Genomic DNA, 72089 nt, shown 5'->3' with positions numbered 1-72089 from the left:
AGCCTGAAAGCCTACCCATTACATGATTTATCCTTAGTTACCCACTTTGAGCCTTTTAAGCCGTTTTCTTTGTTACCCCATACCAAACCCTAAGTTTGGGGGTGTTACACCCCTTTCACCCGTTTTACCCTTTTTATGGTATTGCAAGTTGTTTATATGTTGATTGAGGTGAAAAAGAAGTGAAAATGCATAGCTTATACAAAAAAAATGTTAGAAAGTATGTATGCCGTGCCCAAAGAAAAGAAAAAGAAAAGAAATCAAAGAAAAGAGATGGGACGGTTTCAAAAGAAAAAATGAGCAAAAGGAGTTCAAATTGAGCTATGAAGTGCAAAGAAGCAAAGTGTACCTCAGAATGTTCTATTGATGCTTGCAATTCCATGAATTTAGCCCTTTGTGTTTCCTTTTCATTTCAATACCCTATCCTAGCCTAAGCCTTCATTATAACCCTATTAAAGCCCTAGCTGATCTTAAGAGGTGTGTATTATACTTATGTGGAGTCTATTTAAGAAGGGAGCCTATGGTTATTGATTCTATTTCAAGCATTTGTATTCCTTTCATGAGATCAGTATTCTTTTTAAAATGTGCCTTTATTTCATGTACATATGTGAGCTAATTGTTTTTGTTACATATTTCCTCTCACATATACTTTTGAGTGCACATATCAACCCAATTCTTGAGTGTTATCATTGAGAGTATGCCATAGTGAGGATTGGAGTTGAATCTATTATGTATGTATTGATTTAGTTTTGTTTCAAGGATGGCCTATATGACAATAGAGGAGCGAGGTATGTTATTTGAAATGTTATTAGAATTTGGAGAATACAATTTATATGCCTTGCTTTCCTATGTGATTAATGGTTGTGCGCATGAATTCAGTTGTTGGGATGTTGGAGTCAGTCTTGAGTCTTTTCTTTCCTTTATTTGCTCGAGGACTAGCAAAATCTAAGTTTGGGGGTGTGATGAGTGTGCATTTTGCATCACTTTATGATACTAATTCCTTAACCTAGAGTGTTAGAACTCGATATTTTGTGTTTCTTGTCTTGTTTTTGTATTTTCAGGTCAAATGAAGCAGAAATGAGAAAAAAAAAGCAAATGGAGCCATTTTGGGACATTTCCTGGTCAAACCAGGAAAACAAGTGAAATCCTGGTCAAACCAGGAAAAGTGCAGAAATCCTAGTCAAATGAGGATTCCTAGTCACACTAAAAAACATCAAGTTCAGAACCATCATTGCGGAGCCAGAAATGTGAAATCCTGATTCAACCAGGAAATCCTGGTTGAACTAGGAAACCTGACCCAACTAGGGAAAGGAGTCCTAATGACACTAGGAGACCCCAGGGGCAATATGGTCATTACGAGAAGTCGAAATGGATAAGGAATCTTTCATTTTCAAGGAATCCTAGTTGCACCAGGAAATGTTGGTCAAGGTTCCAGAAGCTTCCAGAAGGTGGTGGACATCCATGGAAATGAATGGATGGAAGAAATGAATTTGAATTCAAATGGAAATGAGGGGCAAAAAGGGAAGTCAAAAGTGGAGGGCCCATGGGCCCTAGGGATGCCGAACCAAGATGGGCTATGCATGCACATGCATGGGCCCAAACCCTAGCAGCCCAAAGCCCATGCGCAAGGAGCAAGATGGCAGCCCATGCATGCGCATGCATGCCATGCAAACCCTAGCAGCCAAAGGGGCCCATGCGCAAGCCCAAGATGCAAGCCCAAGGTGGAAGCCCATGGAGTGAAACCCTAGCCCATCTTGTGCAAGCCACCTCAGCCCAAAACATGTGAGCCCAAAGCACATCAAGGTCCAAGACCAGCAGCCCATGCGCAAGGGAGGGGGCCCTAGCTGACTTGCATGCGCCACTTAAGCCCAAGAGGACAAGCTGATGCCGCAAGCCCATTGCACCCTAACCCTAGCTGATGCCGCAAGCAACAAGGAGAAGGAACCCTAGCAGCCGCAAGTTTTCTCTTCCTTGCCTCTCAAGGATTGCACCTCTATATATATCCCCTTCATTCAGAACCCTAAAGATCACTTTTTCTCACCTCCTACACTCCAGCCGAAATCTCTTTTGTCCCTTAGTTTATTTTTGCTGTTCTAGGTTATTATTTAGTTTAATTCTTGTGAGGGCTAGCCGAAGGTAGGGAGAGAGAGAGGAGTGGCGTGGCTGCAAGGAGGGACACCCCTAAGCCGCAAGCCCTAGCTCACCATAGCCGTGAGCCAATTGCTTGTGCAAGGTGCCTTCTCTTCCTTGTCTTGCCGCAGCCTCTTCCCCTTGCTTCTTTTGATTTTCGTTCTAGTTTTCTATTTTATTGTTGGATTATGCTTCTGAATTTATTTAATTAAGCTTCTGAATTTATTTAGTGCATGGCTCTGATTTCATTTAATTTATGCAATTTAATTTAGTTGTTTAGTTTGTGCCTTTAATTTTGCGTTTCTGATTTTAATTGTTAAGCATGAATTGGGATTTCATTATTTATTGTTGCTGTTTCTTTTATTTATTTAAATTAATTATGTAGATTAGTTATTCTATCTTGCATGTTAGTTGTAGGTCGATTAATGGATTTGCATGTTCTAACAAATCGTTTATCCGTCTCTTGGTCGGTTAGTTTGATGTTTGCACATATTAAATTTCCACTATCTATTAGAACCCGTCACTAGTTGTTTGCATCCTTTGACTGGCCACCTTAGGGTAATTGCATCTAGTTTATTTGTTAGGTTTAGCTGTGAAATAGTCAAAGACACTAAACCACAAGTAACAAGGGAATAAGGAATTATTCTTGGTAGTGGGGTTGGGCGACCTCTATAAGAAAATAGTCAAAGCTTATATGTTGTGCATGTTTGACGTTCTCATAAAACTTAATGACTCCTGCATGGGTAACAGCTGCCTTAGCTTGAACTAGGGAACATGTAGGTTAATTGGCTAAGGAAGGCCCAAGAAGCTCTTAGTTTATGCATTAGGAGAACAATTGCGAGAAAGTAACTAGCCAAACCTTTTTCGCAGTCAAACTTTAATATGTTGTGTTCAAATTAACTGTCATTAGCCTTGGATGGTTATTGCATGCTTATCTGATTTGAAACCGAAAACTTAACATTGCAAGATAGAATAAAGTGTGTGTGCGTGTGGTGATGTGTGCGTGTGTTCCATCTTTCCAAAACCCCCCATTTAGTTATTCTAGTGATTAATTGCATTGATTTATTGTATATTAACCATTCCCTGTGGGATCGACCTCGTGCTTGTACGCTTTGCTACTAATGCGATTCGTGCACTTGCGAGTAAACTTAGAATGAGATAATTACTTATTTTGTTCTAAGAAAACATTCAACAGATATCTCGAAACACTTATTCTTAAAACTCACATCATTCTCGTACCTGTACTGTAGACAATGTCCTGGCCACAATCCCGCACTCGGGCAGGCTCAAATCCTGGCCACAATCTCGTACGGAGGGGTCACCCTGCACAAGCAGGCTCGTATCCTGGCCACAATCTCGTACGGAGGGTCACTCCACACGAGCAGGCTTGTATCCTGGCCACAATCTCGTACGGACGGTCACTCCACACGAGCAGGCTCACATCCTAGCCACAATCCCGTGCATTTTACACAGGCAGGATCGACCGGTCAACACGTGCATTTACACAGCATCCTTTAAATATTCTTTTCTAAATTCTCCTTATCAAACCCACTCATCAAAAGGAGGTGTCTCTCCTCAAATCACAACGTCTTAAACAACATTGTATAAATAATCAATCATAGCCAAAATCCACTCATTGTTTACTCCGAACTACCTCGAAACCTTTCCGAGATTGATTCCTACTCACGACCCTTCACTTGTTTGTCACTCAAATCGATCAAATCGATCAATTCTTTCTCAATACTCAATTCGATCAAATCGGTATAATAATCGCCTAATCATCATTTATTTACTTCGACAATAAACATTTCTTTCCTAATTCAGCCATTATCCTCAGGACAAACTCTAAAATTCCAAATTAATTCCTTAACCGCAGATCCTCATCAATTCATTCTCATGATCCAAATCCTACCATTCGCCTTCCTAACATAAAGCAACAAACACACAAAACAGACCATTCAATAACAGTACTCTACATTAAAATTCGATAAGTATCATTCACAGTTCAACTACGTAAAAGACCGAAATACCCTTCATAGTGTGATGAGTGTTCATTTTACGCTATTTTATGATACTAACTCCCTAACCTAGAGTGTTAGAACTCGATCTTTTTGTGTCTGTTGTCTTGTTTTTATGTTTTTAGGTCGAATGAAGCATAAATAGGAAATATGAGCAAATGGAGCCGTTTTGGGACATTTCCTGGTCAAACTAGGAAAATGGGTCAATTCCTGGTCGAACCAGGAAAAGAACTGAAATCCTAGTCAAATGAGGATTCCTAGTCACACTAGGAAACATCAAGTCCAGAACCATCATTGTCGAGCCAGAAATGAGAAATCCTGATTGGAACAGGAATTCCTGGTTGAACTAGGAAACCTAACCCTACTAGGGGAAGGAGTCCTAATGACACTAGGAGACTCCAGGGGCAATATGGTCACTACGAGAAGTCAAAATGGATAAGGAATCTTTCATTTACAAGAAATCCTAGTTGGACTAGGAAAGGTTGGTCAAAGTCAACTCAATCAAGTCAAGGTTCCAGAAGCTTCTAGAAGGTGGTGGACATCCATGGAATCAGATGGAGGAATGAATTCGAATGCAAGAGGGAGAGAGGGGTAAAATTGGAAGTCAAAGTCAAGGGTCAAGGGTCAACCATATCATGTCATGAAGTCAATTGGGCTTTGGGCCTAGGTGAAGTCGAAATCCACAAGAATGGTGAGGAGGCAGCCCAGGCATGCATGCGCATGCCATGCAAGCCATGCGCCAACTCTAGAGCCGAAGCCATGCAAGCCATGCATCCCTAAAGCCCATCACGCCACTTGCTTGTTGCAGCCAGCCCATGTTCTTTTAAAGGAAACCCTAGCCCATCACGCCTACAAAGAGAAAGCCCAAGGAATCCTAGCTGAAAAAGAAGTCAAAACCCTGGAAAATAGAGCACCAATTTCGACAGCAATTTTGTAATTCTCCTGAACGAATCAGGTAGCATGCCATATATGGTTGGAAAGATACGGATGTTAGCTTCGCAGGGAATTTTACGGATTTCGATTCCGAGTTTTCTAGCTCAAGATATGGTCATTTTAGTGGAGGTAGCGCAGCAGTTCCGCGAGCTGAAAACGGAGTTACGCCCAAAAAGAGCCTAAATCAGCCCAAGGCCCATGTTTGGCCGAAAATTATAAGTCTTGGTGTGCAAGGAATGCACTTATCCCACATTGAAGAGAAAGAGAAATCTCAGCCCCACTCTCCTCTATAAATACATCTTTATAACTCAAGGAGGGGGAGCTCCTCTCTGAAATTTCAGAAACCCTAGCTGTTCTCTCTCTCTCTTTTGTAGCCGCATATACCCTAGCCTCCTTTCTTTCTCTTTCTTTTCTCACGCAGCCTAGGAACCCTAGCAGCCCCCATTATTTCTCTTCCCTTGCCGTAGCCACCATCATCTCTCCCTCTTTATTTTTCTGCTGAACCGAAGGAGGAGGAAGGTGTCAAGCCGCTGCCACCTTGTGCCGCTGCTGCCACTTAGTGCCGCCGCTGCCACCTTGTGCCGCCGCTGCTGCCACCTTGTGCCGCCGCCGCTGCCACTCTCTAGGGATGTTCTTTTATTTTTGTTTTGGAATTCTTATTTCTTTTGTTTGATTCTAGTTTTTAATTGTTTTGTTTAATTAGTTTGCTTTCCAACATGGATTGGGAATTTATTTATATTATTCTGATTTTCTTTTCTATTTTAATTATGTAAGTTTATTTATTCTATCTTGCATGTTAGTTGTAGGTTGATTATTGGATTTGCATGCTTTAACAAATCATTTATCCGTCTCTTGGTCTGTTAGTTTGATGTTTGCATGTATTAAATTTCCACTATCTATTAGAACCCGTCACTAGTTGTTTGCATCCTTTGACTGGCCACCTTAGGGTAATTGCATCTAGTTTATTTGTTAGGTTTAGCTGTGAAATAGTCAAAGACACTAAATCACAAGTAACAAGGGAATAAGGGATTATTCTTGGTAGTGGGGTTGGGCGACCTCTATAAGGAAATAGTCAAAGCTTATATGTTGTGCATGTTTGACGTTCTCATAAAACTTAATGACTCCTGCATGGGTAACAGCTGCCTTAGCTTGAACTAGGGAACATGTAGGGTTAACTGGCTAAGGAAGGCCCAAGAAGCTCTTAGTTTATGCATTAGGAGAACAATTGCGAGAAAGTAACTAGCCAAACCTTTTTAGCAGTCAAACTTTAATATGTTGTGTTCAAATTAACTGTCATTAGCCTTGGATGGTTATTGCATGCTTATCTGATTTGAAACTGAAAACTTAACATTGCAAGATAGAATAAAGGGTGTGTGCGTGTGGTGATGTGTGCGTGTGTTTTCATCTCTTAAAACCCCCCATTTAGTTATTCTATTGATTAATTGAATTGATTTGTTGTGTATTAACCATTCCCTGTGGGATCGACCTCGTGCTTGTACGCTTTGCTACTAATGCGATTCGTGCACTTGCGAGTATACTTGGAATGAAATAGATGTTTATTTTGTTCTAAGAAAACATTCAACATAGTGTCATTGCTCGGATACAAAATCCGGCAGCATAACGACATCGGGAATGAGATTTCTCGAGCCCGTGTACCTGTTAGGACCAGACAACCAACTTAAATATAAACAGAAATTTCACAGAATTCACCAAATAACCTCGGAGGGTCTCCTAGAAGTTCAATTTGGGCAAACAGAGACAAATAACCGCTGACCCGCCGCCACAAGTGGCGGAGCTAGTGGTGGCAGCGGCGACAAATCCTTAAAAAAAATTGGTTTTTCAACTAAAATCAACCCCAATCAACCTAGGCACTTCAATTGGACCAAAATCAACTCAGCATTCATTCAAATATGCTCAATTCAAGGTAAACCCGAAATGGGTACAAGCCCTAAAATTTTCGATCTCCAAATTCTCAAAATTGACACGCAAGAACAAGGGGGAAAGAAAGCCCATACCTAGAGGATCATTTCTCATAACTGGATCGAGGGCCAAATCTCGCCGGAAAAGCTCGAACTGGCCGAAGAAGCCGCCGGCCTGAAATTTCTCAATCTGCCACCGTGAGGGGTCGTCGGAGCTAGGGGAGGACATGGCTGGACTCGCCGGGGCCTGGGGAAGAGAACCCAAGTGGTCCGGCGTCCCGTCGTTGCCGGAAAAAGGAGATCGCCGGCGAGGGCCTCTCTCGGTTTTCACGTCGATCCGCCGCCAGACGCGCCGCCACGCGCCGATGGTAGATCGGCGAGAGTGAGAGAGGGAGAGACACGCAGGAGAGGGAGAGGATCGGGGAGAGAGGAGAGAGAATGAGATAAAAATCTGGTTTTTGGGTTTTAAAACCCACTTTTGTAAAATTTATAAGTTTGCCCTTTACTTCAAATGCCCGTAACTTTCAAACCATAACTCCGATTGACGCGTACCGCGTGTCTACGAACTCGTGAACCCGAGACCTTTCCAACGTGCCCAAAGTCAAAGATGAAAGTCCATTAGTTTTAAAAGTCAACTTTTGGGTCAAGCCCAATTTAAAACAAAAATTAAAAAATTAAACCAAAACCTTTTAAATTTCCAAATAAATTCCCAAAATCCTTAAAATAAATTCGCAAAATATTTAAAATAACTCCTTGAAAAATACGGGGTCTTACATTGTCACGCCACTCAGTCACTCCTTCTCTCTCTAACTTTCGGCCTCCCTCTCTCTCTCTGAATTCTGTAAATATGAAAATATGGAAACCCTAAACAATGAGAGAATAGGATATATTTATAGAGGTGAGGGAGAAATCCTTGTGAAGCAAGGCTAGGGATTTGCGGCAGTAGCCAGGGTTAGGAATACAAGGGGGTTGCGGCATGGGCTTGAGCTTTTGGGCTTAAGTGAGTTGCGCATAGGCCCTAGGGTTTCAGTGCATGGGCTGCAACATAGCTTGGCGTGATGGACTTAGGCTGCTAGGTTTAGGCGCATGGCTTGCCTGGCATGCGCATGCATGCATGGGCTGCCACCTTGCCATTGACTTCCACATAGGGACATGGCCCATTTGACTTGATGACATGTCATAGTTGACCCTTGACCATTGACTTTGACTTCCCATTTTGCCCTTCATTTCCTTTTGAATTCTAATTCATTTCCTTTTGAATTCTAATTCATTTCTTCCCTCCATTTATTTCCACTGATGTCCACCACCTTCTAGAAGCTTCTGGAACCTTGACTTGATAGAGTTGACTTTGACCAACCTTTCCTAGTCCAACTATGATTTCTTGTAAATGAAAGATTCCTTATCCATTTTGAGATTGGTTAAGGAATTAATATCATAAAGTGATGCAAAATGCACACTCATCAGTGTGTTAATGGACCTTGCTGCATTCTTAGGTAGATGCCATGCCTATGTTGCATTTAGGGTACCAAACTAGGGTAGACGCCATGCACTAGTTTGTACATTTGGGGAATCATGCATTTCATGCTATGCCATAGGTGATTATGCGAATGCATTCATCAATAGGAATTAAAGATTTCATAAATTGTACCATGACATTGAATAGGAGGTCTAGTGGTAAAGTCCTAAAGTCCTAGTATCATCATCCATCTATTTTCACAAGATAACTTGCTGTTTTTATACTCTCTGCTAGTTGCGCATTTTAGTCTTTAAAGTAGGTTTATTTTGCTGTTTTCAAGTCATACAAACCCCCTCCAACTCGTGTGTGCGTGTGTGTGTTTCATTTCAGTAAGTAGCTGCCCTAGGCGTGACAACTTGGGCAGCCACTTGTGTCTTATTTTCTTATTTCTTTAGCATTAGGATTATCATTTAAAGATCTTAATTAGTCCTCGTGGGATCAACCTTGCTTTTCATCTATATTATATATAGATTCGTGCACTACGAGTATTAAAATATAACGAACAGTGTCCAGTCTAAAGTTGTAGTAACCAAGAATGGATACTCTCGACTCTCGCTACCAAATCAATTTTTACTGATAATTCAGGTAGGGTGGTAGTTAACCAATTTTGAGATCGGTTATCAGGTATTGTATTAGGAACGTTCCGAAATGTTTTTAATGATTGTTTGAGCATGCAAATGATTTCGAAATGAGATTGATTCTCAGGTAGTGCATTGTGCTATTTTGATGTGTTTCACTGGCTATTTAGTATAAATATGTTCGTAGTATCTTAAAACCTAGCCAAGGTCCTCTGAGGGGAAGCTATGATCGTATGTGATGCTTACCCCCTACTGTACTCTTTGAGTGCAGAGAACATAGCGGTTGACGACTTGGACTGAAGGTGCGGCCTTGCTACTTGTCAAGTCTCCGATTTGTCAGATTTTGATCCTTTCTCTCTGGGCAGGTCGTTATGATCTTTGTGGGTCATTTTTGCTATGTAAATTAGTACATTGTTGTCTTTTGGGTTTGTTTTGTAAATTATCAAACATCTATCTTTGGGTTGGTTACTTTTTCAAATCTTGAACATCTTTGTTGTATGTTCCTCGAGGTTACCTTTGAACTTATCTGTAACCTTGTTGGGTTAGTTTAAATGTAAACCCTATATTTACAATTTGTATTTCCGCTGGCAGTTTATCTCTGATCCAACCAGTTTTCTTTATTATTAATAAGGCTAACCTATTTTGAAAATAGTTGGAAGTATAATACTTGAGGTTTGAGTATTATATTTTCGAGTATTCTCAAGGTAGGTGCTGCGGTGATGGACCCGGGTTTTGGGGCGTCACAACTTTCACATGTTAGGATTATTGTTCTAGACCTATTGAACCACATTTGGTTTTAGGAACCCACGAAAACATCATTTCGGTGTATACTTGGTCCAATTTCGTCCAAATTGCTCCAAAACATGCCAATTTGGCAAGAAAGAAATGGGAAATTACTTTCTCATCTTAGCATTAGCGTTCTACACCTATTGAACCACATTTGGTGTTAACAACGCACGAAAACATCATTCGGTGCATACTTGGTCCAATTTCGTCCAAATTGCTCCAAAACGTGCCAATTTCGCAAGAAAGACAGGAGAAAACACTTTCTCATGTTAGGATTAGCGTTCTAGACCTATTGAACAACATTTGGTGTTAAGAACGCACAAAAACGTCATTTCGGTACATAATTGGTTCAATTTTGTCTTAATTTCACCAAAACGTTAATTGGCTAAAAAGACAAGGGGAATCACTTTCCTACGTTATGAATAGCGTACTAGACCAATTGAAACACATTTGGTGTTAAGAACGAACGAAAACATCATTTCGGTACATAGTTGGTCTAATTTCGTCCTAATTGCACCAAAATGTTCCTAGTTGGCAAGAAAGACATGGGGAAGCACTTTCTCATGTTAGAATTAGCGTTTTAGACCTATTGAACCACATTTTGTGTTAAGAACGCACAGAAACGTCATTTCGGTGCAAACTTAGTTCAATTTCGTCTTAATTGCACCAAAACATTCTCAATTGGCAAGAAAGACAAGGGGAAATACTTTCCCATGTTATGATTAGTGTTCTAGACCTATTGAACCACATTTGGTGTTAAGAACGAACAAAAACGTCATTTCGGTGCGTACTTGGTTCAATTTCTTCTTAATTGCACCAAAATGTTCTCAATTAGAAAGAAAGACAAGGGGAAGCACTTTCCCATATTAGGATTAGCGTTCTAGACCTATTGAATCATATTTGGTGTTAAGAACGCACAAAAATGTCATTTCGGTGCATACTTGGTTCAATTTCGTCTTAATTGCACCAAAACGTTCTCAGTTGGCAAGAAAGACAAGGGAAAACACTTTCCCATGTTAGGATTAACATTCTAGACCAATTGAACCACATTTGGTGTTAAGAACGAACGAAAATGTGATTTCGGTACATAATTGGTCAAATTTCATACTAATTGCACCAAAATGTTCCCGGTTGGCAAGAAAGACATGGGAAATCACTTTCCCATGTTATGATTAGCGTTCTTGATGAGTGTTCATTTTACGTTATTTTATGATACTAACTCCCTAACCTAGAGTGTTAGATGATGAGTGTTCATTTTACGCTATTTTATGATACTAACTCCCTAACCTAGAGTGTTAGAACTCGATCCTTTTGTGTATGTTGTCTTGTTTTTGTGTTTTTAGGTCAAATGAAGCATAAATAGGAAATAGGAGCAAATGGAGCCGTTTTGGGACATTTCCTGGTCAAACTAAGAAAATGGGTCAATTCCTGGTCGAACCAAGAAAAGAGCTGGAATCCTAGTCAAATGAGGATTCCTAGTCACACTACGAAACATCAAGTCCAGAACCATCATTGTCAAGCGAAAAATGAGAAATCCTGATTGGAACATGAATTCCTGGTTGAACTAGGAAACCTAACCCTACTAGGGATAGGAGTCCTAATGACACTAGGAGACTCCAGGGGCAATATGGTCATTACGAGAAGTCAAAATGGATAAGGAATCTTTCATTTACAAGAAATCCTAGTTGGACTAGGAAAGGTTGGTCAAAGTCAACTCAATCAAGTCGAGGTTCCAGAAGCTTCTAGAAGGTGGTGGACATCCATGTAATCAAATGGAGGGAAGAAATGAATTCGAATCCAAGAGGGAGAGAGGGGTAAAATTGGAAGTTAAAGTCAATGGTCAAGGGTCAACCATATCATGTCATGAAGTCAATTGGGTTTTGGGCCTGGGCAAAGTCGAAATCCACAAGAATGGTGAGGTGGCAGCCCAACACATTATTTGCATGCTTGCAGCCCATTCAGCCCAAGCCATACAGCCATGCGCAATCCATGCATCCCTAAAGCCCATCACGCCACTTGCTTGTTGCAGCCAGCCCATGTTATTTTAAAGGAAATCCTAGCCCATCACGCCTACAAAGAGAAAGCCCAAGGAATCCTAGCTGAAAAAGAAGTCAAAACCTTTGAAAATAGAGCACCAAATTCGACAGCAATTCTGTAATTCTCCAGAACGAATCAGGTAGCATTCCATATATGGTTGGAGAGATACGGATGTCAGCTTCGCAGGGAATTTTACGGATTTCGATTCCGAGTTTTCTAGCTCAAGATATGGTCATTTTAGTGGAGGTAGCGCAGCAGTTTCGCGAGCTGAAAATGAAGTTACGCCCAAAAAGAGCCCAAATCAGCCCAAGGCCCATGCTTGGCCGAAAATTATAAGTCTTGATGTGCAAGGAATGCACTTATCCCATATTGAAGAGAAAGAGAAATCACAGCCCCACTCTCCTCTATAAATACATCTTTATAGCTCAAAGGGAGGGTTCTCCTCTCTGAAATTTCAGAAACCCTAGCTGTTCTCTCTCTCTCTCTTTCTTGCCGCACACCCCTAGCCTCCTTTCTCTCTCTTTCTTTTCTCATGCAGCCTAGGAACCCTAGCAGCCCCCATTATTTCTCTTTCCTTGCCGCAGCCACCATCATCTCTCTTTCTTTATTTTTGTGCCAAACCCTAGGAGGAAGGAGGACTGCCATCTTGCGCGCCGCTGCTGCCACCTTGTGCCGCCGCTGCTGCCACCTTGTGCCGCCGCTGCTGCCACTCTCTAGGGATGTTCTTTTATTTTTGTTTTGGAATTCTTATTTCTTTTGTTTGATTTTAGTTTTAATTGTTTTGTTTAATTAATTTTCTTTCCAACATGGATTGAGAATTTATTTATATTATTCTGATTTTCTTTTCTATTTTAATTATGTAGATTTATTTATTCTATCTTGCATGTTAGTTGTAGGTTGATTAATGGATTTGCATGCTTTAACAAATCGTTTATCCGTCTCTTGGTCTGTTAGTTTGATGTTTGCATGTATTAAATTTCCATTATCTATTTGAACCCGTCACTAGTTGTTTGCATCCTTTGACTGGCCACCTTAGGGTAATTGCATCTAGTTTATTCGTTAGGTTTAGCTGTGAAATAGTCAAAGATACTAAACCACAAGTAACAAGGGAATAAGGGATTATTCTTGGTAATGGGGTTGGGCGACCTCTATAAGGAAATGTTAATGTGTTTTCTTAGAACAAAATAAACAATTATCTCATTCTAAGTTTACTCGCAAGTGCACGAATCGCATCAGTAGCAAAGCGTACAAGCACGAGGTCGATCCCACAGGGAATGGTTAATATACAATAAATCAATGCAATTAATCACTAGAATAACTAAATGGGGGGTTTTGAAAGATGGAAACACACGCACACATCACCACACACACGCACACTTTATTCTATCTTGCAATGTTAAGTTTTCAGTTTCAAATCAGATAAGCATGCAATAACCATCCAAGGCTAATGACAGTTAATTTGAACACAACATATTAAAGTTTGACAGCTAAAAAGGTTTGGCTAGTTACTTTCTCGCCATTGTTCTCCTAATGCATAAACTAAGAGCTTCTTGGGCCTTCCTTAGCTAGTTAACCTACATGTTCCCTAGTTCAAGCTAGGGCAGCTGTTACCCATGCAGGAGTCATTAAGTTTTATGAGAACGTCAAACATGCACAACATATAAGCTTTGACTATTTCCTTATAGAGGTCGCCCAACCCCACTACCAAGAATAATCCCTTATTCCCTTGTTACTTGTGGTTTAGTGTCTTTGACTATTTCACAGCTAAACCTAACGGATAAACTAGATGCAATTACCCTAAGGTGGCCAGTCAAAGGATGCAAACAACTAGTGACGGGGGTTTTAATAGATAGTGGAAATTTAATATGCGCAAACATCAAACTAACAGACCAAGAGACGGATAAACGATTTGTTAGAACATGCAAATCTATTAATCGACCTACAACTAACATGCAAGATAGAATAACTAACCTACATAATTAAATAAAACAAATAAAAGAAACAAAACAGCAACAAATAAATAAAATCCCAATTCATGCTTGCTAACGGAAATCAGAAACGCAAATTAAACAAACTTAGAAACATAAACTAAACAACTAATTTAAAGTGCATCAATTAAATGAAATCAGAAACGTAAAGTACACAAGATTAAATGCATGCACTAATTAAAAATCAGAAACATAAAGTAACTGAAACAACTAAACAATTAAATTAGATTACATAAATTAAATTGCATAAACATAAATAACTAACTAAAATCAGAACCATGCACTAAAAGAAATAAAGAGACAAATTAAATAAAACCAGCAAATTAATTAAATAGTTTCAGTAGCATAACCCAACAATTAAAATAGAAACTAGAAGGAAAAGAAAACAAAAATCAGAGGTGCAACAAATGGGGGCTGCGGCAAGGAGAGAGGAAGAAGGAGGCACCTAGCACAAGCAATTGGCTCACGGCAAGGTGAGCTTGGGCTTGCGGCAGCAGGTGGTACTTCCCTCTCACTTGTCACGCCACCCTCTCTCTAAACCTCTCTCTGAATTCGGCTCACCTTACAAGAGAAATAAAAGCTGAAAATAAAACCCTAAAACAGAAAAATAAAACTAAGAGGGAGAGAGAGTGATTTCGGCTGGAGGAGGAGAGAAAATAATGTATTCTAAAAGTCTGAATGAGGGGATTTAAATAGGAGAAGCCTTCCTTGAGAGGCAAGGAAGAGACTTGCGGCTGCATAGGGTTTTCCTTTTCCTAGTGCCTTGCGGCTTCAGCTAGGGTTAGCTGACTAGGGCCTTGCGGCATGGGCTTCCCCCTTTGGGCTTAAGTTGCTCACGCCTAGCCTAGCTAGGGTCCCTCCTTGGCGCATGGGCTGGTAGCCTTTGGGCTTTGGGCTTGCATGTTGGGCTTCCATGTTGGGCTTCAGTTGCTTGCACAAGATGGGCTAGGGTTTCACTCCATGGGCTTCCATCTTGGGCTTGTCACCTTTGGGCTTGCGCATGGCCCCTTGTCTTGCTAGGGTTTGCATGGCATGCATGCGCATGCATGGCTGCCATCTACCTCCTTGCGTGTGGCTTTTGGGCTGCTAGGGTTTGGGCCCATGCATGTGCATGCATGGCCCACTTGGTTCGGCATCCCTAGGGCCCATGGGCCCTCCACTTTTGATTTCCCATTTTGCCCCTCATTTCTATTTGAATTCAAATTCATTTCTTCCCTCCATTCATTTCCATGGATTTCCACCACCTTCTGGAAGCTTCTGGAACCTTGAAAAACATTTCCTGGTGCAACTAGGATTTCTTGAGAATGAGAGATTCCTTATCCATTTCGACTTCTCGTAATGACCATATTGCCCCTGGGGTCTCCTAGTGTCACTAGGACTCCTTTCCCTAGTTGGGTTAGGTTTCCTAGTTCAACCAGGATTTCCTGTTTGAATCAGGATTTCACATTTCTGGCTCCGCAATGATGGTTCTGGACTTGATGTTTCCTAGTGTGACTAGGAATCCTCATTTGACTAGGATTTCTGCACTTTTCCTGGTTTGACCAGGATTTCACTCGTTTTCCTGGTTTGACCAGGAATTGTCCCAAAATGGCTCCATTTGCTTCTTTTTCTCATTTCTGCTTCATTTGACCTGAAAACACAAAAACAAGACAAGAAACACAAAATAGCGAGTTCTAACACTCTAGGTTAAGGAATTAGTATCATAAAGTGATGCAAAATGAACACTCATCAGGAAATAGTCAAAGCTTATATGTTGTGCATGTTTGACGTTCTCACGGATCTTAATGACTCTTACATGGGTAACAGCTGCCTTAGCTTGAACTAGGGAACATGTAAGTGTTGATGTGTTTTTTCTTAGAACAAAATAAACAATTATCTCATTCTAAGTATTCTCGCAAGTGCACAAATCGCATCAGTAGCAAAGCGTACAAGCACGAGGTCGTTCCCACAGGGAATGGTTAATAAACAACATATCAATGCAATTAATCACTAGAATAACTAAATGGGGGGTTTTAGAAGATGGAAACACACGCACACATCACCACACGCACACACCCTTTATTCTATCTTGCAATGTCTTGTTTTTAGTTTCAAATCAGATAAGCATGCAATAACCATCCAAGGCTAATGACAGTTAATTTGAACACAACATATTAAAGTTTGACTGCTAAAAAGGTTTGGCTAGTTACTTTCTCGCAATTGTTCTCCTAATGCATAAACTAAGAGCTTCTTGGGCCTTCCTTAGCCAGTTAACCTACATGTTCCCTAGTTCAAGCTAAGGCAGCTGTTACCCATGCAGGAGTCATTAAGTTTTATGAGAACGTCAAACATGCACAACATATAAGCTTTGACTATTTCCTTATAGAGGTCGCCCAACCCCACTACCAAGAATAATCCCTTATTCCCTTGTTACTTGTGGTTTAGTGTCTTTGACTATTTCACAGCTAAACCTAACAAATAACTTAGATGCAATTACCCTAAGGTGGCCAGTCAAAGGTTGCAAACAACTAGTGACAGGTTCTAATAGATAGTGAAAATTTAATACATGCAAACATCAAACTAACAGACCAAGAGACGGATAAACGATTTGTTAGAACATGCAAATCCATTAATCGACCTACGACTAACATGCAAGATAGAATAACTAACCTACATAATTAAATTAAATAAATAAAAACAGCAACAATAAACAAAGTCCCAATTCATGCTTGCTAAATAAATCAGAAACGCAAAGTACACAAAACTAAAGGCATAAACTAAACAACTAAATTAAATTGCATAAACTAATTGAAATCAGAACCATCCACTAAAGAAAATCAGAATCATAAATTAAATAAATTCAGAAACCAATATCCAATAATAAACTAGAGAACTAGAACGAAAAGTGAAGGAAAACAACAAGAGGAGCTGCGGCAAGACAAGGGAGAGAGGCACCTGCACAAGCAATTGGCTCACGGCTATGGTGAGCTAGGGCTTGCGGCTTAGGGTTGCTCTTCCTTGCAGCCACGCCACTCTTCTCTCTCTCTCATCCTTCGGCTAACCCTCACAATAATCAAATTAAAAGCTGAAACTAAAAAAACCTAAAACAGAAAAATAAACTAGAGGCAAGGAGAATTCGGCTGGTGCAAGAAGTATGAAGTGAGGTCCCTAGGGTTCTGAATTAAGGGGATATATATAGAGGTGCAATCCTTGAGAGGCAAGGAAGAGAAAACATGCGGCTGCTAGGGTTTCTTCTCCTGGTTAGAGCTTGTGGGCTTGCGGCAAGGGCTTGGTCCTTTGGGCTTAAGTGGCGCATGCAAGTCAGCTAGGCCTCCCTCCCTTGCGCATGGCCTGCTGGTCTTGGATCTTTATGTGCATTGGGCTCGCATGTGTTGGGCTGAAGTGGCTTGCACAAGATGGGCTAGGGTTTCACTCCATGGGCTTCCACCTTGGGCTTGCATCTTGGGCTTGCGCATGGGACTCCTTGGCTGCTAGGGTTTGCATGGCATGCATGCGCATGCATGGGCTGCCATCTTGCTCCTTACGCATGGACTTTGGGCTGCTAGGGTTTGGGCCCATGCATGTGCATGCATGGCCCATCTTGGTTCGGCATCCCTAGGGCCCATGGGCCCTTGACTTTTGACTTCTCATTTTGCCCCTCATTTCCATTTGAATTCAAATTCATTTCTTCCCTCCATTCATTTCCATGGATGTCTACCACCTTCTAGAAGCTTCTGGAACCTTGACTTTGTAGAGTTGACTTTGACCAACATTTCCTGGTGCAACTAGGATTCCTTGAAAATGAGAGATTCCTTATCCATTTCGACTTCTCGTAATGACCATATTGCCCCTGGGGTCTCCTAGTGTCATTAGGACTCCTTTCCCTAGTTGGGTTAGGTTTCCTAGTTCAACCAGGATTTCCTGTTTGAATCTGGATTTCACATTTCTGGCTCTGCAATGATGGTTCTGAACTTGATGTTTCCTAGTGTGACTAGGAATCCTCATTCGACTAGGATTTCTGCACTTTTCCTGGTTTGACCAGGATTTCACTCGTTTTCCTGGTTTGACCAGGAAATGTCCCAAAATGGCTCCATTTGCTTCTTTTTCTCATTTCTGCTTCATTTGACCTGAAAACACAAAAACAAGACAAGAAACACAAAATATCGAGTTCTAACACTCTAGGTTAAGGAATTAGTATCATAAAGTGATACAAAATGCACACTCATCACACCCCCAAACTTAGATTTTGCTAGTCCTCGAGCAAATAAAGGAAAGAAAAGACTCAAGACTGACTCCAACATCCCAACAACTGAATTCATGCGCACAACCATTAATCACATAGGAAAGCAAGGCATATAAATTGTATTCTCCAAATTCTAATAACATTTCAAATAACATACCTCGCTCCTCTGTTGTCATATAGGCCATCCTTGACACAAATCCAAGTATTAGACAAACAAAACTAAATGAATACATACATAATAAATTCAACTTCAATCCTCACTATGGCATACTCTCAATGATAAACACTCAAGAATTGGGTTGATATGTGCACTCACAAGTATATGTGAGAGGAAATCTGTAACAAAAAACAATTAGCTCACATATGTACATGAAATAAAGGCACATTTTAGAAAGAATACTGATCTCATGAAAGGAATCCAACTGCTTGAAATAGAATCAATGACCATAGGCTCTTTTCTCAAATAGACTCCACATAAGTATAATACACACCTCTTGAGATCAGCTAGGGCTTTTAATAGGGTTATAATGAAGGCTTAGGCTAGGATAGGGTATTGAAATGAAAAGGAAACACAAAGGGCTAAATTCATGGAATTGCATGTATTACTAGAACATTCTGAGGTACACTTGCTTCTTTGCACTTCATAGCTTAATTTGAGCTCTTTTTGCTCACTTTTTCTTTTGAAACCGTCCCATCTCTTTTCTTTGATTTCTTTTCTTTTTCTTTTCTTTGGGCATGGCATACATATTTTTCTGACACATTTTTGTATAAGCTATGCATTTTCACATCTTTTTCACCTCAATCAACATATAAACAACTTGCAATACCATAAAAAGGGTAAAACGGGTAAAGGGGTGTAACACCCCCAAACTTAGGGTTTGGTATGGGGTAACAAAGAAAACGGCTTAAAAGGCTCAAAATGGGTAACTAAGGATAAAACATGTAATGGGTAGGCTTTCAGGCTTTGGGGTACACAAACAGGGCCTAAATTCATTTCTCAAGAGTTATGCATATACCACATGCTTTGTGTACACAAGAAAAGAGTTCTAGCTCATTGATTCAAGATTATGCATATTCCAAGTAAATGACCAAATGAAAGACAATGAGATCAAAACAACGACTTATATGACAGTGATAGAATCAGAGTGGCGCGCAACACTCAAGAATTGAAGAACAGGGCTCAAAAGCTCACTTAGGTCATGCAAGTCTACTCTATTATGCATATAATCATTAGTAATGCTAATCACAACCTAAATTCATATCAACAAGGCCAAATGACATAGAATTGCAAGATATGTTATGGAACACTATTAGAATGAAAAGAACACCAAATATACACACAATACTAAAACATGCTCATAACAATCATGCACACTCAAATCAATTAGTTGGGGACTCAAAATGACCTGAAACAACCAAAATGACTCAAAAACTCTTTGTTTTTAAAAACAATGTCGCACACTTCTAAAGAATCACATCCATCACTAACGTGAATGAGATCTAATGAAAACGTGCATTTTGATGTGGGTTTTGACACCCTAAGTTTAAAAAGTTTTTTCCTAACCTAAAAACACTAAAAACGAAAATTTTTTTTTCCTTTTCTAAAAACACTCAAAAACACTTAAAACACCCTAAACACTTGTTCTAACCTAAAAACACTGACAAATGACAATTGCCCTTCCCCCCACACTTAAATGATACATTGCCCTCAATGTATATGAAATAAATGCAAGAATGATCAAATTAAGAGAAATGGGAAATTGCAAATATCCAAAACCAAATAAACACACCAAAATGAAAAATTGCCTTATGAAGCGAAATAAAGAAACTGTTTACTTGCGTACGCAAGCGTGGACACTCCAAGGGTAGGCGCGGCCTCCTAGGTGCTCAATGACTCCTCCTCCATTATTCGAAACAAAAACTTAGGTTGCCTCCCAATAAGCGCTTGTTTTTCTGTCTTCAGCCTGACATTGCCTTCTCCTTTACTTGCGTCCTTTCCTCTTCTTTTGCCACTGCTACTCTCGGCACTCCCTAAGAACGCACTGAAGAAGCTCTCCATTTCTGACTTCTCCTCTCCATAAAAAGTGATCTCCTCGCTTTGTGGCATCTCGGAAGTGAGACAATACACCTCTTGCTTGGTGTAGTGCCGAATCTTCATGGTACTCTCCATTGCTTTGTACTCCATGTTAGAGGTGCACAAAAATGGTCTCCCAAGTATAATAGAAACGTCGCCCGGAAGTCTCGGCACATCTAGCACTATGAAATCAGAGGGGATTAGTAATTTACGACATTTAACCAAAACATCCATAAGCATACCACGGGCTTTCTCGACTGAAGAGTTGGCGAAGAGAATGTTCAAATCAAAAGGTTGCAAATCAGCCTCCACAAATCCAAGCCTCTTGAACACAACCAGCGGCATGACATTGATAGCTGAGCCATTGTCAATTAAGGCATTGACAATCTCATACTCCCCTATGCTGCATGGTATGACCAACGAGCCCAGATCCCTCTTCTTGCTTGGAAAAGATGCAAAGAAATAACCACAAATCTCCCTAGGAACGTTGTGACTATGCCCCTGCTCCTCAACCTTCTTCTCAATAGACTTCAACTCCCTCATGGTTGCTGGAAATTTGGTGATGTCGATGTCCAGAATGAGGGGAATCACACGTGTATCAGCTTTCTCCTCAATCATTTCCGGATCCTCCTCTTCCTCACTATCCATGATCTCAATCACCTCCTTAGTCTTGACCACTCTAACTCTCTTTCTTGGAGTAGTCCTCAAAATAGCATTTACATGCTCCTCATTCTTCGGGTTGACGATGGGCTGACTTGGCAATTTCCCCTTCTCTCTCTGACCCAAAGTAGTGGCAATCTGACCAATTTGACTCTCCAAATGTGCAATAGCCTTTGAATTGGCTTGCATCTGCTGCTCGGTACGGTTCATGAAGGCGTTGGTGCTCTGAGCAAGGGAAGTGGTGCTTTGAGCAATCTGAGCAATCTTGTCCTCCAAACTAGACCTCTCAGCATTAGGGTGCATATATGGCTTGTTGGTGCTCCCACTAGCTTGTTGTCCATTGTTATTGCTCCACCTGAAATTAGGGTTGTTCTTCCATCTAGGGTTATAAGTGTTAGAAAATGGATCGTATGGCACCCTAGGATAATTCCCAACCTGATTCATGTGTTCCACATCACCTCCTTGTTCTTGCATACCCATCATCTTCTCTTGAGCCAAAGATAACTTCTGCACCATGGTCTTGATTTCCGAAATCTGTCCCTCCATGGTGTTTGGCACATCAGCAACCTCATACAACCCTCTCTTTGGTCCTCCTCTCGAACGATTGGAATCCCACTGTTGAGAACTCAAAGAGAGTGACTCAAACAAATATGTAGCCTCATCCTCCGTTTTTGACATGAACGCACCACCACATGCCGAATCCACCTTGGCTTGGTCTCTCTCCAATAATCCCTGATAAAAACAACAAATCACATACCAAGGAGATAAGTTATGGTGTGGGCAGCTAGTAAGTAACTCATTGAATCTGTCCCAAGTCTCATGGAATGGCTCGTCCGCTTTCTGCACAAATCCAAGGATCTCCTTCCGAATCGAATTCGTCTTGGAAATGGAATAGAACTTCTTCAGGAACTTGCTCGAAAGATCATCCCACGTCGAAATGGAACCACTGGGCAGCGAATATAACCACCTCTTTGCCTTGTCCTTAAGCGCAAAAGGGAACATCCTCAAACGGTACTGATCGGTATTCAGACCCCTCAACTGAGCGGCTTCACAAACCCTGGAAAACTCCTTCAAAAAGTGGATCGGATCCTCCCCATTCAGCCCATGGTAGCTCGGCAACAAGTGAATCTGACTACTCTTGATTTCGAAATCCGTGGCTATGGTTGCATACCGAATACAAGATGGTTGAGTGGGCAGCGAAGGTACTGAAAAATGGCTCTGGGGCTGCGGCATCATCTCGTTTGTCTCAGCCATGTCGACACTCTCAGTCTCTTCACTACTCGAATCTGATGCACTAGGTTGCGGGCTGACTTGTGATGTACCTAAAGTCTCCTTTTTGAGCCTCTCCAACCTTGCAACAAGCTCAGGGTTCATAAACACACCTAATCAAGAGAAAACACACAATCAGTAGAAAGAATGCATATAAAGGCATGGCATTTATTAAAACTAAAAATTAACCAAAAATGAAATCTAGCTAATATAACCTAATTCTAATAACTAATTAAATCAATTCATTGATATTAGACACCATTCCCCAGCAACGTCGCCAAAAACTTGTTGATGTGTTTTTTCTTAGAACAAAATGAACACTTATCTCATTCTAAGTTTACTCGCAAGTGCACGAATCGCATCAGTAGCAAAGCGTACAAGCACGAGGTCGATCCCACAGGGAATGGTTAATAAACAACAAATCAATGCAATTAATCACTAGAATAACTAAATGGGGGGTTTTGGAAGATGGAAACACACGCACACATCACCACACGCACACACCCTTTATTCTATCTTGCAATGTCTAGTTTTTAGTTTCAAATCAGATAAGTATGCAATAACCATCCAAGGCTAATGACAGTTAATTTGAACACAACATATTAAAGTTTGACTGCTAAAAAGGTTTGGCTAGTTACTTTCTCGCAATTGTTCTCCTAATGCATAAACTAAGAGCTTCTTGAGCCTTCCTTAGCCAGTTAACCTACATGTTCCCTAGTTCAAGCTAAGGCAGTTGTTATCCATGCAGGAGTCATTAAGTTTTATGAGAACGTCAAACATGCACAACATATAAGCTTTGACTATTTCCTTAGAGAGGTCGCTCAACCCCACTACCAAGAATAATCACTTATTCCCTTGTTACTTGTGGTTTAGTGTCTTTGACTATTTCACAGCTAAACCTAACAAATAAACTAGATGCAATTACCCTAAGGTGGCCAGTCAAAGGATGCAAACAACTAGTGACGGGTTCTTGATGAGTGTTCATTTTATGCTATTTTATGATACTAACTCCCTAACCTAGAGTGTTAGAACTCGATCTTTTTGTGTCTGTTGTCTTATTTTTGTGTTTTTAGGTTAAATGAAGCGATAATGGAGAAAGAAGCTAAATGAGGCTATTTTGAGCTAAAAATGGAAAAAATGGGAAAAAGAATCTTGAGGGAATTTGCTAGAAGGATCTGGAATCTGGAAGGAATCTTTAGAGAATCTCAGACAGAATCTTTTAGGGAATCTTTTTGGTCAAGGTTGACTTTTGGTCAAAGTCAAAGGTCAAGGTCAAAGTCAATGGTCAACCGTGCCACATCATCACATGACATGGACTACACATGCAGCCCATGCTCTATGGGCCATGCGCATAATCCTAGCCCAAAGGACCAAGGCCATGCGCCTATTGCAAGCCCAATTGGAGGAAGCCCAAGTTGTGCCATTCCAAGGTCCAAGAGCCCAAGTCATACAGCCATGTGCAAGCCATACGCAAGCCATGCATCCCTAAAGCCCATCACGCCACTTGCTTGATGCAGCCAGCCCATGTTCTTTTAATTGAAACCCTAGCCCATCACGCCTACAAAGAGAAAGCCCAAGGAATCCTAGCTGAAAAAGAAGTCAAAACCCTGGAAAATAGAGCATCAATTTCGACAGCAATTCTGTAATTCTCCAGAACGAATCAGGTAGCATGCCATATATGGTTGGAAAGATACGGATGTTAGCTTCGCAGGGAATTTTACGGATTTCGATTCCGAGTTTTCTAGCTCAAGATATGGTCATTTTAGTGGAGGTAGCGCAGCAGTTCCGTGTTCGTTTTAAATTTAAATTCTCGCAGTGCACGAATCTATATATAATATAGATGGCAAGCAAGGTCGATCCCACGAGGACTATTGTTGGTCTTTAAATGATAATCCGAATGCTAAAAAGAAAGAAGAAAACAAGACACGAGTGGCTGCCCAAGTTGTCACGCCTAGGGCAGCTGCTCACTTGAAATGAAACACACGCACACACACACGAATGAGAGGGAGTTTGTATGACTTGAAAACAGCAAATTAAACCTAACTTTAAAGACTAAAATGCGCAACTAGCAAAGAGTATGGAAACAGCAAGTTATCTTGTGAGAATAGATGGATAGATGATACTAGGACTCTAGGACTTTACCACTAGACCTCATATCCAATGTCATGGTGCAATTTCTGAAACCTTTAATTCCTCCTATTGATGAATGCATTCGCATATTCACCTATGGCATAGCATGAAATGCATGATTCCCCAAATGTACAAACTAGTGCATGGCGTCTACCCTAGTTTGGTACCCTAAATGCAACCTAGGCATGGCATCTACCTAAGAACGCAGCAAGGTCCATTAACACACAAATGAGATTATAAATGCAAATAAAACCCTAAGGCATGGCGTCTACCTTAGGTGCTTTAGTATCGATTTCACACAATTAGAATTCAGCCAATTACTAAATCCTAAGTTGTTTATCACTTGTATTAGGGGCTGATTGGTTGTCCTCACCCTAAATTGATTAAATTCTAGATGCAATAACCCTAGGTGATCAATCAAGGATTATAAACACATAGAGAACAATGATAAAAGTGAAATCAAAATCATCAAATCCATGGAATTAAATAAACAGCAACTACATCACCAATCCATTGAATATTCGGCCTAGGGCTGAATCCTAGGCCCTAGAAAACGTGATTAGTTCATGCTAGAAAACAAGAACAGCCACGAAATCATGTTTTTCATCTAACAATTACAAGAAAAGAAAAGAAGAAGAGAAAACACCCCAAAGGAGAGCTCACGCCTCCAGCAGCCTCTCTCCCTCTATTTTCTGATTTTTTCCAAGTGTCTGAACCCCTAAAATGATAGAAAGAGATGTATATATAAGGATGTGCAGCAGCTAGGGTTTTGGGGAGCAAGGATGTGCGGCCAGCTAGGGTTTCCAAGCTAGGAAAATGCGGCATGGGCTTGGCTTCTTGGGCTTAAGTGACTTGCGCAAGGCCCTAGGGTTTCCCTCTCTTGCACATGGTGTAGCTGACCCCTATGGGCTTGCATGTAGCTGATTTCCTCCCCTAATGGGCCTCCAATAAATCAGGAATTAAAATGAAATAAATCAGGTTATATCAAATCTGATTTTTAGAGCCCAATTAGGAAAGGAAAGCCTTGCAAGGTGCGGCCAGCCCTTCTCTCTTAGCACACACGCCACTTCCTATGTGGTTTGGGTTGGGCTTTCATTTCTTCATGCTCTTGGAGCCTCTCTTGATCTTGGGCTTCCATTTAAACAGCAAATATTCATTTAAGCTCAAAATGGGCTGATTTGCATCCATTTAATTCCTATGGGCTTTCCACCTACAAAAGAGAAAAACACAAATAAATAACATAAAATATAGGGACTAAGTACTAAATACATGAAGATAGAGGGCCTAAAATGTAAACATTTAAGGACCCAACAAATTCCCCCAAACTTAACATTTGCTAGTCCCTAGCAAAACAAAACAAAACTACACTAAGACTCCAAAAACAACCTAACTGTCCACCAAAAATCTCAGGTATGCTTGATCATTCATAACTCAGTCAAATAGATTTCACACTAGTTCCAGAGATTACCAAATGCCAACACTAACTCACAGTCAACAAGATTAAAGCATCATGTGCGTAAGACAATATCAACATAGTTTTCAATCTGAACTTTCAAGCAACTTGAGTAATCATAAGCAGCTAGTGTCACTTCAATTCTCACAAAGATAGTCACTCTCAAATAAAGCACTGAGATATTGGTTAAATAGTGATTCACTCAAAAAGCATATGTGAGCGAGTTTATGCATACAAATTCAAATTACTCACATATATGTAAGAACGAAAGCACAAGTGAAAGAATAATGATCTCATGAAAGATACCAAATACCCGAAATCAAATCAAAATACAATATGCTTCCATCCCATCTAATCTCCACATTAAGACTACACTTCACCTAAGATCATATAGGACTTTTACATATGGGTTGTAATGAGGCTAACGGTGAAGGGTTTTAACAAGAAAGGTATGGAAAACACAAAGACTTAAGGGAACCATAGAGAATCAGGTTTTACGTTGTCATTTCATTCTTATACACTTTGGCAACAAGGCTTGCATTCTTGAATTTGCACACTTGTGATACACATGCCTACCCTTTTCACTTTTTTTTTTTTTTTTTTTTTTTTTTTTTTTTTTTCTTTTTCTATTTTCTTTTGGGCACGGCAACATATTCAATTCTTTTTCTTTTCTTTTCCACATTATTCCCAAGCCTTGCACACAAATGAACAATTATCATAAACCAGTTCTCCACAATCCCTTAAGTTTGGGTAGATACGCACAATGGAAGGGTACTTCCCCCAAACTAGGGGTTGGCACGGGTAACATGGTTAAGAAACAAAAAAGGCTGACAAGGCTCAACAAGGCAACTAGGGGTATAAATGAACACAAAAAGGATGGCTAGAATGGCACAAACGAGACAAAGAAGGCCTACATCATTTCCTAGGTTCCATGTAGTTACAACATGCTTCAATTAAATTGAGATGGAAGTTCTATCATTTGATTTAAAATGATGCACATTTCAAGCATTTGATCAAGTGAAAGATAATGAGATCATGCAAACTCTAGATATTCAATGAACGTATGGAGTATTAGCATATAACCCTCAAAACAGAAGAATTAAAGCTCGAATCTCACAAGGGGTATATAAGTTCACTAGAAGCCTAGATCATACAAGCATGCAATCATTTTCAGTCTAAACTATGCCAGCATTTGTAATCCACACAAAGATAGCTCAAACATGCTCAAAATGAGTTAAATGTCAAAAGAATAATCAAAAGAACTAGTTTCACCAATTCGACCAAAGTATGCAAGATCAAAGCATTTGCAATTCATCATAGTGGTGGACAGGAACCTAAAGGCCATAAAAACAAAAAAATATTTTTGGTATTTTTCAAAAATTTGAACGAAAATCTCAAAACTTAAACCTAAAACTCTTCCCCCAAACTTAAATGAAACATTGTCCTCAATGTTTCGAACTAAGCATGCAATGAATCATTCAAGCTAGGAAGACAAAAACTCTAATGGCCTAAAAACAGACCACAACTAAAGGAAAGCACAAGGTTAAGAACTCCCTGATATCCATGCAAACAGCCATAGGGCAATGTTTCTTCTCTCCAAATGTTGGGTTGCCTCCCAATCAGCGCTAAGTTTAGAGTCTTCAGCCAGACTTGGCAGGACATCACGCTAATGGAACAGGATCCTCCAAGAGCATGTTCTCCTCTGAACGCTCCATATTAGCCTCCAAGTAAGGCTTAAGTCGATGGCCATTCACCTTGAATGTATTCTTTGTCTTTGTATTGCAGACCTCGACTGCACCATGAGGGTAAACATTAGTAACAGTAAATGGACCATACCATCGAGAACGAAGTTTACCTGGAAAGAGTCTAAGGCGAGAATTGTAAAGCAAGACTTTCTGACCCACTTCGAAATGTTTCCTCAAAATGGCCTTGTCATGGTAGGCCTTAGTCTTGTCTTTGTAAATCCTAGAACTCTCATAAGCCTCATTCCTGAGTTCTTCCAACTCACTCAATTGTAGCTTCCTATGGTCACCTGCCTCGTTCATCTTAAAATTGAAATGTTTAATAGCCCAATATGCTTTATGCTCTAATTCGACAGGTAAATGACATGGCTTACCAAAAACCAACCTATATGGGGACATACCAATGGGAGTCTTATACGCTGTACGATAAGCCCATAGAGCATCTAAGAGGCGATCTGACCAATCTTTCAGGGAGGGGCTCACAGTCTTCTCCAAAATTTGCTTAATTTCCCTATTACAGATCTCAGCCTGTCCACTCGTCTGGGGGTGATAAGGTGTAGAAACCTTATGCTTGATACCATATTTGCTCAGCAAGGCCGCAAATAACCTGTTGTTGAAGTGAGATCCTCCATCACTAATAATAGTTCTGGGAGCGCCAAATCTTGCAAAAATATGATCCTTAAGAAATCTGAGGACAACTCTAGAATCATTAGTCTTGGATGGAATTGCTTCCACCCATTTCGACACATAATCAACCGCAAGCAAGATATACAAATAACCCTTGGAAGATGGAAATGGGCCCATGAAATCAATGCCCCAGACATCAAAAATCTCAACAATAAGAATGGGGTTAAGAGGCATTTGATTTCGTGAAGAAATATTACCCAACTTTTGGCACCTATCACAAGTGGTACAGAATGTATAAGCATCCTTGAACAAACTAGGCCAGTAAAAACCACACTGCAACACTTTTAGGGCCGTCTTCTTTGCTCCACCATGTCCTCCACATGCATCAGAATGGCAAAAAGTTAGTATAGACTGAAACTCAGATTCTGGCACACACCTTCTGATGATCTGGTCGGGGCACCACTTAAATAGATATGGATCATCCCATATATAATACTTAGCATTGCTGATGAGCTTCTCCTTTTGAGCTCTCTGTATGTCACCTGGAAGTTCTCCTGTAACAATATAATTAACAATATCAGAGTACCAAGGAACATAAACAGACAATGAGAACAACTGCTCATCTGGGAATCGCTCATTCAGAGGGAGGACGTCCTCCTGTGCAGTAGAACTGTGCACCAATCGACTAAGGTGATCCGCCACCACATTCTCTGAGCCCTTCTTATCTTTGATCTCCAGGTCAAACTCCTGGAGCAACAAAATCCATCTAATCAGCCTGGGCTTCGCATCTTTCTTCTGTAGAAGGTACCTAAGCGCTGCATGATCAGAAAACACAATCACTTTAGTTCCAATCAGATATGACCTAAATTTTTCTAAAGCAAAAATGACAGCCAAAAGCTCCTTCTCTGTGGTGGAATAATTCAGCTGGGCATCATTGAGAGTCCGACTGGCATAGTAGATAACATGTGGTATCTTGTTCACTCTCTGCCCTAACACAGCTCCCACAGCATAATCAGAAGCATCGCACATCAGCTCAAATGGTAAACTCCAATCAGGAGGCATAATGACTGGAGCTGATGTGAGAAGAGTCTTCAATCTGTTAAATGCGGCTAGACACTCCTCATTGAATTCAAACGGCACCTCCTTGGCCAACAATCTACTCAAAGGCCGAGCTATCTGGGAAAAATCCTTAATGAACCGCCTGTAAAAACCTGCATGACCAAGAAACGATCTCACATCTTTAACTGTCAAAGGTGGTGGAAGATTACTTACCAGATCAACCTTGGCCTTATCCACCTCTATCCCTCTACTGGATATGACATGGCCAAGAACAATACCCTGTTGTACCATAAAATGGCACTTCTCCCAATTCAAAACCAAATTGCATTCCTGGCATCTTTCTAAAACCAAAGCAAGATTATGTAGGCATTTATCATAAGAAGAACCAAATACACTGAAGTCATCCATAAATACCTCTATTATATTCTCCACCATATCCGAAAAAATGCTCATCATGCATCGCTGAAAAGTACCTGGAGCATTGCACAAGCCAAAGGGCATGCGCCTGTAGGCAAAAGTGCCATAGGGACAGGTAAATGTCGTCTTCTCCTGGTCTTCTGGGGCTATAGCTATCTGGTTGTAGCCGGAATACCCATCTAGAAAGCAATAATGGCTATGACCTGCAAGACGTTCCAACATCTGATCAATAAAAGGTAATGGAAAATGGTCTTTCCGAGTACCTGAGTTAAGTTTCCTGTAGTCTATGCAGACACGCCACCCTGTCTGTACTCGAGTTGGCACCAGCTCATTTGCATCATTTCTGACCACCGTAACACCAGACTTCTTAGGAACCACTTGCACCGGACTCACCCATTTGCTATCTGATATGGGATAAATAATACCCACATCTAGCAACTTCAGCACCTCCTTCAGCACAACTTCCTTCATCACTGGGTTGAGTCTACGCTGAGCCTCTCTAGTCGGCTTAGCTCCATCCTCCAACAATATCCTGTGCATACACCTCGAGGGACTGATTCCCTTGATATCTGCAATACTCCACCCAATTGCTGTTTTGTGCTCTCTCAGCACTCTCAACAATTTCTCTTCTTCCTCTGCATTGAGGTTGGAAGCAATGATCACCGGTAATGTGCTTCCCTCACCCAAATAGGCATACTTCAGATGCTCAGGCAAATCCTTCAACTCTAGCTTAGGTGCCTGCAACACAGAGGGTACAAGTTTTGTATCAGAAACAGGTAAAGGCTCAAAAGCAGAAATATACATACCTGAACAGCGGGGTACGGCCTCTAAGTGAGCCAAAATGTTCTCAACCTGCTCATCCTCATGCACAGCCATAGGGCTATGAATCAAAGCTCTATCCAACGGATCACTGCTACAAGTCACATTAAACACTTGTTGACAAACCAAATCCATAACATCCACCCTAAAGCACTCGTGCTCATCACTGGGTAGTTTGAGTGCCTCAAACACTCTGAACTCAATGGTCTGTCCCTGCACATTCATAGTTAGTGTACCCTGTTGAACATCAATTTTTGTACCTGCAGTGGCCATAAAGGGACGACCAAGTATCAAGGGTAATTGTGCCTCATACATAGGTACGGCCTCCATTTCCAAAACTAGGAAATCAGCCGGCAATATCAATCCATCTACTCTCACAAGTACATCTTCCAAAATTCCTCTGGGGTACTTAACTGATCTATCAGCTAACTGGATACTCACAGAGGTCGCCTTCAGCTCACCTAAATTCAGAGTCTCATACACAGAAAATGGCATTAAATTCACAGAGGCACCTAAATCAAGGAGAGCTTTCTCAAACCTACAATCCCCAATGATACAAGGGATAGTGAAGCTGCCTGGGTCCTTGAGCTTGGGAGGTAGCTTCCTCTGAAGCACTGCTGAAACCTCCTCTGAGACCTTCACTGTCTCGAACTCTTTGAACCTTCTCTTATTCGTGCACAAGTCCTTGAGGAACTTTGCATACCTTGGCACTTGCTTAATCGCATCTAGAAGGGGAATATTGATCTCCACCTTCCTGAATATCTCCATAACACCCTTCAGAGGGTCCTCTTTCTTAGCCTTCTGCAACCTGCTAGGAAAAGGAGCATGTATAGAAATCAACTTAGAAGGGTCAGATTGTACCTGAGGTAAGGGAAAACCCTTGGGAACTACCACATGGTTGCCTGAAGATGGCACAGAAGAGTCTAAGGTACCCTTAACAGGTTCGGCTATGATCTCAGGTGCATCTTCTGACTCGACACCTTCCTCCACAACTTCTTTCTCCTCTTTCCCAACTATCTTACCCCCTCTGAGAGTAATTGCATTCACCTGCTCATTGTTCTTGGGGTTAATGATCACTTGCCCTGGAAGTCTCCCTGGCTCTCTTTGATTCAGTGCGGTAGCTAACTGGCCCATTTGTTGCTCAAGATTCGCAATGGCCCTATCAGTCTTCTGCATATGTGTCTCTGACTTCTGAATGAAAGACTGTGTGCTCTGAGCTATGGATGCAATCAAATCTTCCAAGGACTTCTTCTGAGGCTGTTGTTGTTGATAGCCCTGATGTGCCTGTTGTTGTGGAAATGAACCTTGAGGTTGTTGCTGATTCTGGTTATTACTCCACCTGAAATTGGGATGATTCCGCCACCCTGGGTTGTAAGTAGGAGAGAATGGATCATTCCTGGGCCTCTGATTATATGAGTTCAGCATGTTGGCCTGTTCTTGCACAAACTCAGGGAAATCGACACCATGAGGGCAAGAAATCGTTTCATGTCCAGGTGTAGCACAAATGGCGCAAACCTCCAATGATGGAGATTTCTGATTTAGGGCAAGTATGACATCCATCTTGCGTTCCAGCCGAGCGATCTGCGCATTAGATGCAAGATTATTAGAAGTATTGACCTCATTAACACCAGCGCACTTACCTCTAGTATCTGAATGCATTGTTTCTCTTGCCATCTCTTCATAGAGGTCAGAGGCTTCCTGGGCTGTCTTATTCCTGATAGAACCACCTGAAAAATTAATCACAGCATTCCTACTCGCAAGGGTTAGTCCTTTATAAAATATGCGCATCAATAAGTTCAAAGGAAGTCCATGATGTGGACATTGAAGTAGCAATGTATTAAAACGCTCCCAAGCCTCTGAGAATGACTCATCTTGTTGAGAAAACTGCATAATCTTATCTCGCAGCATATCCGTCTTTTGAGATGAAAAGAACTTTTCTAGGAACTTCTTCTCAATTTCATCCCAAGTCCTCAGTGATCCAGGTTTCAAAGAATTCAGCCAAAACTTAGCTTTATCCTTCAAAGTGTAAGGAAACACCCTCATCTTGAGTTGATTCTCATTCACACCTGTCAAGGGCAAAAAGCTCACAGCATTAAATATATCTTTAAGGTGAGTTAGCGGATCTTCACTAGGTAAACCATGAAAAGAGGGTAGCATATTAAAGTGAGAAGATTTGAGCTCATAATTTCTTGCAGCAGGTGGCAAGGCAATGCTCGAAGGGGAAGCAGGGATGGTCGGGATGTCTAGATCCCCCATGTGTTCCACGTCGTTTTCCTCGGCCATAGCTTTTTCAAATTGGTGAGAGCTTGATGAAGATGTAGGAGACGGTGTAGGGGATGGCAAAGGTAGACGTGTTGCTGCTCGAACTAGTTCTGCCTTACTCCTTTCACAAAACAATCTGATTTCGGCTAATCTCTCATCCAAATAAGTGTCCTCAATTGACTTGTTAGGATCTGGCTGGGACATGCACAAGTACCTACAAAATAAGAGACAAACACGTTAGAACCACAATTGAACAACAAGACGTTTTTTTTTTTTGGAAATAAGTAAATTATTTAACTAAATAAATACGAAAATTAGAAAATAAAACGAAAAATAAAAACGGAAAAAGAAAATCAATTAATCAAAGTGAATAAACTAAAAAGGAAATTATCAAATTTAGAAAACTAAAACAAGAATCAATTCAAATTCAAATTCCCTAATTAGATGCAATCCTACCTAACTTGGAAATTAATTAGCCCAAACTAATTAGGAATCAATCACAAAATCAGATCATGCAAATAAGGCAAGGAATTTAAATTTAAACTTACCTTCCTAATCAGATGCACAACTAAAACCAAATCAGAAACCAAAACAAGTTAAAAAGGAAAAACAAAACACAATCCTACAACTATGACTCACGGCACACGAACAAGGACAAAGGGAAAACAAATTAAGAAAAAGAAAACAGCAAATAATCACTAAATAAAAACACTAAAAGAACGCACTAAGATTGTCACAAAGATCAAATCTAGTCCCCGGCAACGGCGCCAAAAACTGTTCGTTTTAAATTTAAATACTCGCAGTGCACGAATCTATATATAATATAGATGGCAAGCAAGGTCGATCCCACGAGGACTATTGTTGGTCTTTAAATGATAATCCGAATGCTAAAAAGAAAGAAGAAAACAAGACACGAGTGGCTGCCCAAGTTGTCACGCCTAGGGCAGCTGCTCACTTGAAATGAAACACACGCACACACACACGAATGAGAGGGAGTTTGTATGACTTGAAAACAGCAAATTAAACCTAACTTTAAAGACTAAAATGCGCAACTAGCAAAGAGTATGGAAACAGCAAGTTATCTTGTGAGAATAGATGGATAGATGATACTAGGACTCTAGGACTTTACCACTAGACCTCATATCCAATGTCATGGTGCAATTTCTGAAACCTTTAATTCCTCCTATTGATGAATGCATTCGCATATTCACCTATGGCATAGCATGAAATGCATGATTCCCCAAATGTACAAACTAGTGCATGGCGTCTACCCTAGTTTGGTACCCTAAATGCAACCTAGGCATGGCATCTACCTAAGAACGCAGCAAGGTCCATTAACACACAAATGAGATTATAAATGCAAATAAAACCCTAAGGCATGGCGTCTACCTTAGGTGCTTTAGTATCGATTTCACACAATTAGAATTCAGCCAATTACTAAATCCTAAGTTGTTTATCACTTGTATTAGGGGCTGATTGGTTGTCCTCACCCTAAATTGATTAAATTCTAGATGCAATAACCCTAGGTGATCAATCAAGGATTATAAACACATAGAGAACAATGATAAAAGTGAAATCAAAATCATCAAATCCATGGAATTAAATAAACAGCAACTACATCACCAATCCATTGAATATTCGGCCTAGGGCTGAATCCTAGGCCCTAGAAAACGTGATTAGTTCATGCTAGAAAACAAGAACAGCCACGAAATCATGTTTTTCATCTAACAATTACAAGAAAAGAAAAGAAGAAGAGAAAACACCCCAAAGGAGAGCTCACGCCTCCAGCAGCCTCTCTCCCTCTATTTTCTGATTTTTTCCAAGTGTCTGAACCCCTAAAATGATAGAAAGAGATGTATATATAAGGATGTGCAGCAGCTAGGGTTTTGGGGAGCAAGGATGTGCGGCCAGCTAGGGTTTCCAAGCTAGGAAAATGCGGCATGGGCTTGGCTTCTTGGGCTTAAGTGACTTGCGCAAGGCCCTAGGGTTTCCCTCTCTTGCACATGGTGTAGCTGACCCCTATGGGCTTGCATGTAGCTGATTTCCTCCCCTAATGGGCCTCCAATAAATCAGGAATTAAAATGAAATAAATCAGGTTATATCAAATCTGATTTTTAGAGCCCAATTAGGAAAGGAAAGCCTTGCAAGGTGCGGCCAGCCCTTCTCTCTTAGCACACACGCCACTTCCTATGTGGTTTGGGTTGGGCTTTCATTTCTTCATGCTCTTGGAGCCTCTCTTGATCTTGGGCTTCCATTTAAACAGCAAATATTCATTTAAGCTCAAAATGGGCTGATTTGCATCCATTTAATTCCTATGGGCTTTCCACCTACAAAAGAGAAAAACACAAATAAATAACATAAAATATAGGGACTAAGTACTAAATACATGAAGATAGAGGGCCTAAAATGTAAACATTTAAGGACCCAACATTCCGCGAGCTGAAAAGGGAGTTACGCCCAAAAAGAGCCCAAATCAGCCCAAGGCCCATGTTTGGCCGAAAATTATAAGTCTTGGTGTGCAAGGAATGCACTTATCCCACATTGAAGAGAAAGAGAAATCTCAGCTCCACTCTCCTTTATAAATACATCTTTATAGCTCAAAGAGAGGGAGCTCTCTCTGAAATTTCAGAAACCCTAGCCTAGTCTCTCTCTCTTGTAGCCGCCAACACCCTAGCCTCCTTTCTTTCTCTTTCTTTTCTCACGCATCCTAGGAACCCTAGCAGCTCCCATTATTTATCTTCTCTTGCCGCAGCCACCATCATCTCTCTTTCTTTATTTTTCTGCTGAACCGAAGGAGGAAGGAGTCGAGCCGCTGCCACCTTGTGCCGCTGCTGCCACCTTGTGCCGCCGCTGCCACCTTGTGCCGCCGCTGCTGCCACCTTGTGCCGCCGCCGCTGCCACTCTCTAAGGATGTTCTCTTTGTTTTTCTTTTGGAATTCTAGTTTTTAATTGTTTTGTTTAATTAGTTTGCTTTCCAACATGGATTGGGAATTTATTTATATTATTCTGATTTTCTTTTCTATTTTGATTATGTAAGTTTATTTATTCTATCTTGCATGTTAGTTGTAGGTTGATTATTGGATTTGCATGCTTTAACAAATCGTTTATCCGTCTCTTGGTCTGTTAGTTTGATGTTTGCACGTATTAAATTTCCACTATCTATTAGAACCCGTCACTAGTTGTTTGCATCCTTTGACTGGCCACCTTAGGGTAATTGCATCTAGTTTATTTGTTAGGTTTAGCTGTGAAATAGTCAAAGACACTAAACCACAAGTAACAAGGGAATAAGGGATTATTCTTGGTAGTGGGGTTGGGCGACCTCTATAAGGAAATAGTCAAAGCTTATATGTTGTGCATGTTTGACGTTCTCACAAATCTTAATGACTCCTACATGGGTAACAGCTGCCTTAGCTTGAACTAGGGAACATGTAGGTTAACTGGCTAAGGAAGGCCCAAGAAGCTCTTAGTTTATGCATTAGGAGAACAATTGCGAGAAAGTAACTAGCCAAACCTTTTTAGCAATCAAACTTTAATATGTTGTGTTCAAATTAACTGTCATTAGCCTTGGATGGTTATTGCATGCTTATCTGATTTGAAACTGAAAACTTAACATTGCAAGATAGAATAAAGGGTGTGTGCGTGTGGTGTGGTGTGCGTGCGTTTTCATCTCTTCAAAAACCCCCATCTAGTTATTCTAGTGATTATTTGAATTGATTTATTGTTTATTAACCATTCCCTGTGGGATCGACCTCGTGCTTGTACGCTTTGCTACTGATGCGATTCGTGCACTTGCGAGTAAACTTAGAATGAGATAATTGTTTATTTTGTTCTAAGAAAACATTCAACAGTTCTAATAGATAGTGGAAATTTAATACATGCAAACATCAAACTAACAGACCAAGAGACGGATAAACGATTTGTTAGAACATGCGAATCCATTAATCGACCTACGACTAACATGCAAGATAGAATAACTAACCTACATAATTAAATTAAATAAATAAAAACAGCAACAATAAACAAAGTCCCAATTCATGCTTGCTAAAGAAATCAGAAACGCAAAGTACACAAAACTAAAGGCATAAACTAAACAACTAAATTAAATTGCATAAACTAATGGAAATCAGAACCATGCACTAAAGAAAATCAGAATCATAAATTAAATAAATTCAGAAACCAATATCCAATAATAAACTAGAGAACTAGAACGAAAAGTGAAGAAAAAAAACAAGAGGAGCTGCGGCAAGACAAGGGAGAGAGGCACCTGCACAAGCAATTGGCTCACGGCTATGGTGAGCTAGGGCTTGCGGCTTAGGGTTGCTCTTCCTTGCAGCCACGCCACTCTTCTCTCTCTCTCACCCTTCGGCTAACCCTCACAATAATCAAATTAAAAGCTGAAACTAAAAAAACCTAAAATAGAAAAATAAACTAGAGGCAAGGAGAATTCGGCTGGTGCAAGAAGTATGAAGTGAGGTCCCTAGGATTCTGAATTAAGGGGATATATATAGAGGTGCAATCCTTGAGAGGCAAGGAAGAGAAAACATGCGGCTGCTAGGGTTTCTTCTCCTGGTTAGAGCTTGTGGGCTTGCGGCAAGGGCTTGGTCCTTTGGGCTTAAGTGGCGCATGCAAGTCAGCTAGGCCTCCCTCCCTTGCGCATGGGCTGCTGGTCTTGGACCTTGATGTGCATTGGGCTCGCATGTGTTGGGCTGAAGTGGCTTGCACAAGATGGGCTAGGGTTTCACTCCATGGGCTTCCACCTTGGGCTTGCATCTTGGGCTTGCGCATGGGACTCCTTGGCTGCTAGGGTTTGCATGGCATGCATGCGCATGCATGGGCTGCCATCTTGCTCCTTACGCATGGACTTTGGGCTGCTAGGGTTTGGGCCCATGCATGTGCATGCATGGCCCATCTTGGTTCGGCATCCCTAAGGCCCATGGGCCCTTGACTTTTGACTTCCCATTTTGCCCCTCATTTCCATTTGAATTCAAATTCATTTCTTCCCTCCATTCATTTCCATGGATGTCTACCACCTTCTAGAAGCTTCTGGAACCTTGACTTTGTAGAGTTGACTTTGACCAACATTTCCTGGTGCAACTAGGATTCCTTGAAAATGAGAGATTTCTTATCCATTTCGACTTCTCGTAATGACCATATTGCCCCTGGGGTCTCCTAGTGTCATTAGGACTCCTTTCCCTAGTTGGGTTAGGTTTCCTAGTTCAACCAGGACTTCCTGTTCGAATCAGGATTTCACATTTCTGGCTCTGCAATGATGGTTTTGAACTTGATGTTTCCTAGTGTGACTAGGAATCCTCATTCGACTAGGATTTCTGCACTTTTCCTGGTTTGACCAGGATTTCACTCGTTTTCCTGGTTTGACCAGGAAATGTCCCAAAATGGCTTCATTTGCTTCTTTTTCTCATTTCTGCTTCATTTGACCTGAAAACACAAAAACAGGACAAGAAACACAAAATATCGAGTTCTAACACTCTAGGTTAAGGAATTAGTATCATAAAGTGATGCAAAATGCACACTCATCAGTAAGTTAACTGATTAAGGAAGGCCCAAGAAGTTCTTAGTTTATGCCTTAGGAGAACAATTGCGAGAAAGTAACTAGCCAAACCTTTTTAGCAGTCAAACTTTAATACATTGTGTTCAAATTAATTGTCATTAGCCTTGGATGGTTATTGCATGTTTATCTGATTTGAAACTGAAAACTTAACATTGCAAGATAGAATAAAGGGTGTGTGCATGTAGTGATGTGTCCGTGTGTTTTCATCTCTTAAAACCCCTCATTTAGTTATTCTATTGATTAATTGAATTGATTTGTTGTTTATTAACCATTCCCTGTGGGATCGACCTCGTGCTTGTACGCTTTGCTACTGATGCGATTCGTGCACTTGCGAGTATACTTGGAATGAAATAAATGTTTATTTTGTTCTAAGAAAACATTCAACAAGTTTTTGGCGCTGTTGCCGGGGAATGGTGTCTAATATCAATGAATTGATTTGATTAATCATTAGAATTAGGATATATTAGTTAGATTTGTTTTTGGTTAGTTTTTAGTTTAAATAAATGCCGTGACTTTACATGCATATTCTCTACTGATTTGGTGTTTAGTTTTGTAGTTGCCTAGAGCAACAATGGGAGAAAGAGGAAGAGAAGACGCAATTAGAGGAATGACAATGTCAAGCTGAAAGACAGTAAATCAAGCGCTGATTGGGAGGCAACCCAAGCTTTTTCAAGAATCCAAGAGATCAATATAGACCAAGGAGGCCGCGCCTACACTTGGAGTGTCCAACTTGCATCCGCAAGTAAACAATTCCTCTATTTTTGTTTCATTTGACCATTCTTATTTCATTTGTGTGTTTATTTGGTTTTGAATAATTACAATTTCCCTATTGCTTATTTTGAGCATTCATGCATTCATTTTGTATACATTGAGGGCAATGTATCATTTAAATTTGGGGGGGAAGCAATGGTGTCTTAGGTTTTTAGTTTTAAATTTTGAAAAAAAAAAGAAAAAAAAAAAGAGTTTTGTTTCTTTTGTTTTTAAACTTAGGGAGTCAAATCCCACATCAAAATGCAATTTTCTAAAATTCATTCCACGCTAATAATGGAATTGAATCTTTAGAACCTTGTTGCAACATTGTTTTTAAAGTGATCTGAGTCTTTTGTGTGTTTTGGTTAGTTTTTGAGTCCCCAACAAGTTGATTGATTGTTTATGACTTTTGAGAAGCATGTTTAGCATTGTGTCTATGATATGTATTCTTCTTTTTCTAATATTGTTCCATAACCTATTTTATGATTCTATGTGATTGGGCCTTATTTTCATGAACTTGAGTTGTGATTTGCATGATTTAGTGATTCATATGCATCTTAGAGTAGACTTATGTGACCCATGTGAAGTTTTGAGCCTTGTCCTTCATTTCACGAGTGTTGTGCATAACTCTATTCTTTTCTCGTTATTTAAGTCGTTGTATGATCTCATTGTTTTTGATCAAATGCTTGAAATGTATATATTTTTGAATGAATGAACTAGAACTTCTTTCTTATTTTAGGCAAAGCATGTTTATAACTACATGAATCTTAGAAGATGATTTTAGGCCATGTTTTTTTACCTATAGCCTAAAAAGCCAACCCTTATGTGTTTTATCCCTAATTAACCCTTTTGAGCCTTATAGCTTTTTCTCTGTTTACCCATACTATATTCCAAAACCCTAAGTTTGGGGGTGCTATACCCCTTTTACCCGTTTTACCCTATTATGGTATTGCAATGTGTTTTACATATTGATTGAGGTGGAAAAAAAAAATGAAAATGCATAGCTTATATAAAAATGTGCTGAGATTGTATGTACACTGTGCCCAAAAAGAAAAAAATAAAAATAAAAAGAAAGAAAGAAATAGTTGGGACGGTTTCAAAAGAAGAATTAAGCAAAAGAGTTGAAATTGAGCTATGTAGTGCAAAGAAGCAAGGTATGTCTCAGAATGATCTATTGTTCTTGCAATTCCATAGTTTATAGCCCTTTGTTTATCCCTTCCATTTCAATATCATACCTTACCCTAAGCCTTCATTATAATAACCCCTATGAAGCCCTAATTGATTTTAAGAGAAGTGCAGTTCTTAATGTGGAGTCTAGGACGGAAGGAAGCTTATGGTTATTGATTTTATTTCAAGTGTTTTGATTTTTCCTTCCTTGAGATCTTGTTTCCTTTCAAATGTGCCTATCTTTCATGCTAATATGTGAGCTATTTCTCTTTGATTATATAAATTCTCTCACATTTCCTTTGAGTACACAATTCAATCTAATTCTTGAGTGCTTTATTATTGAGGGTATGCCTTGATGAGGATTGGAGTTAAATCTATTTTGTATATGTTGATTTATTTCTTGCTTGTCCAACACTTGGGTTATGAAGAGAATGACCTATATGCACAATGGAGGAATAAGGTATGTTATTTGAAGCAGTATTAGAATTTGAAGAATAAATGTTATATATGCCTTGCTCTACTATGTTATTGTTGGTCATTCTCATGATGTCAGTTGTTGGGAAAGTTAGTTTGTTTTTGAGTCTTTTTCTTTATTTTCTTTGCTCGAGGACTAGCAAAGTCTAAGTTTGGGGGTGTGATGAGTGTTCATTTTACGCTATTTTATGATACTAACTCCCTAACCTAGAGTGTTAGAACTCGATCCTTTTGTGTCTGTTGTCTTGTTTTTGTGTTTTTAGGTCGAATGAAGCATAAATAGAAAATAGGAGCAAATGGAGCCGTTTTGGGACATTTCCTGGTCAAACTAGGAAAATGGGTCAGTTCCTGGTCGAACCAAGAAAAGAGCTCAAATCCTAGTCAAATGAGGATTCCTAGTCACACTAGGAAACATCAAGTCCAGAACCATCATTGGCGAGCCAAAAATGAGAAATCCTGATTGGAACATGAATTCCTGGTTGAACTAGGAAACCTAACCCTACTAGGGAAAGGAGTCCTAATGACACTAGGAGACTTCAGGGGCAATATGGTCATTACGATTAGTCAAAATGGATAAGGAATCTTTCATTTACAAGAAATCCTAGTTGGACTAGGAAAGGTTGGTCAAAGTCAACTCAATCAAGTCAAGGTTCCAGAAGCTTCTAGAAGGTGGTGGACATCCATGTAATCAAATGGAGGGAAGAAATGAATTCGAATCCAAGAGGGAGAGAGGGGTAAAATTGGAAGTCAAAGTCAATGGTCAAGGGTCAATCATATCATGTCATGAAGTCAATTGGGTTTGGGCCTAGGTGAAGTCGAAATCCACAAAAATGGTGAGGTGGCAGCCCAACACGTTATTTGCATGCTTACAGCCCATTCAGCCCAAGTCATACAGCCATGCGCAAGCCGTGCATCCCTGAAGCCCATCACGCCACTTGCTTGTTGCAGCCAGCCCATGTTCTTTTAAAGGAAATTCTAGCCCATCACGCCTACAAAGAGAAAGCCCAAGGAATCCCAGCTGAAAAAGAAGTCAAAACCTTTGAAAATAGAGCACCAAAATCGACAGCAATTCTGTAATTCTCCAGAACAAATCAGGTAGCAAGCCATATATGGTTGGAAAGATACGGATGTCAGCTTCGCAGGAAATTTTACGGATTTCAATTCTGAGTTTTCTAGCTCAAGATATGGTCATTTTAGTGGAGGTAGCGCAGCAGTTTCGTGAGCTGAAAATAAAGTTACGCCCAAAAAGAGCCCAAATCAGCCCAAGGCCCATGCTAGGCCGAAAATTATAAGTCTTGATGTGCAAGGAATGCACTTATCCCACATTGAAGAGAAAGAGAAATATCAGCCCCACTCTTCTCTATAAATACATCTTTATAGCTCAAAGGGAGGGTTCTCCTCTCTGAAATTTCAGAAACCCTAGCTGTTCTCTCTCTCTCTCTCTCTCTCTCTCTCTCTTTCTTGCCGCACACCCCTAGCCTCCTTTCTCTCTCTTTTTTTTCTCACGCAGCCTAGGAACCCTAGCAGCCCCCATTATTTCTCTTTCCATGCCGCAGCCACCATCATCTCTCTTTCTTTATTTTTGTGCCGAACCCTAGGAGGAAGGAGGACTATCATCTTGCGCGCCGCTGCTGCCACTCTCTAGGGATGTTCTTTTATTTTTGTTTTGGAATTCTTATTTCTTTTGTTTGATTTCAGTTTTAATTGTTTTGTTTAATTAATTTGCTTTCCAACATGGATTGAGAATTTATTTATATTATTCTGATTTTTTTTTCTATTTTAATTATGTAGGTTTATTTATTCTATCTTGCATGTTAGTTGTAGGTTGATTAATGGATTTGCATGCTTTAACAAATCGTTTATCCGTCTCTTGGTCTGTTAGTTGATGTTTGCATGTATTAAATTTCCATTATCTATTTGAACCCGTCACTAGTTGTTTGCATCCTTTGACTGGCCACCTTAGAGTAATTGCATCTAGTTTATTCGATAGGTTTAGCTGTGAAATAGTCAAAGACACTAAACCACAAGTAACAAGGGAATAAGGGATTATTCTTGGTAATGGGGTTGGGCGACCTCTATAAGGAAATAGTCAAAGCTTATATGTTGTGCATGTTTGACGTTCTCACGGATCTTAATGTCTCTTACATGGGTAACAACTGCCTTAACTTGAACTATGGAACATGTAAGTTAACTGTTTAAGGAAGGCCCAAGAAGCTCTTAGTTTATGCCTTAGGAGAACAATTGCGAGAATGTAACTAGCCAAACTTTTTTAGTAGTCAAACTTTAATACATTGTGTTCAAATTAATTGTCATTAGGCTTGGATGGTTATTGCATGCTTATCTGATTTGAAACTGAAAACTTAACATTGCAAGATAGAATAAAGGGTGTGTGCGTGTGGTGATGTGTGCGTGTGTTTTCATCTCTTAAAACCCCCCATTTAGTTATTCTATTGATTAATTGAATTGATTTGTTGTGTATTAACCATTCCCTGTGGGATCGACCTCGTGCTTGTACGCTTTGCTACTGATGCGATTCGTGCACTTGCGAGTATACTTGGAATGAAATAGATGTTTATTTTGTTCTAAGAAAACATTCAACATTAGAACTCGATACTTTTGTGTCTGTTGTCTTGTTTTTGTGTTTTTAGGTTAAATGAAGCAATGATGAAGAAAGAAGCTAAATGAGGCTATTTTGAGCTAAAAATGGAAGAAATGGGAAAAAGAATCTTGAGGAAATCTGCTAGAAGGATCTGGAATTTGGAAGGAATCTTTGGAGAATCCCAGGTAGAATCTTTTGGGGAATCTTTTTGGTCAAGGTTGACTTTTGGTCAAGTCAAAGGTCAAAGGTCAAAGTCAATGGTCAACCGTGCCACATCATCACATGACATGGACCACACATACAGCCCATGCACTATGGGCCGTGCGCATAACCCTAGCCCAAAGGACCAAGGCCATGCGCCTATTGCAAGCCCAATTGGAAGAAGCCCATATTGTGCCATTCCAAGGTCCAAGAGCCCAAGCCTATTCCAAGGTTCAATTGGAAGGAATCCTTCATGCTCAAGGGAAATTTTATAAGATTCAGTCAAAGATCACAAGGAATCCTAGTTGAAGAAAAAGTCAAAACCCTGGAATATGAACACTAAATTTCAACAGTGATTCTGTTTTTCTACAGAGCGAATCAGATGTCATGCCATATATGGTTGGAAAGCTACGGATGTTAGCTTCGTAGGGAATTTTACGGATTTCGATTCCGAGTTTTCTAGCTTAAGATATGGTCATTTTAGTGGAGGTAGCGCAGCAGTTCTGCGAGCTGAAAAGAAGTTATGCCCAAAAAGAGCCCAACTCATACAGCCAGCCCACTTGCAACCCATTAAGCCCATCATGCCTACAAGGTTGTAACAGTCCATGTTCTTTTAATGAACCCCTAGCCGCACCTTGACTTTTCCTTGCCTCCCAAGGAATTCACCCTACCTCTATAAATATATCTCATTCTCTCGCACTTGAGAAAGAATTCATGAGGTCAAACAATTCAGAAAAGAGAGAGCAGCCGAATTGGGAGAGAGAGTGAGAGGGTGGCGCTATGTTGAATGTTTTCTTAGAACAAAATAAACATCTATTTCATTCCAAGTATACTCGCAAGTGCACGAATTGCATCAGTAGCAAAGCGTACAAGCACAAGGTCGATCCCACAAGGAATGGTTAATACACAACAAATCAATTCAATTAATCAATAGAATAACAAAATAGGGGGTTTAAAGAGATGAAAACACATACACACATCACCACACGCACACACCCTTTATTCTATCTTGCAATGTTAAGTTTTTAGTTTCAAATCAGATAAACATGTGATAACCATCCAAGACTAATGACAATTAATTCAAACACAATGTATTAAAGTTTGACTGCTAAAAAGGTTTGGCTAGTTACTTTCTCGCAATTGTTCTCCTAAGGCATATACTAAGAGCTTCTTGGGCCTTCCTTAATCAATTAACTTACATGTTCCCTAGTTCAAGCTAAGGCAGCAGTTACCCATGTAAGAGTCATTAAGATCCGTGAGAACGTCAAACATGCACAACAAATAAGCTTTGACTATTTCCTTATAGAGGTCGCCCAACCCCATTACCAAGAATAATCCCTTATTCCCTTGTTACTTGTGGTTTAGTGTCTTTGACTATTTCACAGCTAAACCTAACAATTAAACTAGATGCAATTACCCTAAGGTGACCAGTCAAAGGATGCAAGCAACTAGTGACAGGTTCAAATAGATAATGGAAATTTAATACATGCAAACATCAAACTAATCGATCAAGAGACAGATAAACGAACAAATAATATTAGAGTAGATCAACCTACAACTAACATGCAAGATAGAATAAATGAACCTACAAAATTAAAGTAGATAAAAGAAAACAGAACAAATAATAAAATCCCAATTCATATTAATGCAAATTCAGAAACACAAACTAAATAAAATCAGAAGCATAAACTAAGCATAAATATCAGAATTCTAGAAGAAAAGGAAAACAAAAATCAGAGATACAACACAGTGGTGGCTGCGGCAAGGAGAGAAGAAGAAGGAGGCACCTAGCAAGCAGGAGGAACTCACAGCAAGGTGAGCTAGGGCTTGCGGCAAGGGCTGGTTCCTTTTCCCTCTCACTTGTCACGCCACCTTCTCTCTTTAACTCTCTCTGAATTTCGGCTCTCTCTCTCTCTAACTTTCTGAAAATAAAAACTAATGAAAACTGAAATTTAAAACTAGGAGGAAGGGTCTTAGGGTTCTGAAGTATATGATGTATATATAGAGGTGCAATCCTTGAGAGGTGTTGAATGTTTTCTTAGAATAAAATAAACATCTATTTCATTCCAAGTATACTCGCAAGTGCACGAATCGCATCAGTAGCAAAGCGTACAAGCACAAGGTCGATCCCACAGGGAATGGTTAATACACAACAAATCAATTCAAATAATCACTAGAATAACTAGATGGGGGGTTTTAAGAGATGAAAACACATGCACACATCACCACACGCACACACCCTTTATTCTATCTTGCAATGTTAAGTTTTCAATTTCAAATCAGATAAGCATGCAATAACCATCAAGGGCTAATGACAATTAATTTGAACACAATGTATTAAAGTTTGACTGCTGAAAAAGTTTGGCTAGTTACTTTCTCGCAATTGTTCTCCTAATGCATAAACTAAGAGCTTCTTGGGCCTTCCTTAATCAGTTAACTTACATGTTCCCTAGTTCAAGCTAAGGCAGCTGTTTCCCATGTAAGAGTCATTAAGATCCGTGAGAACGTCAAACATGCACAACATACAAGCTTTGACTATTTCCTTATAGAGGTCGCCCAACCCCATTACCAAGAATAATCCCTTATTCCCTTGTTACTTGTGGTTTAGTAGTGTCTTTGACTATTTCACAGCTAAACCTAACAATTAAACTAGATGCAATTACCCTAAGGTGGCCAGTCAAAGGATGCAAACAACTAGTGACGGGTTCAAATAGATAATGGAAATTTAAACATGCAAACATCAAACTAACAGACCAAGAGACGAATAAACGATTTGTTAAAGCATGCAAATCCATTAATCAACCTACAACTAACATGCAAGATAAAATAAATAAACCTACATAATTAAAATAGAAAAGAAAATCAGAATAATATAAATAAATTCCCAATCCATGTTGGAAAGCAAACTAATTCAACAAAACAATTAAAAACTAAAATTCCAAAAGAAAAACAAAGAGAACATCCTTAGAGAGTGGCAGCGGCGGCGGCACAAGGTGGCAGCAGCGGCGGCACAAGGTGGCAGCAGCGGCACAAGGTGGTAGCGGCTTGACTCCTTCCTCCTCCTTTGGTTCAGCAGAAAAATAAGGAAAGAGAGATGATGGTGGCTGCGGCAAGGGAAGAGAAATAATGGGGGCTGCTAGGCTTCCTAGGCTGCGTGAGAAAAGAAAGAAAGAGAAAAAGCAGGCTAGGGTATTGGCGGGTACAAGAGAGAGAGAGAGAACAACTAGGGTTTCTGAAATTTCAGAGAGGAGAACTCTCTCTTTGAGCTATAAAGATGTATTTATAGAGGAGAGTGGGGCTGAGATTTCTCTTTCTCTTCAATGTGGGATAAGTGCATTCCTTGCTCATTAAGGCTTCTAATATTCGGCCAAACATGGGCCTTAGGCTGATTTGGGCTATTTTTGGGCGTAACTTCCTTTTTAGCTCGCGGAACTGCTGCGCTACCTCCACTAAAATGACCATATCTTGAGCTAGAAAACTCAAAATCGAAATCCGTAAAATTCCCTGCGAAGCTAACATCCGTATCTTTTCAACCATATATGGCGTGCTACCTGATTCATTCTGGAGAATTACAGAATTTCTGTCGAAATTGGTGCTCTATTTTCCAGGGTTTTGATTTCTTTTTCAGCTAGGATTTCTTAGGCTTTCCCTTTGTAGGCTGATGAGTGTTCATTTTACGCTATTTTATGATACTAACTCCCTAACCTAGAGTGTTAGAACTCGATACTTTGGTGTCTGTTATCTTGTTTTGTGTTTTTAGGTCTAATGAAGCAAAAATAGGAAATAGGAGCAAATGGAGCCGTTTTGGGACATTTCCTGGTCAAACTAGGAAACGAGCAGAAATCCTAATCAAATGAGGATTCCTAGTCACAAGAGGAAACATCAAGCCCAGAACCATCATTGTCAAGCCAGAAATGAGAAATCCTAATTAGAGCAGGAATTCCTGGTTGAACTAGGAAACCTAATCCTACTAGGAAAAGGAGTTCTGATGAGACTAGGAGTCACTAGGGGCAATATGGTCATTATGAGAAGTTGAAATGGACAAGGAATCCTACATCTACAAGGAATCCTAGTGGGACTAGGAAAGGTTGGTCAAAGTCAACTCTATCAAGTCAAGGTTCCAGAAGCTTCTAGAAGGTGGTGGACATCCATGGAAATGAGGGGCGAAATGGAAAGTTAAAGTCAATGGTCAAGGGTCAACTATGACATGTCATCAAGTCAAATGGGCCATGGGCCTATGTGGGAGTCAATGGCAAGGTGGCAGCCCATGCATGCATGCGCATCCCATGCAAGCCCATGCGCCTAAACCTAGTAGCCCAAGTCCATCACGCCATGTAAGGTGGCAGCCCATGCACTGAAACCCTAGGGCCTATGTGCAACCCATTCAGCCCAAGTCATGTAGCCATGCGCAAGCTAGAAGGGAGGAAGCCCATCACGTCATTTGCAGCAGCCCATCCCATACAACCATGTGCAAGCCATGCATCCCTAAAGCCCATCACGCCTACAAAGAGAAAGCCCAAGGAATCCTAGCTGAAAAAGAAGTCAAAACCCTGGAAAATAGAGCACCAATTTCGACAGAAATTCTGTAATTCTCCAGAGAGAACCAGGTAGCATGCCATATATGGTTGGAAAGATACGGATGTTAGCTTCGCAGGGAATTTTACGGATTTCGATTCCGAGTTTTCTAGCTCAAGATATGGCCATTTTAGTGAAGGTAGCGCAGCAGTTCCGCGAGCTGAAAATAAGTTACGCCTAAAAAGAGCCCAAATCAGCCCAAAGCCCACTTTTGGCCGAAAATTAGAAGTCTTAAGGAGCAAGAAATTCACTTAAGCCCATGTTCTTTTTAATGAAACCCTAGCCGCACCTTGTCTTCTCCTTGCCTCCCAAGGAATCCTCACCTCACCTCTATAAATATATCCTATTCTTTCATTGTTTAGGGTTCCCATATTTTGATATTTTCAGAATTCAGAGAGAGAGGGGGAGGCCGAATTTCAGAGAGAGAGAGTGAGAGGGTGGCGCCACTTGAGGGAGAATGAGAGACCATGTGCCGCAGCCCTAGCTCACCTTTGCCGTGAGCCTCCTTGCTGCTATGTCTCTCCTCTTCTTCTCTCTTGTGCCGCTGCCACCCTCTTGTGATGTTCTTTGTTTTTCTTTTGATTCTCTTCTTTTTCTTTAGTTAATTAGTTTGTTCTTGCTTTCATTGTGGATTTAATTATTATAATGGAAGTTAGATATTTTATTTTCTTTATTATTATGTTTTGAGTTTTTTATTGATTTGCTAAGTTGGATGATGAAACTTTAATTGTGGGTTATGCAATGGTGACACTTGTGATTTAATTTGATGCATGTAGTAAATCCTTGATCTCTATTTAAATTGACTCTATTTGTTTTGCATCTTTGATTGATCACCTTAGGTTGCATGCATCTAGATTTATGTTGTGAAACTAAACAAGCTCGAAAGGATGATAGTTTCAGTAGGCAACAAGTGGGTATCCTAAGATAATATTCATGAGAAAAGGGATCATAGATAACATACAGTACATTAATTTGGAGCCATGCGCTATGTGTTTATCGTTCTCACAAAACTTAATGACTCTTGCATGGGTAACAGCTGCCTTAGCTTAGCACTAGGGAACATGCAAGTTAACTGACTAGGGGAGGCCCAAGAAGCTCTTAGTATATGCATAAGGAGAACAATAGTTAGGAGTGTCCAGAGGCCTTCGGCTGGTAAACTTTATTACATTTATGCATTATCTTGAATTGCTTGGTTGTATTTCCATCAATTGGTGTGGATTCTGAATTCTTAGCATTGCAATTGTGTGTGTGTGTGTGTATGTGGTGTGCGTGAGTTTAACAATCTACAAAACCCCCCTGCCGTGTGTGTGTGTTTGGTGATTCTAATCGGTAAGTTGAATTGGTTTGATGTGTATTTACCTATTCCTCGTGGGATCGACTTCGTACTTATACGCTATGCTTGCATGAGCGATTCGTCTACTTGCGAGCTACAACTTGGTATTCGTTTCTAAATTCCAAGTAAAACAAGTTGTACAAAAAGAAGCAACATAGGCGTGATGAGCTAGGGTTTCCTTGGGCTTTGGCATGTGGGCTGCATGACTTGGGCTCTAGAGTTGGCGCATGGCTTGCATGGTATGCGCATGCATGCATGGGCTGCCACCTCACCATTCTTGTGGATTTCGACTTCACCTAGGCCCAAAGCCCAATTGACTTCATGACATGATATGGTTGACTCTTGACCATGGACTTTGACTTCCAATTTTACCCCTCTCTCCCTCTTGGATTCGAATTCATTTCTTCTCTCCATTTGATTACATGGATGTCCACCACCTTCTAGAAGTTTCTGGAACCTTGACTTGATTGAGTTGACTTTGACCAACCTTTCCTAGTCCAACTAGGATTTCTTGTCAATGAAAGATTCCTTATCCATTTTGACTTCTCGTAATGACCATATTGCCCCTGGAGTCTCGTAGTGTCATTAGGACTCCTTTCCCTAGTAGGGTTAGGTTTCCTAGTTCAACTAGGAAGTCCTGTTCCAATCAGGATTTCTCATTTCTGGCTCGACAATAATGGTTCTGGACTTGATGTTTCCTAGTGTGACTAGGAATCTTCATTTGACAAGGATTTCAGCTCTTTTTTCTGGTTTGACAAGGAATTGACCCATTTTCCTAGTTTGACCAGGAAATGTCCCAAAACGGCTCCATTTGCTCCTATTTCCTATTTATGCTTCATTCGATCTAAAAACACAAAAACAAGACAACAGACACAAAAGAATCGAGTTCTAACACTCTAGGTTAGGGAGTTAGTATCATAAAATAGCGTAAAATGAACACTCATCAAGAGGCAAGGAGAAGATGACTTGCGGCAGCAGCTAGGGTTAGGAGCACATGGGCTTGCGGCAAAGCTAAGCCTTTTGGGCTTAAGTGACACACGCCTAGCCTAGCTAGGGTTCCTTCCTTGCGCATGGGCTGCTGGTCTTGGGCTATGATCTTGGAGCATTGGGCTTGCACAATGTGGGCTAGGGTTTCACTCCATGGGCTATCACCTTGAGGCTTGCACATTGGGCTTGCATGTTGGGCTGAAGTGGCTTGCATGGCATGCATGCGCATGCATGGGCTGTGTTGGGTCCTTAAATTTTTGCATTTTAGGCCCTCTATCTTCATGTATTTAGTACTTAGTCCCTATATTTTGTGTTATTTATTTGTGTTTTTATCTTTTGTAGGTGGAAAGCCCATAGGAATTAAATGGATGCAAATCAGCCCATTTTGAGCTTAAATGAATATTTGCTGTTTAAAGGGAAGCCCAAGATCAAGAGAGGTTCCTAGAGCATGAAGAAGTGGAAGCCCAGCCCAAACCACATGGGAAGTGGCGTGTGTGCTAAGAGAGAAGGGCTGGCCGCACCTTGCAAGGATTTCCTTTCCTAATTGGGCTCTAAAAATCAGATTTGATATTACCTTATTTATTTCATTTTAATTCCTGATTTATTGGAGGCTCATTAGAGGAGGAGATCAGCTACATGAAAGCCCTAGGGCCTTGCACAAGAGAGAGAGGGAAGCCCTAGGGCCTTGCGCATACAACTTAAGTGATGAGTGTGCATTTTGCATCACTTTATGATACTAATTCCTTAACCTAGAGTGTTAGAACTCGAAATTTTGCGTTTCTTGTCTTGTTTTTGTGTTTTCAGGTCAAATGAAGCAGAAATGAGAAAAAGAAGCAAATGGAGCCATTTTGGGACATTTCCTGGTCAAACCAGGAAAACGAGTGAAATCCTGGTCAAACCAGGAAAAGTGCTGAAATCCTAGTCGAATGAGGATTCCTAGTCACACTAGGAAACATCAAGTCCAGAACCATCATTGCGGAGCCAGAAATGTGAAATCCTGATTCGAACAGGAAATCCTGGTTGAACTAGGAAACCTAACCCAACTAGAGAAAGGAGTCCTAATGACACTAGGAGACCCCTGGGGCAATATGGTCATTACGAGAAGTCGAAATGGATAAGGAATCTCTCATTTTCAAGGAATCCTAGTTGCACCAGGAAATGTTGGTCAATGTTCCAGAAGCTTCCAGAAGGTGGTGGATATCCATGGAAATGAATGGAGGGAAGAAATGAATTTGAATTCAAATGGAAATGAGGGGCAAAATGGGAAGTCAAAAGTGGAGGGCCCATGGGCCCTAGGGATGCCGAACCAAGATGGGCCATGCATACACATGCATGGGCCCAAACCCTAGCAGCCCAAAGCCCATGCGCAAGGAGGAAGATGGCAGCCCATGCATGCGCATGCATGCCATGCAAACCCTAGCAGCCAAGGAGCCCATGCGCAAGCCCAAGATGCAAGCCCAAGGTGGAAGCCCATGGAGTGAAACCCTAGCCCATCTTGTGCAAGCCACTTCAGCCCAACACATGTGAGCCCAAAGCACATCAAGGTGCATGTTGGGTCCTTAAATGTTTACATTTTAGGCCCTCTATCTTCATGTATTTAGTACTTAGTCCCTATATTTTATGTTATTTATTTGTGTTTTTCTCTTTTGTAGGTGGAAAGCCCATAGGAATTAAATGGATGCAAATCAGCCCATTTTGAGCTTAAATGAATATTTGCTGTTTAAATGGAAGCCCAAGATCAAGAGAGGCTCCAAGAGCATGAAGAAATGAAAGCCCAACCCAAACCACATAGGAAGTGGCGTGTGTGCTAAGAGAGAAGGGCTGGCCGCACCTTGCAAGGCTTTCCTTTCCTAATTGGGCTCTAAAAATCAGATTTGATATAACCTGATTTATTTCATTTTAATTCCTGATTTATTGGAGGCCCATTAGGGGAGGAAATCAGCTACATGCAAGCCCATAGGGGTCAGCTACACCATGTGCAAGAGAGGGAAACCCTAGGGCCTTGCGCAAGTCACTTAAGCCCAAGAAGCCAAGCCCATGCCGCATTTTCCTAGCTTGGAAACCCTAGCTGGCCGCACATCCTTGCTCCCCAAAACCCTAGCTGCTGCACATCCTTATATATACATCTCTTTCTATCATTTTAGGGGTTCAGACACTTGGAAAAAATCAGAAAATAGAGGGAGAGAGGCTGCTGGAGGCGTGAGCTCTCCTTTGGGGTGTTTTCTCTTCTTCTTTTCTTTTCTTGTAATTGTTAGATGAAAAACATGATTTCGTGGCTGTTCTTGTTCTCTAGCATGAACTAATCACGTTTTCTAGGGCCTAGGATTCAGCCCTAGGCCGAATTTTCAATGGATTGGTGATGTAGTTGCTGTTTCTTTAATTTCATGGATTGATGATTTTGATTTCATTGTTATCATTGTTCTCTAGTTGTTTCTAATCCTTGATTGATCACCTAGGATTATTGCATCTAGAATTTAATCAATTTAGGGTGAGGACAACCAATCAGCCCCTAATACAAGTGATAAACAACTTAGGATTTAGTAATTGGCTGAATACTAATTGTGTGAAATCAATTTTAAATCACCTAGGGTAGACGCCATGCACTAGGGGTTTAATTGCATTTATTTTCTCATATAAGCTTAATGAATTCTGTTTGTGTGTTCCTATGTAGATGCCATGCATAGGTCACATATAGAGTACAAGAACTAGGGTAGACGCCATGCACTAGTTTGTACATTTGGGGAATCATGCATTTCATGCTATGCCATAGGTGAATATGTGAATGCATTCATCAATAGGAATTAAAGGTTTCAGAAATTGCACCATGACATTGGATATGAGGTCTAGTGGTAAAGTCCTAGAGTCCTAGTATCATCTATCAATCTATTTTCACAAGATAATTTGCTGTTTTCATACTCTTTGCTAGTTGCGCATTTTAGTCTTTAAAGTTAGGTTTAAATTGCTGTTTTCAAGACATACAAACTCCCTCTCATTCGTGTGTGTGTGCGTGTGTTTCAGTTCAAGTGAGCAGCTGCCCTAGGCGTGACAACTTGGGCAGCCACTCGTGTCTTGTTTCCTTGTTTCTTTTTAGCATATGGATTATCATTTAAAGATCAATAATAGTCCTCGTGGGATCGACCTTGCTTGCCATCTATATTATATATAGATTCGTGCACTGCGAGTATTTAAATTTAAAACGAACAGTTTTTGGCGCCGTTGCCGGGGACTAGATTTGATCTTTGTGACAATCTTAGTGCGTTCTTTTAGTGTTTTTATTTAGTGATTATTTGCTGTTTTCTTTTTTTTAATTTGTTTTCCCTTTGTCCTTGTTCGTGTGCCGTGAGTCATAGTTGTAGGATTGTGTTTAGTTTTTCGTTTTTAACTTGTTTTAGTTTTCTGGTTTTCATATTTATTTAATTACATAGTTTATTTATTTCAAAAAAAAAAAAAAAAAATCCGAAAAAAATTACTTTTCTTTCTTATTGTTTAATTGTGGTTCTAACGTGTTTGTCTCTTATTTTGTAGGTACTTGTGCATGTCCCAGCCAGATCCTAACAAGTCAATTGAGGACACTTATTTGGATGAGAGATTAGCCGAAATCAGGTTGTTTTGTGAAAGGAGTAAGGCGGAGTTAGTTCGAGCAGCAACACGTCTACCTTTGCCATCCCCTACACCGTCTCTTACATCTTCATCAAGCTCTCACCAATTTGAAAAAGTTATGGCCGAGGAAGACAACGTGGAACACATGGGGGATCTAGACATCCCGACCATCCCTGCTTCCCCTTCAAGCATTGCCTTGCCACCTGCTGCAAGAAATTATGAGCTCAAATCTTCTCACTTTAATATGCTACCCTCTTTTCATGGTTTACCTAGTGAAGATCCGCTAACTCACCTTAAAGATATATTTAATGCTGTGAGCTTTTTGCCCTTGACAGGTGTGAATGAGAATCAACTCAAGATGAGGGTGTTTCCTTACACTTTGAAGGATAAAGCTAAGTTTTGGCTGAATTCTTTGAAACCTGGATCATTGAGGACTTGGGATGAAATTGAGAAGAAGTTCCTAGAAAAGTTCTTTTCATCTCAAAAGACGGATATGCTGCGAGATAAGATTATGCAGTTTTCTCAACAAGATGAGTCATTCTCAGAGGCTTGGGAGCGTTTTAATACATTGCTACTTCAATGTCCACATCATGGACTTCCTTTGAACTTATTGATGCGCATATTTTATAAAGGACTAACCCTTGCGAGTAGGAATGCTGTGATTAATTTTTCAGGTGGTTCTATCAGGAATAAGACAGCCCAGGAAGCCTCTGACCTCTATGAAGAGATGGCAAGAGAAACAATGCATTCAGATACTCGAGGTAAGTGCGCTGGTGTTAATGAGGTCAATACTTCTAATAATCTTGCATCTAATGCGCAGATCGCTCGGCTGGAACGTAAGATGGATGTCATACTTGCCCTAAATCAGAAAGCTCCATCATTGGAGGTTTGCGCCATTTGTGCTACACCTGGACATGAAACGATTTCTTGCCCTCATGGTGCCGATTTCCCTGAGTTTGTGCAAGAACAGGCCAACATGCTCAACTCATATAATCAGAGGCCCAGGAATGATCCATTCTCTCCTACTTACAATCCGGGGTGGCGGAATCATCCCAATTTCAGGTGGAGTAATAACCAGAATCAGCAGCAGCCTCAAGGTTCATTTCCACAACAACAGGCACATCAGGGCTATCAACAACAACAGCCTCAGAAGAAGTCCTTGGAAGATTTGATTGCATCCATGGCTCAGAGCACACAGTCTTTCATTCAGAAGTCAGAGACACATATGCAGAAGACTGATAGGGCCATTGCAAATCTTGAGCAACAAATGGGCCAGTTAGCTACCGCACTGAATCAAAGAGAGCCAGGGAGACTTCCAGGGCAAGTGATCATTAACCCCAAGAACAATGAGCAGGTGAATGCAATTACTCTCAGAGGGGGTAAGATAGTTGGGAAAGAGGAGAAAGAAGTTATTCAGGAAGGTGTCGAGTCAGAAGATGCACCTGAGATCATAGCCGAACCTGTTAAGGGTACCTTAGACTCTTCTGTGCCATCTTCAGGCAACCATGTGGTAGTTCCCAAGGGTTTTCCCTTACCTCAGGTACAATCTGACCCCTCTAAGTTAATTTCTATACATGCTCCTTTTCCTAGCAGGTTGCAGAAGGCTAAGAAAGAGGACCCTCTGAAGGGTGTTATGGAGATATTCAGGAAGGTGGAGATCAATATTCCCCTTCTAGATGCGATTAAGCAAGTGCCAAGGTATGCAAAGTTCCTCAAGGACTTGTGCACGAATAAGAGAAGGTTCAAAGAGTTCGAGACAGTGAAGGTCTCAGAGGAGGTTTCAGCAGTGCTTCAGAGGAAGCTACCTCCCAAGCTCAAGGACCCAGGCAGCTTCACTATCCCTTGTATCATTGGGGATTGTAGGTTTGAGAAAGCTCTCCTTGATTTAGGTGCTTCTGTGAATTTAATGCCATTTTCTGTGTATGAGACTCTGAATTTAGGTGAGCTGAAGGCGACCTCTGTGAGTATCCAGTTAGCTGATAGATCAGTTAAGTACCCCAGAGGAATTTTGGAAGATGTACTTGTGCGAGTAGATGGATTGATATTGCCGGCTGATTTCCTAGTTTTGGAAATGGAGGCCGTACCTATGTATGAGGCACAATTACCCTTGATACTTGGTCGTCCCTTTATGGCCACTGCAGGTACAAAAATTGATGTTCAACAGGGTACACTAACTATGAATGTGCAGGGACAGACCATTGAGTTCAGAGTGTTTGAGGCACTCAAACTACCCAGTGATGAGCACGAGTGCTTTAGGGTGGATGTTATGGATTTGGTTTGTCAACAGGTGTTTAATGTGACTTGTAGCAGTGATCCGTTGGATAGAGCTTTGATTCATAGCCCTATGGCTGTGCATGAGGATGAGCAGGTTGCGAGCATTTTGGCTCACTTAGAGGCCGTACCCCGCTGTTCAGGTATGTATATTTCTGCTTTTGAGCCTTTACCTGTTTCTGATACAAAACTTGTACCCTCTGTGTTGCAGGCACCTAAGCTAGAGTTGAAGGATTTGCCCGAGCATCTGAAGTATGCCTATTTGGGTGAGGGAAGCACATTACCTGTGATCATTGCTTCCAACCTCAATGCAGAGGAAGAAGAGAAATTGTTGAGAGTGCTAAGAGAGCACAAAACAGCAATTGGGTGGAGTATTGCAGATATCAAGGGAATCAGTCCCTCGAGGTGTATGCACAGGATATTGTTGGAGGATGGAGCTAAGCCGACTAGAGAGGCTCAGCGTAGACTCAACCCAGTGATGAAGGAAGTTGTGCTGAAGGAGGTGCTGAAGTTGCTAGATGTGGGTATTATTTATCCCATATCAGATAGCAAATGGGTGAGTCCGGTGCAAGTGGTTCCTAAGAAGTCTGGTGTTACAGTGGTCAGAAATGATGCAAATGAGCTGGTGCCAACTCGAGTACAGACAGGGTGGCGTGTCTGCATAGACTACAGGAAACTTAACTCAGGTACTCGGAAAGACCATTTCCCATTACCTTTTATTGATCAGATGTTGGAACGTCTTGCAGGTCATAGCCATTATTGCTTTCTAGATGGGTATTCAGGCTACAACCAGATAGCTATAGCCCCAGAGGACCAGGAGAAGACGACATTTACCTGTCCCTATGGCACTTTTGCCTACAGGCGCATGCCCTTTGGCTTGTGCAATGCTCCAGGTACTTTTCAGCGATGCATGATGAGCATCTTTTCGGATATGGTGGAGCATATAATAGAGGTATTTATGGATGACTTCAGTGTATTTGGTTCTTCTTATGATAAATGCCTACATAATCTTGCTTTGGTTTTAGAAAGATGCCAGGAATGCAATTTGGTTTTGAATTGGGAGAAGTGCCATTTTATGGTACAACAGGGTATTGTTCTTGGCCATGTCATATCCAGTAGAGGGATAGAGGTGGATAAGGCCAAGGTTGATCTGGTAAGTAATCTTCCACCACCTTTGACAGTTAAGGATGTGAGATCGTTTCTTGGTCATGCAGGTTTTTACAGGCGGTTCATTAAGGATTTTTCCCAGATAGCTCGGCCGTTGAGTAGATTGTTGGCCAAGGAGGTGCCGTTTGAATTCAATGAGGAATGTCTAGCCGCATTTAATAGATTGAAGACTCTTCTCACATCAGCTCCAGTCATTATGCCTCCTGATTGGAGTTTGCCATTTGAGCTGATGTGCGATGCTTCTGATTATGCTGTGGGAGCTGTGTTAGGGCAGAGAGTGAACAAGATACCACATGTTATCTACTATGCCAGTCGGACTCTCAACGATGCCCAGCTGAATTATTCCACCACAGAGAAGGAGCTTTTGGCTGTCATTTTTGCTTTAGAAAAATTCAGGTCATATCTGATTGGAACTAAAGTGATTGTGTTTTCTGATCATGCAGCGCTTAGGTACCTTCTACAGAAGAAAGATGCGAAGCCCAGGCTGATTAGATGGATTTTGTTGCTCCAGGAGTTTGACCTGGAGATCAAAGATAAGAAGGGCTCAGAGAATGTGGTGGCGGATCACCTTAGTCGATTGGTGCACAGTTCTACTGCAGAGGAGGACATCCTCCCTCTGAATGAGCGATTCCCAGATGAGCAGTTGTTCTCATTGTCTGTTTATGTTCCTTGGTACTCTGATATTGTTAATTATATTGTTACAGGAGAACTTCCAGGTGATATACAGAGAGCTCAGAAGGAGAAGCTCATTAGCACGGCTAAGTATTATATATGGGATGATCCATATCTATTTAAGTGGTGCCCCGACCAGATCATCAGAAGGTGTGTGCCAGAATCTGAGTTTCAGTCTATACTAACTTTTTGCCATTCTGATGCATGTGGAGGACATGGTGGAGCAAAGAAGACGGCCCTAAAAGTGTTGCAGTGTGGCTTTTACTGGCCTAGTTTGTTCAAGGATGCTTATACATTCTGCACCACTTGTGATAGGTGCCAAAAGTTGGGTAACATTTCTTCACGAAATCAAATGCCTCTTAACCCCATTCTTATTGTTGAGATTTTTGATGTCTGGGGCATTGATTTCATGGGCCCATTTCCGTCTTCCAAGGGTTATTTGTATATCTTGCTTGCGGTTGATTATGTGTCGAAATGGGTGGAAGCAATTCCATCCAAGACTAATGATTCTAGAGTTGTCCTCAGATTTCTTAAGGATCACATTTTTGCAAGATTTGGCGCTCCCAGAGCTATTATTAGTGATGGAGGATCTCACTTCAACAACAGGTTATTTGCGGCCTTGCTGAGCAAATATGGTATCAAGCATAAGGTTTCTACACCTTATCACCCCCAGACAAGTGGACAGGCTGAGATCTGTAATAGGGAAATTAAGCAAATTTTGGAGAAGACTGTGAGCCCCTCCCTGAAAGATTGGTCAGATCGCCTCTTAGATGCTCTATGGGCTTATCGTACAGCGTATAAGACTCCCATTGGTATGTCCCCGTACAGGTTGGTTTTTGGTAAGCCATGTCATTTACCTGTTGAATTAGAGCATAAAGCATATTGGGCTATTAAACATTTCAATTTTAAGATGAACGAGGCAGGTGACCATAGGAAGCTACAATTGAGTGAGTTGGAAGAACTCAGGAATGAGGCTTATGAGAGTTCTAGGATTTACAAAGACAAGACTAAGGCCTACCATGACAAGGCCATTTTGAGGAAACATTTCGAAGTGGGTCAGAAAGTCTTGCTTTACAATTCTCGCCTCAGACTCTTTCCAGGTAAACTTCGTTCTCGATGGTATGGTCCATTTACTGTTACTAATGTTTACCCTCATGGTGCAGTCGAGGTCTGCAATACAAAGACAAAGAATACATTCAAGGTGAATGGCCATCGACTTAAGCCTTACTTGGAGGCTAATATGGAGCGTTCGGAGGAGAACATGCTCTTGGAGGATCCTGTTCCATTAGCGTGATGTCCTGCCAAGTCTGGCTGAAGACTCTAAACTTAGCGCTGATTGGGAGGCAACCCAACATTTGGAGAGAAGAAACATTGCCCTATGGCTGTTTGCATGGATATCAGGGAGTTCTTAATCTTGTGCTTTCCTTTAGTTGTGGTCTGTTTTTAGGCCATTAGAGTTTTTGTCTTCCTAGCCTGAATGATTCATTGCATGCTTAGTTCGAAACATTGAGGACAATGTTTCATTTAAGTTTGGGGGAAGAGTTTTAGGTTTAAGTTTTGAGATTTTCGTTCAAATTTTTGAAAAATACCAAAAATATTTTTTTGTTTTTATGGCCTTTAGGTTCCTGTCCACCACTATGATGAATTGCAAATGCTTTGATCTTGCATACTTTGGTCGAATTGGTGAAACTAGTTCTTTTGATTATTCTTTTGACATTTAACTCATTTTGAGCATGTTTGAGCTATCTTTGTGTGGATTACAAATGCTGGCATAGTTTAGACTGAAAATGATTGCATGCTTGTATGATCTAGGCTTCTAGTGAACTTATATACCCCTTGTGAGATTCGAGCTTTAATTCTTCTGTTTTGAGGGTTATATGCTAATACTCCATACGTTCATTGAATATCTAGAGTTTGCATGATCTCATTATCTTTCACTTGATCAAATGCTTGAAATGTGCATCATTTTAAATCAAATGATAGAACTTCCATCTCAATTTAATTGAAGCATGTTGTAACTACATGGAACCTAGGAAATGATGTAGGCCTTCTTTGTCTCGTTTGTGCCATTCTAGCCATCCTTTTTGTGTTCATTTATACCCCTAGTTGCCTTGTTGAGCCTTGTCAGCCTTTTTTGTTTCTTAACCATGTTACCCGTGCCAACCCCTAGTTTGGGGGAAGTACCCTTCCATTGTGCGTATCTACCCAAACTTAAGGGATTGTGGAGAACTGGTTTATGATAATTGTTCATTTGTGTGCAAGGCTTGGGAATAATGTGGAAAAGAAAAGAAAAAGAATTGAATATGTTGCCGTGCCCAAAAGAAAATAGAAAAAAAAAAAAAAAAAAAAAAAAAAAAGAAAGTGAAAAGGGTAGGCATGTGTATCACAAGTGTGCAAATTCAAGAATGCAAGCCTTGTTGCCAAAGTGTATAAGAATGAAATGACAACGTAAAACCTGATTCTCTATGGTTCCCTTAAGTCTTTGTGTTTTCCATACCTTTCTTGTTAAAACCCTTCACCGTTAGCCTCATTACAACCCATATGTAAAAGTCCTATATGATCTTAGGTGAAGTGTAGTCTTAATGTGGAGATTAGATGGGATGGAAGCATATTGTATTTTGATTTGATTTCGGGTATTTGGTATCTTTCATGAGATCATTATTCTTTCACTTGTGCTTTCGTTCTTACATATATGTGAGTAATTTGAATTTGTATGCATAAACTCGCTCACATATGCTTTTTGAGTGAATCACTATTTAACCAATATCTCAGTGCTTTATTTGAGAGTGACTATCTTTGTGAGAATTGAAGTGACACTAGCTGCTTATGATTACTCAAGTTGCTTGAAAGTTCAGATTGAAAACTATGTTGATATTGTCTTACGCACATGATGCTTTAATCTTGTTGACTGTGAGTTAGTGTTGGCATTTGGTAATCTCTGGAACTAGTGTGAAATCTATTTGACTGAGTTATGAATGATCAAGCATACCTGAGATTTTTGGTGGACGGTTAGGTTGTTTTTGGAGTCTTAGTGTAGTTTTGTTTTGTTTTGCTAGGGACTAGCAAATGTTAAGTTTGGGGGAATTTGTTGGGTCCTTAAATGTTTACATTTTAGGCCCTCTATCTTCATGTATTTAGTACTTAGTCCCTATATTTTATGTTATTTATTTGTGTTTTTCTCTTTTGTAGGTGGAAAGCCCATAGGAATTAAATGGATGCAAATCAGCCCATTTTGAGCTTAAATGAATATTTGCTGTTTAAATGGAAGCCCAAGATCAAGAGAGGCTCCAAGAGCATGAAGAAATGAAAGCCCAACCCAAACCACATAGGAAGTGGCGTGTGTGCTAAGAGAGAAGGGCTGGCCGCACCTTGCAAGGCTTTCCTTTCCTAATTGGGCTCTAAAAATCAGATTTGATATAACCTGATTTATTTCATTTTAATTCCTGATTTATTGGAGGCCCATTAGGGGAGGAAATCAGCTACATGCAAGCCCATAGGGGTCAGCTACACCATGTGCAAGAGAGGGAAACCCTAGGGCCTTGCGCAAGTCACTTAAGCCCAAGAAGCCAAGCCCATGCCGCATTTTCCTAGCTTGGAAACCCTAGCTGGCCGCACATCCTTGCTCCCCAAAACCCTAGCTGCTGCACATCCTTATATATACATCTCTTTCTATCATTTTAGGGGTTCAGACACTTGGAAAAAATCAGAAAATAGAGGGAGAGAGGCTGCTGGAGGCGTGAGCTCTCCTTTGGGGTGTTTTCTCTTCTTCTTTTCTTTTCTTGTAATTGTTAGATGAAAAACATGATTTCGTGGCTGTTCTTGTTCTCTAGCATGAACTAATCACGTTTTCTAGGGCCTAGGATTCAGCCCTAGGCCGAATTTTCAATGGATTGGTGATGTAGTTGCTGTTTCTTTAATTTCATGGATTGATGATTTTGATTTCATTGTTATCATTGTTCTCTAGTTGTTTCTAATCCTTGATTGATCACCTAGGATTATTGCATCTAGAATTTAATCAATTTAGGGTGAGGACAACCAATCAGCCCCTAATACAAGTGATAAACAACTTAGGATTTAGTAATTGGCTGAATACTAATTGTGTGAAATCAATTTTAAATCACCTAGGGTAGACGCCATGCACTAGGGGTTTAATTGCATTTATTTTCTCATATAAGCTTAATGAATTCTGTTTGTGTGTTCCTATGTAGATGCCATGCATAGGTCACATATAGAGTACAAGAACTAGGGTAGACGCCATGCACTAGTTTGTACATTTGGGGAATCATGCATTTCATGCTATGCCATAGGTGAATATGTGAATGCATTCATCAATAGGAATTAAAGGTTTCAGAAATTGCACCATGACATTGGATATGAGGTCTAGTGGTAAAGTCCTAGAGTCCTAGTATCATCTATCAATCTATTTTCACAAGATAATTTGCTGTTTTCATACTCTTTGCTAGTTGCGCATTTTAGTCTTTAAAGTTAGGTTTAAATTGCTGTTTTCAAGACATACAAACTCCCTCTCATTCGTGTGTGTGTGCGTGTGTTTCAGTTCAAGTGAGCAGCTGCCCTAGGCGTGACAACTTGGGCAGCCACTCGTGTCTTGTTTCCTTGTTTCTTTTTAGCATATGGATTATCATTTAAAGATCAATAATAGTCCTCGTGGGATCGACCTTGCTTGCCATCTATATTATATATAGATTCGTGCACTGCGAGTATTTAAATTTAAAACGAACAGTGCAAGACCAGCAGCCCATGCGCAAGGGAGGGGGCCCTAGCTGACTTGCATGCGCCACTTAAGCCCAAGAGGACCAAGCCTTGCCGAAAGCCCACAAGCCCTAACCCTAGCTGATGCCGCAAGCAACAAGGAAAAGGAACCCTAGCAGCCGCATGTTTCCTTCTCCTTGCCTCTCAAGGAATGCACCTCTATAAATATATCATATACCTCAGACCTCAGGGATCACTTTCTCACCTCCTACACTCCAGCCGAAATTCCTTTAGTCTTTAGTTTTATTTTTCTGTTCTAGGTTATTATTTTAGTTTAATTCTTGTGAGAGCTAGCCGAAGGTAGAGAGAGAGAGAGAGGAGTGGCGTGGCTGCAAGGAAGGACACCCTTAAACCGCAAGCCCTAGCTCACCATAGCCGTGAGCCAATTGCTTGTGCAAGGTGCCTTCTCTTCCTTGTCTTGCCGCAGCCCCTTCCCCTTGCTTCTTTTGATTTTCGTTCTAGTTTTGTATTTTATTGTTGGATTATGCTTCTGAATTTATTTAATTAAGTTTCTGAATTTATTTAGTGCATAGTTCTGATTTCTTTTAGTTTATGCACTTTGATTTAGTTGTTTAGTTTATGTTTTTAGTTTTGCGTTTCTGATTTCCTTTTGCAAGCATGAATTGGGATTTTGTTTTTTGTTGCTGTTTTTATTTATTTAAATTAAGTATGTAGGTTAGTTATTCTATCTTGCATTTTAGTCGTAGGTTGATTAATGGATTTGCATGTTCTAACAAATCGTTTATCCGTCTCTTGGTCTGTTAGTTTGATGTTTGCACATATTAAATTTCCACTATCTATTAGAACCCGTCACTAGTTGTTTGCATCCTTTGACTGGCCACCTTAGGGTAATTGCATATAGTTTATTTGTTAGGTTTAGCTGTGAAATAGTCAAAGACACTAAACCACAAGTAACAAGGGAATAAGGGATTATTCTTGGTAGTGGGGTTGGGCGACCTCTATAAGGAAATAGTCAAAGCTTATATGTTGTGCATGTTTGACGTTCTCACAAATCTTAATGACTCCTGCATGGGTAACAGCTGCCTTAGCTTGAACTAGGGAACATGTAGGTTAACTGGCTAAGGAAGGCCCAAGAAGCTCTTAGTTTATGCATTAGGAGAACAATTGCGAGAAAGTAACTAGCCAAACCTTTTTAGCAGTCAAACTTTAATATGTTGTGTTCAAATTAACTGTCATTAGCCTTGGATGGTTATTGCATGCTTATCTGATTTGAAACTGAAAACTTAACATTGCAAGATAGAATAAAGTGTGTGTGCGTGTGGTGATGTGTGCGTGTGTTCCATCTTTCCAAAACCCCCCATTTAGTTATTCTAGTGATTAATTGCATTGATTTATTGTATATTAACCATTCCCTGTGGGATCGACCTCGTGCTTGTACGCTTTGCTACTGATGCGATTCGTGCACTTGCGAGTAAACTTAGAATGAGATAATTGCTTATTTTGTTCTAAGAAAACACAATCAACATTAAGCCCAAAACCCTAGCTGCTGCACATCCTTCTTTCCCAAAACCCTAGCTGCCGCATTTTTGACAGGACCGCCCCCGGATTACACCCTGAAACCCGGAGAGGTCCTGCGGGAATCCAAAATCAGGGAAAATCCTACCGAAAATTCGGCAGAACCTCCCCTGAAAATGGACTAACCCAGAAATTTCAAACCTGTTAAAAAGCACTTCTATACAGCAACCAACTCTACCACAACCAAATAGGGTCTCAGACCCAACAATTCCACAGAAATCCAACTTAAAATTGTAGAGTGGTTATCAGAGCTACTAATCCTATTACAGCAATTATTACATTTAAGGATAGGAACTTCTAAAATGGAAATGAATCCCTACAAGATCTGGGGGCAGAAAACGGATGTGATTTGCCTCGACGCGTTTGGCTCGACCTCCACCAATGCTACTACCTGGGGGACAATTTAAGACAAAACAAGAAAACGGTGAGATAGGCAGTGAGTGGACACTTAAATGGAAATGAAATCAAGTCTAAATATTTTTAACTCTAAAACCTCACGTCGCTCTTTGAACACCCCCAGTTTTAAAATCATTTTCAGGCTTAAGAGTATTGTAAAACTAAACCAAAGCACCAACTCTTTATCGAATAAAACTTCAAACATTAAAAGTTCTTAGTAGTTTATAAATTTAAAATAAAATATCGAAATAAAACTGTATAATACATTTGTAATAAAATAATTTAAACTGAAAACTTCTTTCTCAAACCACTCTCAACATACTGAAAAATTTATAAAACTGCTCAACTGAAACCGTCATACTTAAAAACCTTTTGCTGCCATAAACTCATCACTTAAAATACTTAACAGTTGAAAACACACACCAGTCAGTTACCCATAGAATCTGTCATACATGCGCAGAGCCGAGGATCTGTCATACGCATGCAGAGCCATAAATAATCTGTCATACATGCGCAGAGCCGAGAATCTGTCATACGCATGCAGAGCCACAAATTCTGTCGTACATGCACGCAGAGCGGCCCCCAAAGGGCGAAGCATCCCGACACACGGCCCAAAGCCTATGTGTGTGCCGTGATGGGTCCCAAAGACCTATTAAATCTGATAACCTGGAAGGTACTGCAAAGGTGGTTTGAAAACCGATAACTCACAAACACATAATTCAAATCTCAATCCTTTCATTTTTCTTCCAAAACTCTTCTTAACAAAACCAAACTCATCGAATATACATTTGTTCAACTCAAAATATCTAAATTCATAAATCCATGAAACTTTGAAATGCAAAAACCATAAATATCAATTTTAAATTTAGGAAAGAAGAATTTAAAAACCAAATTTTAACTTAAAATCCTTTAGCTTAAATTCAAACTCAATATAGCTAAGTAATGGAATTTAATCATCAACATATAAAATATTTCAGAAAGATTAAAAGTTAGTCCACTCACAGTGATTGCCCTAGCTTCGATCCTCCGCCGGATCGTCACGAGCCACGGTCGTCTCGCCTATAAAATAAACAAAAACAGAGATTAGTCTCGGTTCTACGCCCTTTAAAGGATATGTGTGTGGAGTCTAACGTCCCACTCGACTTCGTTCCTACGCGATTGGTTTACGATCTACACGAATTGACCAATAACACTTCCACAAACGCCCCTAAGGTTTCCCGGTTCAACCTAACCACAATCACTATGACTATTAACGATAACCCAATCAACCAATTATCATAAATACTCTAAAATTATGAATTATCAGTGGGGGTTTCGAAATCATAGAGGTTGCTGCCCAATGTGGCTGTTTCAAGCCCAAAAATTAACTAAATATACAAAAATTTCTCAATCTTCATATACATTCACATCTAACATCCAATTTCGGGTTTCCTAAACATGAGATTGTCCAAATCACACCAAAATTACCCCAAGACTGAGCCAATCCTCAGCAAACCCGAAATGGGTTCCAACTTGTAAATCAAACTTCCCAAAACTCAAATGTCTCTAAATTATTCTAAATTTCAGGTTCTATATGACCAATGGGTACTTTAGGGATGTAAATCATCTCAGAAAACAAAGAGAAAAGCCATCAATTTGAAATCTATATAGGAACCCGAAATGGCCCTTCAATCCTCCAAAAATCAAATTTCCAAATGCTCAAATTGGTCAAGACAGAGTAAGGAGAATTAAAGCCCAGAAAAAATGGAGGAAAACCCACCTGGTATGGAGGTGATTGGCGCCGGAAAACTGGTCGGAGAAGGGAGAGAAGCCGGCGGCCAGTGGAGCTCTTCTGACAGCAACCGCGCGCAGGGGGTGGCTGGGTTGGCTGGAGGAATGGCCAGGAGAGATGGTCGGCGTCGGGATGGCTTGCCGGAGGTCTCAGGTGGCCGGAATGGCCGGCGGCGTGGGTTTTGGGTGGCTGGGTGCAGAGGTTGGGTGCGCACAGAGAAAGGGGAGAGAGAGAAAACACAAGGAGAGAGAGAGAGAATAGGCTCGGGGAAGCTGGTCGGCGCTGGGGGGTGTTTTCCGGAGCCAGGGGCTGGCCGGTGATGGTGAGTGGGGGTGGCTGGGTGGTGCGCGCAGGGGAGAGGGTGCGAAGGAGAGGGAAAACCGAGAGAGAGGGTGCGGGGAGAGAGAATAAATAGAGGTAGAGAGAGTTCTAGAGAGAAATTTCTAGAAAAATCTAGAGAGAGAGAGGAAATCTGATTTTTTAAAACCCACTTTTATAAATTTACAACATTGCCCCTCACTTTAAACGCCTATATCTTTCAAACCGTAACTCAGATCGAAGCGTGCTACGTGTCTATGAAATCGTGGGATCGAAACCTATCTAACGGACCCAAAGTCAAAATCGAAAACCCATTCATTTTAAAAGTCAACTTTTGGTCAAGCTTAAATTAAAACAAAAATAAATAAATCAAAACTCTTTTTATTTTCCAAATAAATCTCAAAATCTTTAAAATACAATCCAACATCTTTTATAAACCTCTTCAAAACATAGTTAAATAAAAATTTAAATTTCTAGTGAAAATTTGGGTCGGGTCGTTACAATTTTCCTAGCCTTACAAAACCCTAGCTGCCGCACACCCTTATATATTCATCTCTTTCTCTCATTTTGGGGGTTCACACACTTGGAAAAAAATCAGAAAATAGAGAGAGAGAGGCTGCTGGAGGCGTGAGCTCTCCTTGGGGTGTTTTCTCTTCTTCTTCTCTTTTCTTGTAATTGTTAGATGAAACACATGATTTCTTGGCTGTTCTTGTTTTCTAGCATGAACTAATCACGTTTTCTAGGGCCTAGGATTCAGCCCTAGGCCGAATATTCAATGGTTTGGTTATGTAGTTGCTGCTTATTTATTTAATTCCATGGATTTGATGATTTTGATTTCACTGTTTTCATTGTTCTCTAGTTGTTCCTAATCCTTGATTGATCACCTAGGATTATTGCATCTAGAATTTAATCAAATTAGGGTGAGGACAACCAATCAATCCCTAATGTGCGTGATAAACAATCTAGGGCTTAGTAATTGGCTAAATTCTGATTGTGTGAAATCAATTTTAGATCACCTAGGGTAGACGCCATGCACTAGGGGTTTAATTGCATTTATTCTCTCATATAAGCTTAATGAATTCGGTTTGTGCATTCCTATGTAGATGCCATGCATAGGTCACATATAGAGTACAAGAACTAAGGTAGACGCCATGCACTAGTTTATACATTTGGGGAATCATGCATTTCATGCTATGCCATAGGTGAATATGCGAATGCATTCATCAATAAGAATTAACGGTTTCAGAAATTGCACCATGACATTGAATATGAGGTCTAGTGGTAAAGTTCTAGAGTCCTAGTATCATCTATCAATCTATTTTCACAAGATAACTTGCTGTTTCATACTCTTTGCTGGTTGCGCATCTTAGTCTTTAAAGTAGGTTTAATTTGCTGTTTTCAGGTCATACAAACTCCCTCCAATTCGTGTGTGTGTGCGTGTGTTTCATTTCAAGTGAGCAGCTGTCCTAGGCGTGACAACTTGGGCAGCCACTCGTGTCTTGTTTTCTTGTTTCTTTTTAGCATTCGGATTATCATTCAAAGATCAACAATAGTCCTCGTGGGATCGACCTTGCTTGCCATCTATATTATATATAGATTCGTGCACTGCGAGTATTACAATTTAAAACGAACAGGCTGCCACCTTGGACCATGCGCATTGGGCTTGGGCTGCTAGGGTTAGGTGCATGCATGCATGCATGGCCCCTCTTGACTCTCGGCATGACCTAGGCCCAAAGCCCATTTGACTTGTTGACTTGTCATCTTTGACCCTTGACCATTGACTTTGACTTCCCATTTTGCCCCTTATTTCCATTTGAATTTGAATTCATTTCTTCCCTCTATTCATTTCCATGGATGTCCACCACCTTCTGGAAGCTTCTGGAACCTTGACTTTGTAGAGTTGACTTTCACCAACATTTCCTAGTGCAACTAGGATTTCTTGTAAATGAAGGATTCCTTATCCATTTTGACTTCTCGTAATGACCATATTGCCCTTGGGGTCTCCTAGTGTCATTAGGACTCCTTTCCCTAGTAGGGTCAGGTTTCCTAGTTCAACCAAGATTTCCTGTTCCAATCAAGATTTCTTATTTCTGGCTCCGCAATGATGGTTCTGAACTTGATGTTTCCTAGTGTGACTAGGAATCCTCATTTGACTAGAATTTCTGCACTTTTCCTGGTTTGACCAGGATTTCACTCGTTTTCCTAGTTTGACCAGGAAATGTCCCAAAATGGCTCCATTTGCTTCCTTTTCTTATTTCTGCTTCATTTGACCTGAAAATACAAAAACAAGACAAGAAACACAAAATATCGAGTTCTAACACTCTAGGTTAAGGAATTAGTATCATAAAGTGATGCAAAATGCACACTCTTCACGCCACTTGAGGGAGAATAAGAGACCATGTGCCGCAGCCCTAGCTCACCTTTGCCGTGAGCCTCCTTGCTGCTATGTCTCTCCTCTTCTTCTCTCTTGTGCCGCTGCCACCCTCTTGTGATGGTCTTTGTTTTTCTTTTGATTTTCTTCTTTTTCTTTAGTTAATTAGTTTATTCTTGCTTTCATTGTGAATTCAATTATTATAATGGAAGTTAGATCTTTTATTTTCTTTATTATTATGTTTTGAGTTTTTATTGCTTTGCTAAGTTGGATGATGAAACTTTAATTGTGAGTTATGCAATGGTGACACTTGTGATTTAATTTGATGCATGTAGTAAATCTTTGATCTGTAGTAAAATTGATTCTATTTGTTTGCACCCTTTGACTAGCTACCTTAGGGTAATTGCATCTAGATTATTTTGTGAAATTAAATATGCTCAAAAGGTTGATAATTTCAATTGGCAGCAGGTGAGTATCCTAAGAACGTACTCATGAGAGAAGGGATCATTGGATGTTCATAGGTTACATTAAGGTGGGTCTATGCTTCATGTGTTTACCGTTTTCACAAAACTTAATGACTCTTGTATGGTTAACATGCACCTAGGGAATGCCTAACAAAGCTCTTAGGACACATGCAAGTTAACTAACTAGGGGAGGCCTAAGAAGCTCCTAGTTTATGCATAAGGAGAACAATAGTTAGTAGTGTCCTCAAAAAGGCCTTCGGCTGGTAAACTTTATTACATTTATGCATTATATTGAATTGCTTGGTTGTATTTCCATCAATTGGTGGTGGATTCTGAATTCTTAGCATTGCAATTGTTTGTTTGTGTGTGTGTGTGTATGTGGTGTGCGTGAGTTTCACAATTTACAAACCCCCTACCGTGTGTGTGTGTTTGGTGATTCTAATTGGTAAGTTGAATTGGTTTGATGTATATTTACCTATTCCTCGTGGGATGGACCTCGTACTTATACGCTATGCTTACATGAGCGATTCGTATACTTGCAAGCTACAACTCGGTGTTCATTTCTAAATTCCAAGTAAAACAAGTTGTACAAAAAGGAGCAATAGTTCTACACCTATTGAACCACATTTGGTGTTAATAATGCATGAAAACGTCATTCGGTGCATACTTAGTCCAATTTCGTGCTAATTGCACCAAAACATTCCCGATTAGCAAGAAAAACATGGGAAATCATTTTTCAATGTTAGGATTAGCGTTCTACACCTATTGAACCACATTTGGAGTTTAGAACGCACGAAAACATCATTTCAGTGCAAACTTGCTCCAATTTCGTCCAAATTGCTCCAAAACGTTTCCGATGGCAAGAAAGACATGGGATAGCACTTTTTCATGTTAATATTAGCATTCTAGACCTATTGGACTACATTTGGAGTGAAGAATGCACGAAAACATCATTACGGTGCAAACTTGGTCAAATTTCATCCAAATTGCTCTAAAACTTTCCCGGTTGGCAAGAAAGACATGGGGTAGCAATTTTTCATGTTAGGATTAGCGATCTAGACCTATTGGACCATATTTAGTGTTAAGAATGCACAAAAATGGTATTTAGGTGCATACTTGGGCCAATTTCATCCAAATTGCTCAAAAACGTGCCAATTTTGCAAGAAAGACGTGGGTAAGCACTTTATCATGTTAGGAATAGCGTTCTACACCTATTAAACCACATTAGGTTTTAAGAACACACAAAAATGTTATTCGGTGCATAGTTGGTGTGATGCCCCAAACCCCCATGCTGGAAGATTTGGTGCGCCACAGCGCCACACTGACCATTCAGCCCTAGATGGAATTACCAAGCTCGGCAACTCACATTTAGAACCAAACAATCAATGTAAGGATGAGTTTAAAAATAAAATACAGGGTTGGATCAGAATGCAAATTACACAGCGGAATAAATAAATCAAATACTTTGATTAAAAACGAACCCCCAGGATTACATAAATAAATAGTAACCTTATACAACTGTTTCAAATATTAATGAGCTGAAGTAAATACAAACCACTCTTTACAAAATAAAAGGGAAAACCACTTCTGGATTTACCAATTGCCACATCTTCTCCACACTGCTTCCTCAGTCTTACTTAACTTGCAAAACCAACCGCTGCATCGTTGAATGGTGCACCGGGTTAAAGAACAAACCCGGTAAGCTTTTGCAAGCTCGTATGGGTGAACCAGCCCATAAGCAAATATAAACAAACAACATTTAGTAGTATGGTATATAAAATACCCTGGAATCAACATCCAGGTTATCACACACACAAATAGTGACAACAACCATCATCATTAACAATAAACACGTAATGGCATTTCAAGCTCATTACCAATCACGCATATACCATATAGTTTAATAGTTAATCAATAATTTAACTACTAATCAACATCTCATAATCAAATTCATATTTCAATGATTATGATGCCATATGAATTATATGGCATGCACACCAATGCATGCGTACCTAGCTTGCAGAAGAGGCAACACCTGTATACTTGTACAAATGACAGTGGACCCACACTAACAGATAATCAACTGTATCAACTACCTCCTTGTCATTAAAAACTGAACAGGTAGCGAGACGTCCAAACCATTTGATCCTCAGATCAAAACAACCTAGTTTACTTTTAAAAGTAGTAACCACACGGTTGTATACCTTAAAACAATCGTCCCTGGGGACGGCAGCTGTTGATGTGTTTTCTTAGAACAAAATAAACAATTATCTCATTCTAAGTTTACTCGCAAGTGCACGAATCGCATCAGTAGCAAAGCGTACAAGCACGAGGTCGATCCCACAGGGAATGGTTAATATACAACAAATCAGTGCAAATAATCACTAGAATAACTAAATGGGGGGGTTTTGAAAGATGGAAACACACGCACACATCACCACACGCACACACACTTTATTCTA

The 72089-nt window shown here is 40.4% G+C and overlaps 2 protein-coding genes and 1 non-coding gene across 3 annotated transcripts; 2 read left to right on the top strand and 1 right to left on the bottom strand.

The window, feature by feature from the left end:
- Window positions 1-21624: 21624 nt before the first annotated feature.
- Window positions 21625-21731, top strand: LOC147283541 (small nucleolar RNA R71). Its single transcript, XR_015122722.1, has one exon. It is a non-coding gene; the product is annotated as a small nucleolar RNA R71 (small nucleolar RNA).
- Window positions 21732-27371: 5640 nt separating this feature from the next.
- LOC147283540 (uncharacterized) lies at window positions 27372-33971 on the bottom strand. Its single transcript, XM_086244011.1, has 5 exons — window positions 33950-33971; window positions 33185-33188; window positions 30999-32850; window positions 28492-30074; window positions 27372-27987 (listed from the first exon to the last, which is right to left on the bottom strand). The coding sequence occupies exons 1-5, from the start codon at window positions 33969-33971 to the stop codon at window positions 27372-27374; spliced, it is 4077 nt and encodes a 1358-aa protein (XP_086100137.1).
- Window positions 33972-53826: 19855 nt separating this feature from the next.
- On the top strand, window positions 53827-57217 carry LOC147283539 (uncharacterized). Its single transcript, XM_086244010.1, has 2 exons — window positions 53827-57114; window positions 57188-57217. The coding sequence occupies exons 1-2, from the start codon at window positions 53827-53829 to the stop codon at window positions 57215-57217; spliced, it is 3318 nt and encodes a 1105-aa protein (XP_086100136.1).
- The last annotated feature ends 14872 nt before the right edge of the window (window positions 57218-72089 follow it).

This window comes from Dryas octopetala, chromosome 5 (genome assembly GCF_963921425.1).
Source record: "Dryas octopetala chromosome 5, drDryOcto1.1, whole genome shotgun sequence".
Lineage (NCBI taxonomy): Eukaryota > Viridiplantae > Streptophyta > Magnoliopsida > Rosales > Rosaceae > Dryas > Dryas octopetala.
Note: the sequence above shows the minus strand (reverse complement) of the source record. Positions and strands in the feature narration are given on the sequence as shown.

Coding starts and splice junctions, on each gene's coding strand:
- LOC147283540 (XM_086244011.1), bottom strand. CDS start 33,971: ATGGACCTTGCTGCGTTCTTAG. Junction 30,075..30,998: donor CAGTGAAGGTCTCAGAGGAG/GTTTCAGCAGTG, acceptor ATATTGTTGGAG/GATGGAGCTAAGCCGACTAG. Junction 27,988..28,491: donor GTGCCAGAATCTGAGTTTCA/GTCTATACTAAC, acceptor CCCCCAGACGAG/TGGACAGGCTGAGATCTGTA.
- LOC147283539 (XM_086244010.1), top strand. CDS start 53,827: ATGTCCCAGCCAGATCCTAACAAGTCAATTGAGGACACTTATTTGGAT. Junction 57,115..57,187: donor TGGTGGAGCATATAATAGAG/GTATTTATGGAT, acceptor CTTTGGTTTTAG/AAAGATGCCAGGAATGCAAT.